Source organism: Pyrus communis, chromosome 5, assembly GCF_041283825.1.
Source record: "Pyrus communis isolate YQ-2024b chromosome 5, ASM4128382v1, whole genome shotgun sequence".
In the NCBI taxonomy this organism is placed as follows: Eukaryota; Viridiplantae; Streptophyta; class Magnoliopsida; order Rosales; family Rosaceae; genus Pyrus; species Pyrus communis.
In genome coordinates, this window is record NC_142569.1 from 6,586,294 (window position 1) to 6,657,872 (window position 71,579).

The 71,579-nt window shown below is 34.8% G+C and overlaps 2 protein-coding genes, 1 long non-coding RNA gene and 1 pseudogene across 5 annotated transcripts; all 4 read right to left on the reverse strand.

The window, feature by feature from the left end:
- Window positions 1-13,582: 13,582 nt before the first annotated feature.
- Window positions 13,583-21,913, reverse strand: LOC137724509 (putative LRR receptor-like serine/threonine-protein kinase At1g56130). Of its 2 annotated transcripts, none has more exons than XM_088693964.1 (26): window positions 21,828-21,913; window positions 21,595-21,758; window positions 21,069-21,255; window positions 20,852-20,923; window positions 20,461-20,532; window positions 20,144-20,215; window positions 19,945-20,016; window positions 19,756-19,827; window positions 19,579-19,650; window positions 19,417-19,488; window positions 19,259-19,330; window positions 19,094-19,165; window positions 18,928-18,999; window positions 18,709-18,774; window positions 18,496-18,558; window positions 18,258-18,302; window positions 18,092-18,150; window positions 17,478-17,863; window positions 17,136-17,331; window positions 16,892-17,035; window positions 16,652-16,770; window positions 16,309-16,519; window positions 15,966-16,197; window positions 15,664-15,814; window positions 15,246-15,573; window positions 13,583-13,852 (listed from the first exon to the last, which is right to left on the reverse strand). In XM_088693964.1, the coding sequence occupies exons 1-26, from the start codon at window positions 21,854-21,856 to the stop codon at window positions 13,752-13,754; spliced, it is 3,201 nt and encodes a 1,066-aa protein (XP_088550090.1). In that variant the 5' UTR covers window positions 21,857-21,913; the 3' UTR covers window positions 13,583-13,751. The 2 variants fall into 2 exon arrangements, with proteins under 2 accessions (XP_088550090.1, XP_088550091.1); XM_088693965.1 differs by having other exon boundaries at window positions 13,583-13,930; window positions 15,324-15,573; window positions 17,478-17,878.
- Window positions 21,914-23,475: 1,562 nt separating this feature from the next.
- LOC148696639 (uncharacterized) lies at window positions 23,476-24,452 on the reverse strand. Its single transcript, XR_015962439.1, has 2 exons — window positions 24,265-24,452; window positions 23,476-23,812 (listed from the first exon to the last, which is right to left on the reverse strand). It is a non-coding gene; the product is annotated as an uncharacterized LOC148696639 (long non-coding RNA).
- Window positions 24,453-37,611: 13,159 nt separating this feature from the next.
- Window positions 37,612-41,247, reverse strand: LOC137726336 (threonine--tRNA ligase, chloroplastic/mitochondrial 2-like; annotated as a pseudogene). The gene is made up of 8 exons (XR_015962123.1): window positions 40,668-41,247; window positions 40,060-40,207; window positions 39,812-39,959; window positions 39,231-39,476; window positions 38,733-39,110; window positions 38,348-38,644; window positions 37,969-38,130; window positions 37,612-37,830 (listed from the first exon to the last, which is right to left on the reverse strand). The product of XR_015962123.1 is annotated as a threonine--tRNA ligase, chloroplastic/mitochondrial 2-like (transcript).
- Window positions 41,248-60,417: 19,170 nt separating this feature from the next.
- LOC137725391 (protein ROOT HAIR DEFECTIVE 3 homolog 2-like) lies at window positions 60,418-69,749 on the reverse strand. Its single transcript, XM_068464055.2, has 20 exons — window positions 69,481-69,749; window positions 69,314-69,380; window positions 69,032-69,134; window positions 67,772-67,842; window positions 64,980-65,043; window positions 64,781-64,855; window positions 64,508-64,555; window positions 64,358-64,420; window positions 64,209-64,265; window positions 63,800-63,958; window positions 63,644-63,712; window positions 63,452-63,543; window positions 63,285-63,363; window positions 62,845-63,007; window positions 62,585-62,709; window positions 61,775-62,043; window positions 61,582-61,678; window positions 61,353-61,478; window positions 60,858-60,962; window positions 60,418-60,731 (listed from the first exon to the last, which is right to left on the reverse strand). Exons 1-20 carry the CDS (start codon window positions 69,629-69,631, stop codon window positions 60,618-60,620), a joined length of 2,097 nt encoding a protein of 698 aa, XP_068320156.1. The 5' UTR covers window positions 69,632-69,749; the 3' UTR covers window positions 60,418-60,617.
- Between the last annotated feature and the right edge of the window lie 1,830 nt (window positions 69,750-71,579).

The following is a 71,579-nucleotide window of genomic DNA, read 5'->3' on the forward strand; positions in this document are numbered from 1 at the left end:
GAATATGAATTTATAAATTAGATCCACTCACATAGAAACAATTACCTTAGCATTTGCTAACCTTGTATAAGTTGTTCATGAAGCACAATTTAGAGCATTATTCTTGAAACCGTAAATCATGAACTTGTTAGAGCAACACTATTAAGTATCAACAGGAATGGATATATTCATTGACCACTTTTAAAAAGTAGAATCTCAAATAAGATGAAAACTGTACATTCACTAAAAAGTAAAATCCCAAATGAGATGAAACAATCAAAGATTCTACTCATATAAATAGGTGAGCATGAATGAATATTCAAAATGAACATAAAATTATTCTCTTAATTATGTGAAAATAACGTAACAAAACTTGAAATGTACTAACCGTGTCCCTTTAATGCGGATACTGTCAGTGTTCACCCTATGAATCAAACCTCGAAATAGTTGCTCTCAAAAAAAGGCAAACACTATACTCCTAAGGATGTAACGTAAGTATTCCATATCTACCAAAATAATTATTTGTATTAAATACAAATTGAAGTTAATTAGATAAGAAGATAGTCATATATAGTTTCGTATCATTTGTATCTGTATCTTACTTCGAAAGCCTGATTCCCTTTTGAAATATCTCTATGACAAAGCAATTCAATCCTCTAGTAAAGAGAAAATACCAAATTCCAGAAATGATACATTGGAATAATGTTTTAGGTCTTCCAATATTAAAAGGTTAGAAACTCAGAAGACAAAACACCACAATTCATTAAATTCAAAGTTGCACATATTTCTTCTATACCTTGTATATCATGTTTTTTATATGATTGTGACTAAGACCTGATTTCTCTTTGATCAGCCTGGGCAAAAGCCCACAATTATTCTACAAACTCAACACATTATATACATAGAGGAAATTGCTAATGTTAAAATTCAAATAGATTATTCTCTGTAGAAAACTCAAATAGATTATATATCAAAATTCAAAAATAAAGATAGATAAAAACATTATGACTATTGAGCTAGTATTGAATAATGGGTTCACCATATTTATAACTGAAGAAATGCAATCCACCATTAAAATTCTATTAATTAAATAGTTACCCCTATATCTTTTGCTAATGAATATTCAAAATATCTGGCGATAAAATAATGAATAATGGAATAAATTAATCATCAATTAATTATCAACTAAAAATAATATTCATTAAACCCTACAACAGAGTACATCTACTAAACAGAAGTTAAGATAACTAATATTGAATTTGACCTACTATTTTACTTGTATATTTGTTTTTTAAATTCGGTATAAAATTTGTTGAATGGATACGAAACACCCAACTCTATTAAATTCAATATTTTTTTAAACAAACGATATTATCCACATTAAGTGGGTGGAGGAGTGGGTATCACAATGGATCAGCAATAATGTGGTTCAAATTCGCCTTGACAATAGTAAAATATTAAGTATTTGGCAACATCTTCTAATTGTGCAATTTGGAAAGGCTGGATTCTCACCTTCTCCGGGGCTGGTTCTCCACATCAATCATCATGAGAGAGAGGGAAAAACCTTTTATAAAATATTATGAATTAACTCCGAAAAATTTCTTTAACCCAGATCTTTTTGAAAAAAAAAATTATATTAATTTGGTGCTTTGTTTGGGTTTGGGAATTACGGATGGTTAAACAAAAATTAAAGAAATAAAATGACAATGTACTGATTTTGCAGAGAGACCAGCTGATGGTTTTGCACCTTGGTGAGTAGTGTCATGAGTATTTCATAACACCGAATCTAAACGCAAGATAAGCTAAACAACAAATAAAGTGATTCAACACATTCTGAAAGAAACACCCCCCCCCCCCCCCCCCCCCCCCCCCCAACAAAAAAAAAAAACAAAAAAAATAGTTAATTCAGTTCCCCTAACTAAACCCACAAAACACAACTAATCTCGAGTAGAATAATCTGAGAAAAAAGACATATAAATTTACTTGACCAAGAAACTAAAAGATAAACCGCACAAAGAAATTATGCATATTTGAAAAGAATTCAACCGATTGTAAAATTCTGTTGGAAAAAAAAAACTAATGACAAGATTTCAGGCATCAATATTCTTTACACTTAAAATGTCAGAAAATTTTTACATAAAAAAATATTTCATCGATATAGCCCAGATACAAAAAATTGTAATTTTTTTTTGTATTTACATGTATTATGTTCATGAAGTGATATGTATATATGTGTGTGTGTGTAATACTTAAGTTTCAGAATATATAAACTTCAGACCTTAATTCATTTTATAAAATAGAATGAAAAAGATGACTTACACTTTTAAGGCTTCAATATTGATATAAAGTTGAGTCAGTTGATTTGTGGCTACCAACTGTAAATGAAAAATGTAAATGCTAAGTGATATTACATGTTTAATTGTTTTGGCAAGTGCTAATAGCTCGTTTGGATGAGCTTTTAAAATGATTCAAAGCGCTTTTGGTGAAAATATTTTTAGAATCAATCTTTAGTAAAAATGCAAGTAAATCCTGGAAAAGCACTTAAATGCTTCCTAGAAGAAGCACATAATTGGTGTTTCTTGCAGAAAACACTTTAAGTGCTTTTGGAACTCAAAAATTTTTTCTCTAAAAGTGTTTTTAGTTATTTTAAAAATACATCCAAACGAGTCTTAAGTTATGTTATTATGTATGATGGCTTGCCAAATACTGATTAAAAAAAAACAGTAAAGGGTTAAAACTTGAAATACCATATTCAATCTACCATAATATGCCAGCATTTAAAGTTGAATTGTTAAAATTTAAATCTTAGGATCAACTCATCTTCCTTGATCTATTATGGAGGAATAAACAGAACGTTTCTTGTACTCTTCTTTAACCACTTCACTAAAAAAAAAATTAATCTTTAAATATTAAAGCTGAAGATCTTAAATTCATAAGTTATAAACTCAATAAGCTAGTTAAAATAAACATCTATCACGACATAGAACGGAAATTAAGTTGTTTTGTTTCTGAACATTATTTTAGCAATCAAACGGAGGAAATCTGTGTCATACTAAACAAGCAGTGGTTGTTAAATTTAGTTCTTTAAATTTAGGGTAAATATCAGTTTATTGCCCTTAAATTTCATGATTTTCAACATTTGGTACATTAAATTTTTTTCGTTCTAGAGCCATACTTAAAGGCTTAATTTTAAAACAATATTTTAATCAAACTGATAACTCTACCGTTAAGTGATGACGTGGGCTACGTGCACAATGACCTTAAAACTTAAGGGTTGGTTTGATCTGGGTTTTCAAGTAAGTACCGCAGGGAAGTGTTGGCTGCTGCTGCTCCGCTCCCTCAACGCTCATTTTTTACACATCGCATCGTCGATCCGATCCCGGCTCCAATCCGCCAAACAGGTTCGTCCCCCTTCCCAAATCCCTAATGTGTATTGTTTATTTCTGTCCGAATTTTGATCTGATTTTTTTCCATATTTCCAGTAAATCATTTGTTATTCCTCCTCATCTCTCTCAGTGCTTTCACCGAAATTTTCAGTTCTTAGTTCGTATTTTGTTTCTGATTTTTGTTTGCGTTCAGTGTGATTTTGTGTGAAAGAATCAAAGATGTTGGAATTTAAAGGCAAAAAGTGGGAGCTGGAAGCTCATCAGCTATGGTACACCCTCTACTTCTGCAATTTATGAACTTTCATTATATAAAACACTTGATTAATTTATTATTATGTGATTTACTGCCTAATCTTTGTGTTGGTTCAGATTTTGGGGCGGAGGATCCGCCCCGCCACGTCGGCAATGAGGGGTTTCGCATCTTCGGCGAAAGAGGTAATCTGACGCCTACCATCATCTAAACTTTGGCATTTATAATCCATGCGATTGCTTAACAAAAAATTTGTGGTTTTTATTTTTTTAGAAGATTAATTTTTGTATAAAATATAAATCTTATAAACATTCTACCCATTGTTTAGTTTAACGAATTTTGTAGTGTTAGTTCTGCACCATTCCAGTTTGCCTTTGATTGGATAAATAATAGCATTGTTTAGCTAATTTGCAAATTTCCTCATATTCCTAAGTTAGCATTTTTGGTCAAAAATTTTAGATTTTACAGATTTTTTCAGTTCAGGATGATAAAAATTTAGGGCATTGATTTGTTGATGTGATTTCCACACTCTGAATTCAAATAGAAATGCAAGGATATATTAGATGTGTGAGTAAATTTTCAGTCGTCATATATTTGTTTAACCCTTAACGATATGTGAATTATTGATTGATAATTTGATAATATGTATGCTATTACTGATTAAGAAAAATTAGTTCGTTAATTTGTTGGGCTTGGTTGTTTTGGCATGTTATAAAGCTCCTCTTTATAGTTAGGTTGAGGATCATGTTAATAGATTTTTTTTTTTTTAATGGTTGGTTTAGATTGGGCGATTCCGGAGGCCCTGCCATTGACGTTAGTCTGAAGCGATTCCTATCTTATTGACTTATTGCATGTCAAAATCTGCTTCAAATTTGTGATTTAATATAATTGGGCTTTAGAAAAAAATTCATGCTTTTGTCTAATCCAATTGAGTGATTAGAAAAATTTTCATCAAATTTCTGGGTTCCTGGCGTGTTATGAATCTTTATGTTGAGAGAGCTTGGTTGCTTTAATTGCTAATGAAATTAGCTTCTAACCGTTCATAATTTGCTTTTTTATTTTCGTTCTATATTTTCTTTGAGTTCAGATATATTTGTTTTTTTTTTTTTTTTTTTTTTTTATATATTGCCGATGCCAAAATATCATATTTAGAAGGACAAAGATAGCAAGTTTCTAAATCAAATTTTTATCCTGGTTACTATCAATAAAAGGCACATGAAATATGGTATTGATTTTAGAGCCCTTGATTTCTCAGATTGTCTTCATATATCGAATGTCATCTGAATTTAGTTGTAGTTAGTTTGTCAAAATTTGTTGTTGTTTAGCTTTTTCAAATGGCAGCCTTAGTATTTGCCCAGTATTTTTTGTGAATTCTAAACTTTGCTTATAATTGTAGGTACCTAAAAGCTGCCATTTGGATTTGTTCCCCAGATGATAATGGTTGTTATTTTGCTTTGTTCAAGGGTTGGTTGGTTGTTAAACTTTCTGCTGTAGAAGAGTTAATTTCTGGTAGGCAGATGATTATAGTGTTGTTCCTATTATGCATAAGGTTGTGGTAATAATATTGTGAGATTTTATGTCTGCATAAATCCAATAGTGGTTTTGACAATTAGAAAGTAATCTCTCAACTTCTTTGTGATTATAGTTGCTTTGATACTGTCATAGGGGCTTTTATCATACTTACAAATTGATTGTGATATGTCCATTCCTAGGTTTTAAATTTTTGTCAAACCCAGAAGTTACCTTGCTGGGTATATTTAAAAAGTAGTTTAATTAATCAATATTACTATGGTAGTTTTCAAGTATATGTTAATTGGAATTATTCCTTTTGGTTTTATTTTTAAAACTACATATCTGTGGTAAGGAGGGATACTATTTGAAGTTTTGAATTTCCAGTAAATTTGATCATCAGGTGCTTAAAAATTTGAATTTTTAAAATGGTTCCACAAAAATTTGCAAAGCGGATGTAATGTTGCTTGCAGCGGTAGATTGTTCAGGGTTTAGGGTTTATAGTTGAAAAAGATTACCAAAAAAAAACTAGGTAATGTGGACCCAAAGGTTGAACTTTTTTAGTATTTTTTTTTTGTAGATATAGCCTACAAATGTAGACCCAAAGTTGGACTTGGACATAATCATTACTTCCTATTACAATTATTAAAGTTAATTATCTTTTATATAGAAAGCCGGAGGCCGGTCCTCGACAAAAAAATTGGACGCAAATGCCTGTCGGCCAAAACAAATTCGAAACGGCTAAAAAGAATGCATAAAATTATCCAAGGGTAATTTGTCATAAAGCTATTTTTAAAGAACGACGTCGGTGGAAGGTTTCAGTTGCCATCCTCTTTTCTGCTTCTTTCTTTCCGTCTCTCTGCCCTAGTTTCTTTATCTCTCAAACCCTAATTTTTCTGTCTTTCTGATCTCGTCTCTCTACTCGCGCCGATCAGTCGAACACCGTCCAGGAATGCGTCTCCGAATTCATTAGCTTCGTCACCAGCGAGGAATTTTCACCTCTCTCTCTCTATCTCTCGTTCTCTGTCTACTGTTAGTCAAATTTGTTTAGATCTTTTCATCGGGGGTTACAAACGGCAACGCTCTCTTGCTGAAGAATAGCGAATTTGGTCTCGGTTTGAAGAAAATTTGAAGCCCATAAAAGATTGCATCTCCTGCTGTCGATTTGATTTGGGTAATTGTCTGCTTTGAATGTAATGTGCTTGGGAGTGTAAATTTGGATTTTAAATGGGTTTTTTGTTCAAATTTTTTGGTTGTGATTTTGGGAATTTTGTTTTGTAGCTTCGGATTATAGGTGATGATGGTTAATTTGGTTTTGTTTTCGATTTCAGGAGATTGGGTTTTTCGAGTTTGTGACTGTTTTTTGAAGCCTGCGAAGACCTGTGTGTTTAAGGTCAGTGATTTTGAAATTCCAAGGTTTTGATTCTACTTGCAGCCTGAGGTGTGATTTTAACCCAGATTAGTTAATATAATTTTTTTTTTTTTCTGATTATGTAACTGAAGTAGCTAAAGTTAAGAAAGAACAATTGTGGCTTAAAGTCTTCATATTTGAAAGTTGAATCTCAGCCTTTGAGAGGCTTTTTGAACGTGTGCTCACGTATGCAGGGGATATCAGTATTTATTTGCTTGTTGGTTCTTAATTTTTGTGTTTCGTTTTGGATTTGTTAATATATCATTTTGTGCATCTCAGTCTGTGAATCGATGTTTTAGATTGGATTTTTGTGGTTTTGAATTTGTGTGCCTGAGAAGAGTTATCCAAAGGTTTGATTGAACATTTTTCCTCTTTCTGTTGCAATTTTGCTGTCGTTGTGGCCCTTCGTGAGACTTTGATTTGTCTTTTTTATTTTTATTTTTTCGCTCTGTACAACTTTTGAAAAAGTGAAGTGTTCGTTTTCAATTTTGAGATTGAATTCAAGCAGATTTCCAAGTTTTTTTTATTAATCTTAAATCATATTAGTTAATTATAGTTAAATTAATTTTATTTATTTATTTATGTTATGTTGCTGAAATAGCTAAAGTTGAGAAAGAACAGTTGGAGCTTAGAGTCTTGCACTTGGGAGTGTAAATTTGGATTTATAAATGGGTTTTTTTGTTTAAATATTTGGGTTGTAATATTGGGGATTTTGTTTGTGGCTTCGAATTATGGGTGATGGTGGTTAATTTGGTTTTGTTTTTGGTTTCAGGAGATCCGGTTTTTCGGGTTTCTGACATTTCTTTGCAGCCTGCGAAGGCCTCTGTATTTAAGGTCAGCATTTTTAAAATTCTACGCTTTTTATTAGATTTGCAGCCTGACATGTAATTTTAAAGCTGAAATTTCCAAGCTTTTCGATTAATCTTAAATCAGATTAGTTAATTATATAAATTTTTTTTTTTTTCTTTCTATTATGTAGCTGAAATAGCTAAAGTTGAGAATGTTGGATCTGTTGCCTTAGGGAAGAAATTTTAAACCTACAAAAGCTTGGTTTTCAGGAAATCGCCAATCCTGCAGACACTTTGGGTTTCCAGGTGAGTTCTCCGACTTATTTGTTTCGGGTTTGAGTTCTCTTTTCTTTGTTCAAATTTTTGTTGACTTTAATTTTAAAAATCGAGGTTTTTTTTGTTCAATGATTTTGTCCATCTTATTAGCTTTCTCACCAGAGATCTCCGCCATCACTGCTCCACCAAACTCGCTGATAGCGTCCACTCTCTCAAACCAGGTACGACTTCTTTCACTTTCTTTTGTTTCCGGGAAAATTTAGGGCTCGAAAGTGTGTAGAATTTTAGAAGTAAAAAAAAATCTCAATCTTTGTGTCGTCCTGTACAACCATCTTATTCTACCATTGTAGCATAAAGTTGCACATATTATTTGGTTTGTAGATAGAATTATTTGTGTTTTTTAGTAGTACGGGAATTTGTAGTCAACATATCATTTTCTGCAAGACTGAAGATTAGTCTGTAATGGATATACAGATCTTTGAGAGGACACCCATCATTTACCACACTTATAGATTATAGTAAAATCAAGCTTAAATGAGATAGTTTTAGGAGGAATTTAGGTTTATTTGTGGCTGTGAAGTTTAATATTTAGTTAATTACATTTACAGGCGATGAGATAGTTTTTGCCTATTCTTCCACTTGGTTTTTGAACTGCACAGAATTATGGTTTTGTAAAATTGACAGTCAGCCCGTGCATTAAATGGACTGTTTATTATCTTTGAGTTAATTAGATTCAAGCAATTGAGGTTGACTAACTTTTTGATCATCAATTGTTGATGTGCTACTTATCTAATTGGGTACGTTGTATATATGCATGACCTGATGGTATTCCTTTAAATTACTTATATGCAAAAATTGTTTTCTGTGATGGTTCTAAATGATTTGTTAGATGCTATTTTGGCTTCAATTGTTTTTCTTTTTCTTCTACTGATCATTTCCTATGTGGTTGATTTATAGGCCTCTAGAATTTTGAATTGTGATTGGAAATTGCAGTCCACACATGGAGTATAGGTATAACCACTACTTATTTTTCTTATTACTTTTCCTTTAAATGTCTTTTGAGTCTGAGATTGAGTCTCTATAGATTGTAAATTTCAGACACATGCATACTTCAGTGCATACAAGAAAGCCAATGTTTTTCTTTTAGGTATAAAGAGCCAAATACGTTATAATATATATATATATATATATATGTATGTATGTGTGTATATATATATTTCTTCAATGAATGCTTTGCTGTTTTTACTTTTAATTGTTTAGTTTAATGGTTGTTTGGATCCTTAAAAATATTCTTCGTTCAAATGTCTTTTTGGATGGATAATTAAATCGATATAGATTATGTTACCTTTTGCTGTATCAGATTTGTGATTTTCTTACTGGCTTCGGCTCTTTCTTTTTTTTGGTTTGTTTTGTATATTTACATGGGTTTTGTCTGTTCATTTCTTTTTTTCTGGATATCGTTTAGATTGATATTGTGAATGTGTTGTTTGGTTCTGTTTTTTATTTCAGGAGGTGCGGCTTTTCGTATTTTTGGCCTTTTTTATCAGCTGTTGTAACATTTTTGTAATAGAGGTGAGTAATTTACATATTTTTTCAAGCCTTTCTCTAAGAAAGTAATAATTTTTTATGAAAGTTGTGAGACTTCACTTCTATATTATCTCATGGTTAAATGTGTTTGATGTTATTTTCTGAATATGTTAAATGGGTTAAGATGCATATTGTTGTTTACAGAGTAAAAAATAGTTAGCTGCTGTTTTTTGTGTTTTGGGGATTTTATCAGATTTGAAAGAAGACGGAGACGAAATTAATTTTGAACAATCTGTGTGTGGGGAATGCAACATATCGGATTTAGGTTATACTGTGCAAAGTTTTATTGTGTGTTGTTATCTGCTCTATACCATTTCTATGTAGGCTTCGAAAGTTATTCATGAGCTTTTATAAGCACTTTCCATATTTTAAGCTGTCATTTTGGGTTCTTTTCCATTAGGTCATTAGTTACTGAATGATGGAGAAAGGAGGACCATACCATTGATTTTGGGTTCTTTTTATAATTTTCTGATTTTGGGGTTTTGCAGGGAGCGCTGATGTACTGATTTTATGGGATTTTTTTTTGTCCTTGCAGGATTTTGGGTCTTTGAAATGGTTACGTGTTGTTTTTAACTTTTTGGTTCTCGTGTGTTTTGTTCTTCATTGCTTCGTGATTCTCATTTTTCAGTATTGGGTAATGGAAATTTGTAAAAATAGTCGTAGGTTTTTTTAGAAAGTTGGCATTTTTAGTTATATTTTATGTTTAATCCCAAATGTAAGACTGGAAAATAATTGAAATGATGGTTTATTAAAAACTCCTCTTAATTTTTATTTTCTTCTGGGATTTAAAAGCATCTTTTCTCGATTGGTTACAAGGGTTATGTTCTCTATAATTGGTTCACCATGTTTGATTAGTTTTAAGTTTTGTCCTGCTAAGTTTTGTCTTCTGTGTAATGAGATATTTCTTTTGGTCTTTCAGATTTCAGCATGGGAAAGCTCACTTATTTGTCTAATTAGATTGTGTATGCCTTCAGTTCTTTATCTAATTGTTCTGTTTGCGTTCGGTGTGATGATCAAAATTTTATATGTTTGGAATTATTCACTTAACACCAATTTGTTACATTCAGGTCTCCACCCCACGCTTCACAAGTTCAATAGAAGACGGTTTTGTAGATTGTGTCTGCAATTAGATTAGAGATCAACTGTTATTTTGTTATGATTTAAATTATATAAGTCGCGCGTAGAACGCCTCAATTACAAAAGGGTCTTCCGCACGCGTGTGAGTGCGTGTAGGGAGGCTAGTATTAACTAAAGTTGATTTGAATGTGATGATGATGGCAACCACTAAAAACAAAACAGCAATCTCCTTAATCTAGGAGAAAGAACCAAAAGGTGAGGAAGAAAAGAAATGAGGAAAGAGAGCTCTGCACGTGCAAATGTCAGTGTACATGTAAAGTAGAAATTTCTCTTTCGTGTTGTTGTTTATCTCTGTCTAGCTTTGGTATTTTGAGGGTCTCCGAGAATACAATAAACTGTGACTCGGGTCTCAAAGCTTTCTTGTTGTATGATATCATATAAGTAAATGCTAGAATGCTAAGTTTTAACCAAGACCATACTCACAAGCAAAATACAAATACAAAAGTCCATTTTAAAATGAAGGTTGTGATTTATCGAAAGATGTTTCGTAAACATAGGAATTATGGATATGTAGGCATATGTATTTTAGCATTATGTGATGAGTAGGTTTATTTTCTTTGGGTATTGCATGTCATGATCACCACAGTGATGTTTGATGTTCTTCTTCAGGTGCTTCTGGGGATGTTGGAGCTGGGAAATCAAGTTTGGTGTTGCGCTTTGTAAAAGAACAATTCGTTGAATTTCAGGTTTGGTCTATATCTTTCAAAGGATGCATTTTCTTTTTTATCCATACCTTTGCTTTTATAGTATGTTATTACAAGAATCAATTGCCACCCTTAGTTGGTGGTATTATCTTTACAACACATTCAAAGCAGCGAATAAAATCACCCTTGCTATTTTTTTCTGTCAATTGGACTACTAGAGTAGAACTGTAGAAATATTTGGTGAAAGCAATGAAGAAATCATTATGATTGATCTACAAAGAAGCTCTAATAAGTTACAAGAGAGTAGCAATGTAAATTGAACTACTTATTTTATGGATCAATTCACCTATCTCTTGCTTTTTCTTTCATTTGGAGATAATTGTGTAAATGTGTGGTTTTGTGAGCGTTATTCATGTGAAACGTGTGTTGTCTGAATTGCTACATTTAAGAATGCGATTGTATTTCTGTAGCATTTTCAGTTATTTTTTCTACAAATATTATTCATGGTTTGAAAACTCTTAGCAAAGCGCGGGCATTTCTGCTAGTGATATTGATTCTGGAAGCATGCCGAAACAAGGTCATTTGATCGCAATTCACAACAATTGCTCCGCCAATTAGGCTTCCACAACATCAATAACCCTTACATTGATATGTACTTCCATTGCACCAAGGATGCCATGTCGACCATGGAATTCCACAAAACTTTGATGAACCAAGTGCTTCCCTCGGCCTAGTCGCATAATCCTCTAACCACCCACAAACTCATCTGCAACTTTATAGACAGACACGGCGACGGTGGAAAACGCAACCAAGACGAAGCTTTCTTCACGGCGGCGGTGTGGCTCCACCAGAACCACTCGAAAACCCTTGCATACAATCTTGTGCCAATTTCCAGCTCCTTTGGACGTATCCTACACCTTCCCTGCATTCTCTCGCAGGTTTTATGGGGCAAAGCTCACTTGAAATTTACTGGGAGGACGAGGGAAGAGGCGGATTCAAACGGAATGGTGAAGGTCAAGGAAAAGGATGCCAAGTCGAAGGTAGGCGAATTGTTGTTGAGGAGGAAGGTGATCCACACGGCCAACGAGGCGGCTTAGAGATACAAGCGCGACGTTGATTATCGCTTCTTGCACAACTGTGTTTTGGATATTTTTGCCTAGTGCCTCAAGTTTGATATTGAAAAATTTCATCATCACAAGGACCATGACCATCATGATGATTATTGCTTGGAGATTACCCAAGCAGTTACCTTTTTGCCTACCATCGCTGATCATCATATGTTGTTCGAAAACATTGCAAGGAAGGTTTTCCGGTCAGAATCATGCCTCTGAGAAGGGGATGATAGTCTTTGTTGTATTGACCGACTGATGAAGGTGGTTTTGTCGCCCTTGAGAACAACTATGGCGCCAGAGGCCTGGGAACCTGGTGGGTTTATAGAGTGAAGTACAAGCGAGAGCAACTGGCTGTAGCTAATGAGGTTGATCCTGGCGTGCAGCGCTGCTTTTGCATGACATATTAAGCTATATCAAGTATTTTGAGCTTGACCAAGAGGCTGATGTTAAGTGGAAGAAAATGATGGAAGTCTACTCAAAGCAGGGGAAGCAGAAGAATTGGTTGGCTATGTGATGTCGACAACACCTTGTCGGTCGGTTTGGCTTTGGGACTTTTGTTGCTTCAATCGAGTGACGAGCCATGGAAGGGAAATGTGGTCACCTAAAGCAAAGACCCTCAGCTGCATTCGATACAAGGCGAGGATCTTAATTGGAGGGCCGAATATATGCAGACTTTGATCAAAAGCCAGGACTGGACGGTTGATTTTGGGAACGTGTTCGATGTGATTCTAGAAGGGGTAGTGAATGCGAATTTGAAGCTAGATAAGATGGTCAAGAAGGTGTTTGCCTTGACCACATACAAACACTTCTTGACAGGCAGCAACTTCAGCTTCTGGGGGGAGATTAAGATGTCTCCCTTTGTTCTTCTAGTTTATGCTACTACTTTCACTTCTCCAAAGCTCTCCTTTCTTTGAGTTCTGATGAGACTAAGAGAAAGTATATATAGGGGTATATGTGTTGCTAATAAGTGTGTGTGTGTGTGTGTGTGTGTGTGTGTACATGTAATTGATACTTTTGTAGAGAAGAGCAAAGTGAGTGACAAGAACTAAAAAAGTGGGATTGGAAAATAGTAGGCTTATAACGTTCAAATTCTAACAGTCACTTTGAGTGGAGGCAATAGAAACGAATAAAATGTGGGGCCTGGACTTGTTGCCTCAAGTGATCTGGCACTGGCACTTCCAAATGTAAAGAAAAAAGGCACAAAGACAACTAGATGAGCACCACAGCCTTAAACGGGTTGATCTTGCTTTGGAATTTTTGATTGATTCGAGGTTATTTTTCAACTGAGATTTGCTTTGGTGAGGATGAACTTCCCTACATTTTGGTTTTACCCAGCCCTACCGTTGAGACCACTCATGTGAGAAACAATTAATAATCAAAGATTTTCTTCAGGTGACATTGATCGACAAACAATTAATAATCATTCATGTAAAAGAGTTGGCTTATGCAAAAACCTTACCAAAGAGTTACATTAGGGTAAAAGAGGAGATTTACATTGCAACATACTAACACAAAATTGACATGAAAGTTTGACTCAAATATCTATAAAATTGTATGTTATTTTAGATATACATCATCATAGCCAAAACCTTAGAGGCAGAAAAGACCCAAGGACAAGTACAGAGGTGCACAAAAGGATAAAAGGCATGCATAAATCATTTCCCATTATTTATCACCTTCCTTTTCTAATAATGCCAACGAGCAGTGATTGAGTGATGTTTACAGAAGGCGCAGGGTGAATCCAAGGAGTGTTAGCACCACTTGCATTGCTGCCTTCCGACTGATAGTTGAGGCGAGCATTACTACCCTTGGATGCAGTTGATGGGGTACCATCATCCACCAAAAAGCTACCTGTTAACGATGTTCTTACATCTTTAAAATCATAATCTGTCAAATAGCTCGGCTTCAACATGACAGTGCCTATGTCAATCTCCAGAGAGCATTGCCACCACGCGTGACATAGATGGCCTTGTCATCGGTGATGCCTGCGTGCACATGAAAGCTCCTCTTATCAGTCTAGTCGCTTCAATTTCGTCAAACTCTGTCAATCTCGAATCCACCAACGCCAGAATTTGGTCGTTTTCATGTAGAGTCCATGTCTGAAAAACATTATGCCATGGTCCAAGGAAAGGGTGAATAAGTTTTGCACAACAATGCCAAAATAAAGCTTAGGGGAATGCAATTCCTACCCATTCAAGAAGATAAATCTTTTCTGGATCTAAGTTATTGTTAGAGTTTGGTCTCCTGCTGGGGATCTACAAAGGAACGACTCCAATACTAAACACACCAGCCTTATCTTTCAAATGTCCACGCATTGCATACTCGGGTGCCAAATAGCCTCTGCAATGCAAGATAATCAAATGGTTGTACAATGTTTCTTGAGATCATTAGTCGCATTGTTAACATGATGTGTATTAAAATTTCATGCAAGTATAAGTGTGTGTGGCTATAATATATGTAACCTATGGAAAAACAATGAAGGATGGCTTACATTATCCTTGCAACCTGGGTGCTGATGTGGGTTTTCTTGTCATCATAAAGCTTTGGCAATTCAAAATTTGATATTTTTGGGGGGGAGTTTTGCATCGAGCAAAATATTAATGGCTTTGACATCTTGATGTACAATCCTTGGCCTTGACTCCTCATGGAGGTAAACAAGTCTTCTTGCTGTTCCCAACAATATATTGAATCAAGTAGGCTAGCCAAGGTGCAAGTTACTTGTCTTTGAAATATTAGTGAACACATCCAATCAAAATCAAGGCTCAATTTATTGACCCAAAAAGGCCTTATTAAATTATCTGAATTCTCTGAACACATTCTTAAATTTTAGTGGTGGGATCTCCATCCAGTGGTGGTGGTTCATGAACATATCTATAAACATTGTGTATGAATAAGTAGGATATACATCGATCTGCTAAGGTGTATTCAAATCTGGCATGCCAGTCCCCTGCCCACTACCAAAAGCCAAAGCTAAAGTACAATTAGAATTAATTATTACAATGTGTATTATATAAAAGGAAAGGGTCCAAAACAAGTACAAGGGTGCACAAAGGGGTAAAAGGAGCATGTGAAAATCAGTTCTCGATATTTATCACCTTCCTTCTCCTCTAATGTTAGCTAGCAGTGATTTGAGTGACGTTTACAGAAACACCACTTGCATTGCTGCCTCCCGACTGATAGTTGAGGCGAACATTACTACCCTTGGATGAAGTTGATGGGGTATCATCCTCCACCAAAAATCTACTTGTTAACGATGTTGTTACATCTTTAAAATCATAATCTATCAAATAGCTTGGCTTCAATATGACAGTGCCTATGTCAATGTCTCCAAAGAGCATTGCAACCACGCGTGACATAGATGGCCGTGCCATCGGTGATCCCTGTGTGCACATGAGAGCTACACTTATCAATCTAGTTGCTTCGGTTTCATCAAACTCTGTCAATCTTGGATCCACCAGCCCCAGAGTTTGGTTGTTTTCATGTAGAGTCCATACCTAAAAAAACATCATGCCATGGTCAAAGGAACGTATAAATAAGTTCTTCATAATAATGCCAAAATGAAGCTAAGCGAAAGCAATTCCTACCCATTCAAGAAGATAAATCTTTTCTGGATCCAAGTTATTGTAAGAGTTTGGTCTTCCGCTGAGGATCTCCAAAACAACGACTCCAAAACCAAACACATCGGCCTTCTCTGTCAAATGTCCAAACAATGCATACTCTGGTGCCAAATAGCCTCTACAATGCAAGATAATCAAATGGTTGCACAATGTTTCTTGAGATCATTAGTGGCATTATTAACATGATGTGTCTTATAATTTCATGCAAGTATAAATGTGTGTGGCTATAATATATGTAACCTATGGAAAAACAATAAAGGATGGCTTACATTGTCCCTGCAACCCGGGTGCTGATGTGGGTTTTCTTGTCATCATAAAGCTTTGCCAATCCAAAATCTGATATTTTTGGGGAGAGTTCTGCATCGAGCAAAATATTACTAGCTTTGACATCTCGATGTACAACCCTTGGCCTTGACTCCTCATGAAGGTAAGCAAGTCCTCTTGCTGTTCCCAACAATATATTGAATCGAGTAGGCCAGTCAAGGTGCAAGTTACTTGTTCCTGAAATATTAGTGAACACATCCAATCAGAAACATTTCTTAACAATTTTAGAGTGCTTGAAATTGCAAACAATGTTGTTTTTGTGCAACCTAAAGGTAGATAGGTTTGTACCAAAAAGTGCCTGATCAAGGCTCTTGTTTTCAAGATACTCATAAACCAAAATGTGGTGGCTGCTTTCAATGCAGCATCCATACAATTTCACTAAATTCCGATGTTGCACAGCAGATATGGTAGCAATTTCAGATACAAATTGCCTCTTCCCTTGGTGAGATGATACTGAAAGTTGCTTCACAGCCACTACTCTACCATCAGAAAGTGTACCCTACAATGTACACAGAAAGACAATTTCGTGACGTGAAAGGAAAGAAAACAAAAGTTATTTTCTTCTCTTGCTCTCTCTCCTTTCTCTTGTCATTACTTCAAGTACATGATATTGATGTAATACGAATTTCACCTTATAAACGGGGCCATATCCTCCCTCTCCTAGCTTATTTGAAGGATTAAAATCTTCAGTTGCATCTCTCAATTCAGCATAACTGAAAGTATATGGCCGGGGGCCTAATCCTAGAATATCTGCACATTCACAAAACAGTGTGACGTAAGTTTTACTTTTGTGAAAGCATTCTTACTTCTGTGTGTTAATGTCAGAGCAGAGAAACTTGAATTGGGTACCAGTAATGATATGGTCGTTTACCTTCATCATCTTCTTTTTTTGATTTTTTCCTCCTCATATATAGAATCGCAAATATTAATACCAAGCTCACAACTCCAACAAGAACTGCAATACCAACTGTCAACCCAGTCTTGCTCTTCTTTGTAAAATTCTTCTTTGTAAAATCTAAGTGATAAAACAGACGAATTCTTCAATGTCAATTAACAGCAGAAAAATACATTTAAACCACTCACAAGAAATCTTTATAAGTTAACACATACTATACCTGAAGTAGCATGGATAGCTGCTATTAGTGGGCCGTAATCACCATAGGTGGGTATGCAACAAGTCCCTTTACCAGCCCATAACAGATGAATTTCAAGATAATTCTTTGACACGTTAACATTAAATTTTCTCACAATTGCTCGGTTAACACCACCTGCCTCCTTCGATATGTCAAAGTCCTTCGTCATGCGGGTACCCTAGCAACCAAATGAAGAGGTAGGTGATAATTCTAGTCTCCTTTAAATCACGGTCTTTAGTTAATGTAGCTTAAAACATCGAAAACCTGTCCAATGAGGTGTTTACTTCAAATAAGTTGGAATTTTTATTCTATAAGCAGTCTTACCTGAATATAGATATCAAATACACGCCGTCCTAGACTTTGCCAAGTATGCGAATTCCGACTTTCATAAACCGTCTCTGCAAAGTGCAATGTTACAGTGTAGGGCCCATTCACAAGGCCCAGGCCATAGTATCTCAGTGATCCTGTGGACATTCTTGAAGTCTGGTAAAGCGCCGGGGTCACATCTGTTCTGGTGACTTGTGCAAGGGTCTTGTGCACCGATGCGGGGGGGTTATCTTCATCAGTAAACGAACCGACATTGCTGACAGCCCAATTCTCTGTACTGGATACACTGAATGTTGTTAGACCAAGATTTGAGTATTCACTCTCATAAAATATGCCGTCACTTCCCATCATTTCCTGTCCACCACAGTTGATTGAGAAGCTTGCTGTAATACCAGAATCTACCCATGATTAGCGATGAAACTTCAAATTGAAGACTCAGACTAATGTTCTTCAGTCACATATTTCTAACCAGTTATGCGTATTACTGAACTTATGGAAACATGCTTGCTATCTATATCCATATGTATACATAACTAAAGAAGCAATGCCTTTTCCTCTAACAAGACGCTGCGTTAAAATAGTAAATGATGGGTGACATAAGAGCAGATTACATCGTGGGGTATTTCGATTGCATGTAAAATTTCTCTGGAGGCAATTCAATCCAGGAGGACTGCAAACACAGAGAAAAATTATTAGTTATCCAAATAGAAACATGTAGTGGGAGAGTAGTGATTGTATTGCTTGTCTAAAAAACGAGTAAGAGAAACTTCAACCCACGTATTGTTTGAACTGTCAAATGTGAAGTTGTTGACCACTAAGTTCCTGCATAAAATCATTAATCAATCAACATATGAAGAACTATATCTTTATCAAATGAAAATTCCATGTACAGGATCAAAACTTAGTAAGCAGGCAAGTAGCACTGTGAAAACGAATCTCAACGATAATTTTTTGTCCGAACATGTTCTGGTGATTTAAACGGTAAAATGAAGGTGAACGATAAAAGGACACGTACACGGGCGATATTGGGGTCACCCACTCGGGAAAGTTTCCTGATAAAAAATTGTGAGACAAATCTCTGCAAATAACAAAATAGAATCAAAAGACACAAAATGCATGAAAGTTATTAAGAACTTGTGTAAGATAGGATTAGAATGCTTACGATTATACACAAACACATACATGCACCGTGCATTCTATATGACTACTTTAAGAAACGAGGACTTACATAGTCCGAAGTCCATAGCTCTTTTGGCTCGGAAGAGATCCGGAGAGACTATTGTTTCCAAGAAACCTGGCCATTTCGATTATAGTAGAAGGCACCCAGAAAAGAAAAAGAGATGAACAAACAAAAGGTCAGATCTTCAATCAAAGTAGGGAATGCTGAAGATTTGATAACTTATGTATGATAAGGCAAGAAAAAAATAATAATAAAGACGGGGATTACAAGGATTCAAGAGAACTCAAGTTGAACAAAGAACTTGGGAGTTGGCCTGTCAAATTGTTGAAACTCAGATCCCTGCAACACCAACGATAAGTTGAGAGGAGCAGTCAGAATGAAAGAAAACTAATTGGTCTCGTTGGGACTCAAGCTTATATTTGCTGGTACGTACAGTGTCTGTAGACTTTGATATTCTCCAATATCAGATAGGATGGTACCAGTGATTAATGCGTTTCGTAGTTTTCTGTATTCCAAAAACATAAAATTTGATAAAAGTAGATGGAGTAAGATATCAAATTTGATGAAAGTATCTGGATCGATGAGAATCTTCACTTACAATTCAGTCAAGTTTTTCATATTTTTTATGAAATCCAGAGAAGAGCTCCCATTGTATATATCACTGATTCGCCTACATCATTACATGCAAAATAAACTGAAATCCCGTCTTCGGAGAAAGAGAGAGAGAATTACAATTTTTGCAACATTTGTACTTACAGAGAGTTCAATGAGATCAGTTTAGAAAAGCTGGTTGGTATTGGGCCTTCGAAAGAGTTCCCTTGTAAATACCTACAGAAACATATAAGAAGCTTGTGAACAAATTATCCATCTCAGGTCTGCTTTCATAAACTGCAAAAGATCAAAGGTTTCTCTACTTACAAATGATAGAGTTGTGTCCAATTCCCTATGAAATCAGGTATCTTTCCTGAGAAAGGATTGTCCGATGCCCGCCTAAAATTCAAAAAGTTGACTTATACTAAGCTCATCCAAGAAAAGGAATCTCAAAGTACTGGATAAACGAACAAATCTAAAATACGATTTAAGAACCGTTCTTACAGGGCTTGCATCTTGGTGAGCTTGGCAAATGTTGAAGGAATTTTACCACCGACTCCAGAGCTGTCCATGTAACTGTGAAAATCATAAGGCAACTGATTAATACCCATTTCATACGATAAAGTGCAATTTTTGCTCATCCGTAAGGAATTAACATGTAATTCAAATTTGATGATTTAATGAAGCACTTACAGTTCCTCGAGCTTGACTAAATTACCAAGTTCTGGAGGGAGTGTTCCGGAGAAATTATTTGATCCGATGCCCCTGCAAGTCATGTTGAACAGGCAAACACTTACTTGGAACGCAATTATTGAAGAGTGATAGAAGGTTCTGTATCTAATGTTTACGACACAAAATTTTATTGTATGCTCTCTCATTTTTCATGGCTTACAGCAGAGTTAGCTCCATAAGGTTTCCAAGCTCCTTGGGGATGGGCCCAGAGAATGAATTGATGCCAATTGACCTGAATGGAGATATCAGTTAGGGAAAGATAAGCACCATTAAACTTAATTACATTACATAACAGGAAACTAGTACCGCATTATTCAATAAAAGCATAATGATTTTTTTGTAGATTATGGCATAAATAGTAGCAAAAAGGCGTAAAGAACATAACTGTAGATTATGATATTCAAAATGAAGTATACAAATTGCTACGGGTCTCATCACAAGTATGAGTACTTAAAGAAATGTTCTCTCACTACTTACAATCCAGTCAATGCAGACATATTGCCAATGAATGCCGGTAGGGGACCGGTGAAATAATTTTGATCGATTTTCCTACAAAAATTGAAAGGAAGTGTAATTGTTAACTCTTAATCTTCCAACATCACCATATTTTTGTTGAAATCCCACATCGGCAAGAGAAATAAAGAAAGAAGAGTTTAAATATCCAAATCCCACTCCAACTAATACCAAGGCCTTTTGGGATAAACCCCACACCTAACGGATTGTGCAGGTGTTACCAAGGTCGAGACAATATCGGTGTTGTTTTAAGTGAGCCTTTTGTCCATCTCTCTGATAATTCTACAATTTTTAATATCCAATATATCATTTTGATGAACCAAAAACAGAGAAGGGAGTTGAAAAAAATTCATACAAAAATGTGAGATATCTCAGAGCCACAAATTCTTCTGGAAACACCCCTCGTTTGTTTAGAGCATACACTCTCCTGGAAAGCAAAAAGATTGAACATTTAGAACTACATAAAATGGAGCGAGACAGTCAAATTATGACGTTAATATATATAGGTAGCAAGTGAAAAATCAGCAGTGGCATGGAAATCTTGTTCATCAAGAGAGAGTAGTTTAACATACAGTTTGGTGATGTGGCATGTAGCATTGTTGTCGTAAGAACAGTCGCAAACGATGGCTGGGTTGTTACTGGGGTCCTGAAAGTCGGTGCCATTGATGGCAGATCCACTGCAGGGTTCTCCACTGATATTCCACAGCCCCGGCACTGCTTGTGTGTCCCATTGTTCAAATATTGAGTTCAACGCACTCACTGCACTCTCAGTTAATTCAGTCCTTGTGTGTATTAGATTATATCACACCATAATTTGACTTGTGTTACCACTTACCAGACTATCTCGAACCAAACGAAAGATCAAATTGATTATTACAAGGGAAAATTACCCTTAATTTTTGGATGTTTTGTATATGGGAAGAAAAAGGGCTTTACAATAATTTCTTCGAAACTTCATTTCATATTGTTGAAGAACACTTAAAATGTCATTTTGTTGAGGGGAAAAAACCCAGTTCCTGGTCAAAAACACTTAAATGTGGCAAAGTGTGTGTGTGTGTGAGAGAGAGAGAGAGAGAGAGAGAGAGAGAGAGAGAGAACCTTCAGATGGATCAGTGGTAGCATTTTGAGCAAAGGACAGCTGAAACCAGAAGCAGCTGAGGAAGCAGAGTAATAGTATCCTCATCATCAACTTTATCTTCATATTGTACATGTGCAGAACTTGCTCTCCTCGACGGCGTGAACTTAAACGACCAACACTTGAACTGTTGGTAAGCGGTTCGGCTTCTAGCTCAAGTTCAGTCTCAAGCTAAGTCTCAGTCTCCAGCTAGCACATTCCGATTGGCTGAATCATGCACCGCATGTAAGAAGAAGAAGACCATTAGATTTTAGTCATATATTGACAACGTATACATATATAATATATTTTGTCCAAGTTGCATGATCAAATGGCGGCCACTTTTTTAATTTCCCACCTGGAGTTGGCCAAGACTTTGATCATATTAGTTGAATTGTATATTGTAATATTACACATTGAGCTGCTTTAGTGTTGAAATATTTATGTACAATTCTAGATTGTTAATATTTTTCTGGTTGAAAAATCAAGGGATTGACTTGTGGATAAACATTCTTGCTCAGTTGTCCAATTACTGTAATTATGGAGAGGGATTTTTCTCGATAGCGAAAGAACAAAGGATTAATTCTTTGTTAGTTGGTGATTTTGATATGACATCAAATGTCATTGTGACAATTCTTAAACTAATCACATTATTATGTCCAACAAAACACACTATTCGATTAGTTTTTTTCTTTCTTTCTAAAAAGATGGGCAATTAGTGGTTCGGGCTCTGAATAGGCTAGTTAAATATTGTACCCTACCTACCAGTAATCCTATTCAAACAAGTACGCAGATTATAAAAGTATCGAACTTAGGAGTTTCACGATTAGCTTAAAATATTGCTAAAATTGCATGTATATTGTAAGTTTGTCCGGTAAAAGAATAATATTTCATTCATAATTTTGTGTATAAATACAACGATACAATGAATTTTAGATAAGTGGACGTGGATTTTTTCAAAGAAAAACAAAGGTGGAATTTTCAAAAAAAACGAAAAATCTCAGGTGGAATTTTCAAAAGTTGTGGCCGAACTGAAAATTCAATCGGGATGAAAATATCTGCAAGTTGAGTTGAATGGAAAAGACTCTTGCCGGATTTTTTTCGGGAGAATTCGTGATCGTGTCTATTTATCGTACGTTATGCAATTAATTTTTGTTAAGTACTATTTATATTTAATTTTAAATTTTAAATGATTTATGATTGCACAATGTACAATAAACGAACATGATCCTAAGATCCTCTTATCCCGCTTTTCCGAGTTGAATGATGCAGCGAGAAAAGTCAAAAGAGGATATGTTTTGGATGGATTTCATCCCCGGATCCGTCCTTATATAATTTAGTCTTTTTTGTCCTCACATTCTCACACCCAACTTTACATTTGGACCAAGTCTCTGCATACGCTTTCCTCCTCAGCAACTTGCCGTTGTTGAATGTTCTCATTCACTTGGGGATGTAGATAACACTAGCTCATTATATTTCCTCTTCCATTAATTGTAATTAGGGCTGGGCACGGGCCGGGCCGGGCCCAATTTTGAAGGGGCCGGACCGGACCTAGGTTCAAAGGGAACGGGGCGGGCCGGGCCGGGGATTATATTTTTTAATATAAGAACCGGACATTACCCGGCCCGGTTGAAACGGGCCGGTTCGGGCCGGGTCCACGGGTCCCTTTTTTTTTTTTTTTTTTGGTTGTTTGAAAAAAAAAAAAATTTGTACAGAATACAGATTGCAATCTGCACAAAACTGCACAGATTGCAAACTGCACAGATTTGCACAGATTGCAATCTGCACAAAACTGCACAGATTGCAAACTGCACAGATTTGCACAGATTGCAACTGCAGAAAGTCACATACTGCATTTACGCATATTTTGCACAAATTCACCATTATTCACATCCAATCTAAATACAAAGTCCAACATCCAAGTTCATAGATTAACAATACATTCAAAATAATAATATTACATCTTCCAACATCTAAAAATCAAATCAACATACAAAATATCCGAAAATCCAAGTTCCAACGCCCAAGTTCCAACAACAATCTCGTATCAACTATTGCAACAACACTTTTCATTCCTTTCAAGAACTGAAAAGAACAGAGAGATAAGAAAATTACTGTAATCAAATTCGTTGATGTCCATAAACCTACTACAGCTGCAAACCCCAAAGCAACAAGAGCTGGCCGATCTTCAGAATTATCCCACTGTTTCAAATCAAAGCGAGAGGAAGAAAATAGTAAGCCTGATATTAAAAAAAAAAAAAAAAAAAAAAAAAAAAAAAAAAAGATCAAAATTAACTTGTCAATCTGTCGAATGAAGAAGAAAGAAAATATTGCATGCATTTCTTCATTCCATAGAATGACAAATTCTTAGGACCAAAAGTTGGCTAAAAAACAAAATCGTGTGTTATCCATATCACAGCCCATTCTCATAGCTAACAAAAATGCACACTTTTTCGAAATTTACTGAAGGGGGAATTCATAAACTTTGCACACAATTGAAAACCATTAGAGGAATCAAAAGAAGAAAGGAAATATTGCCTACAAATTCAGGCTAGCCAAAGCATAACGTGAAACACTCTACAGTTCTTTATGTACTGAGCACAAATCATAAATATAAAAATTTGATCATGAAAGCGCAGAGGGAAAGAGCTTACCACATTCTGAACATATTTCACAATAGATGTTGAAGACTCGGAGCTTTCCCCAGTAGCCTTCACCACAACAGCAACACGATTCTGTCTCTCTGAAAAGTCAGAAAATTACGCACCTAAGTTAGGAGAGAATAGTGCAACCAAGGCATTGAAATGTGCACTCAAATTGCATTTCATATGACACTTCAAACACATAACCATCACACTTCAAACACATAACCATTATTGCCCCTTGCTTTGTCGCTTATAATTATTTTGAAGTTCCTATTTCATATCGTAAGAAGTGGACATAATTTTACAGCATTAAACACAAGAAAGCCGACCTTCACAAAACTGAAAATCTTGTTGGTTTCGGACCGTACATGCACAACAAAATATCGAATTTTTCCTTTTAAAAAAATTAATTTATAAAATTTGAACTCAGAATCTTCTTCAACAACGTATAGAGCCTGACAAGTGACAATCATATTCTTTATATATGAGAAAACCAAATGTGATTCGCACCCAACTAGCCAACCATAGGGATATTTAAATTATAGTAAATTACAGAACCAATATATTAATGAAACCCATAGATATATGAACCCTAGATTCGAACAGATCTACAGAAAAAAAATTGAAATAGGAAAAACTTAAAAGAGAGACTCTGGGAATAGAGCTTCTGAGCTTCATGCTTAACAAACAAAGCAACAAAACCCATAAATTAAATGTCTAAAACAACCTCTTTAAAGTTTAAACCCAGAAGAAGCTATTAAATACTCTTAACTCTTAAGTTCTTAACTATCGGCTTTGACTTACATGCATTAAGATTGCAGCTTCAATTACCAATTTTAGTTCAAAAATTGTAACAATTCGAAAATTTTCTGCAAATTTAAATACCAAAGTATTTAACCAAACAACTTAAAATCTACAAACAACTTAAATTTCTGCAAATTTAACCAAACAACTTAAAATCTACAATCTATAAGCAGATCCATAAAATTCAAAACCAATAAACAAGTTTCTGCTAGTAATCAAATCGCAGCAGTCCATATAATCAATCGAAAAGCTTATGCAATCATAGCCCCAAAAACCCTAAATTCCCAAATCAGAAACCCTAATTCATAAATTACCTAGGAATTTGCAGGATGATGGTAGTGTTCTCGACAGCGAGGTTGGTGTCGACCGTGTGGTGGTGGTCGGAACTCGCGATTGGGGAGGATTGATGTAATGTCGACAGACACAGTCGAGGTCGACAGTCACTGACTCACTATGAGTCTCAAGGAGTCGAGTCGAGTCGAGTCAGTAGGGGTGGAGAATCGATGGAAAAAGATGGGAGCGCGAGCGATCGAGGTCTGACTCTGAGACGAGAGAGTAGAGAGGAGAGGAGATTTGGGGAATGGGGGAAGGGAACTGTCGAGGTCTGACTGTCTGAGACTGAGAGTCTGATCTGAGAGACTCTTGATCTTGAGTGCGATCGTGCGATCGTGGTTTTAATCAACGGATCAGATTAAATCTTAAATTTTTGGAAGGTGGAAACGGTTCGGGTCGGGGACCCGTTTCCTCAGTAATTACGACCCGTCCCGCCCCGCAAATAACATGGATCCGCCCCGCCCCGTCCCGTTTCAGATTTTTAAAAATAAGACCCGCCCCGTACCCACCCCGATCCACTTGGACCCGCCCCTAACCGCGGGTCCAGGACCCGTTTGCCCAGCCCTAATTGTAATGATAGCAATATTCTCATTAAAATAATTTCGCTGTATTTTATTTATTTATTTTCATCTGGTGTACATAATTTGAATCTTTTACTTTCAAAGTCACTCTTTAAAAATTAATTATACTAAAATTCAGCCAAATTTAATAATCTAATAGTCATATAATAAATAAACAAACCATGTTATTAAAAACTGAAATTTTGACTGGAAGGAGGATGAAGAGGAGGCTCCATGAGATGGGTTGTCATGACGATACCCATCGTTATGGCACTGCAGTGGTTTAGATCACTACTGAAAAAAATGGTTTAGGGTTGTGTTTTGTTTAAAAATGATGTGTGTAATCATCTAGTCCAAGTGAAAGACTCTTGAAGTGTCCTCTTAAAGAAAAGCACCTTCAAGCGAGGCCCCAGGGAGACAAAAATGGTCCTGTAACCCTACCGACACGTAATTGGACGGTGGAAAAGCATGCAGAGTTGCCTTTTTTGGAAAAAAAAAAAAAAAAAGAGAGAGAGAAATATCAAATAGAATCTTTCAAAATAGAATTTTTCAATAACTCTCGAACACTTCATCTTCTTTATATAATTTTTATATCAATATTATAAAATATTATATCAAGCAAATAAGATGGCAGAGAGTACAAATAAAGGACGTTGACGGCTAAGGTTAAATAAAGGACATTGACGGCTAAGGTTGAAATTTCACAAAAGATACATATATGAATACGGTCGAGATCATTGGCAACTTCTGTGGTGGGTACTGATACATATTGAAATATCAAAACCCAAGTCAACCTCCTTCGGTCAACAAAAGAAAAAGTCATCCACGTCCATTACGTTGATATAAAATCGTGCATCCCAAAATGTGTGGCAACAAATAAAGGACGTTGACGGCTAAGGTTAAATAAAGGACGTTGACGGCCCAGGTTGAAATTTCACAAAAGATACATATATGAATACGGTCGAGATCATTGGCAACTTCTGTGGTGGGTACTGATTAGGCCTGGCAAACGGGTCGTGTTTGTCGTGTTCGTGTCGTTTTCGTGTAACACCTGTTATCTTAACGGGTTGTGTCGTGTCACACCCGTTATATTAACGGGTCCTTAACAGGTTGATCCGACCCGTTATGACCCGTTAAGAAAAAAATATTTTTTTTTTTAAATTTGCACATATCACACATTGCCACATAATTATTACTTCAAAACATTAAAACATTTGTCGTTTAAGTACTATATCTACATTCGAAAATAAGAGCCTAATAAAAAAATAATACATACACTACTAATCTATTACAAATATTAAATTTGCAAGGATATGCAAAATGAAAGAGTTTTTGTTTTCAAGATTGTAAGTCTTTCTCAAAAGTTTACACCTCTATCTACAAAATCTTCAATTTACATCGATCATCATGAAATTGTATTGAAGCTTTGGCTTCATCTATTGCCTTGAAGAGTTATGTTGAAGATGTTTTCAGTAAGGTTTTCCATGTCAGAACTCTCTTCCGCATAAACTAAGTATAGAAAAACCAAACATTAAAAATCATTCAAATTATGAGAAGTTTACCAAAATAATTATGAAAAGAAATAAAATAATAATACTATACCATATAAAAATATATTAAAATAACTGTTAAATCGTGATTTTTCGTATATAACCGTCGAAAAGCTTTGTTCCATTCCTTGATCTCTGAATGTTTGTTTTTGTGATTTTTTGTTGATGTGATCTCCAAGCATACACAAACAAGTTTGACGGTTTGGATCGTTGAAATTAGTTTTGGAGAATTCGTATCCCAACAAAACGATAGATTGACTAACACTTAGAGTTTATTTATACTTTCATTAAGTACAACATAAGATTTTGTGGTATCCACTTGTGTAAATATTTTAAATTGAAGATCGAATTCATTCATTGTATTCATATAGGGTCAAGGAGTGTATCTGTAAAAAATCATCAAAATCAGAGTTAAAATAACCGTTAAATCGTGATTTTTCGTTTATAACCGTCGAAAAGCTTTGTCCCGTTACTTGATCTCTGAATGTTTGTTTTTTTGTGATTTTTTGTTGATGTGATCTCCAAGCATACACAAACAAGTTTGACGGTTTGGATCGTTGAAATTAGTTTTGGAGAATTCGTATCCCAACAAAACGATAAATTAACTAACACTTAGAGTTTATTTATACTTTCATTAAGTACAACATAAGATTTTGTGGTATCCACTTGTGTAAATATTTTAAATTGAAGATCGAATTCATTCATTGTATTCATATAGGGTCAAGGAGTGTACTTGTAAAAAATCATCAAAATCAGAGTTAAAATAACCGTTAAATCGTGATTTTTCATTTATAACCATCGAAAAGTTTTGTCCCGTTACTTGATCTCTGAATGTTTGTTTTTTGTGATTTTTTGTTAATGTGATCTCCAAGTATATACAAACAAGTTTGACGGTTTGGATCGTTGAAATTAGTTTTGGAGAATTCGTATCCCAATAAAACGATAGATTGACCAACAGTTAGAGTTTATTTATACTTTCATTAAGTATAACATAAGATTTTGTGGTATCTACTTGTGTAAATATTTTAAATTGAAGATCGAATTCATTCATTGTATTCATATAGGGTCAAGGAGTGTACCTGTAAAAAATCATCAAAATCAGAGTTAAAATAACTGTTAAATCGTGATTTTTTGTTTATAATCGTCGAAAAGCTTTGTCCCGTTACTTGATCTCTGAATGTTTGTTTTTTGTGATTTTTTGTTGATGTGATCTCCAAGCATATACAAACAAGTTTGACGGTTTGGATCGTTGAAATTAGTTTTGGAGAATTCGTATCCCAATAAAACGATAGATTGACTAACACTTAGAGTTTATTTATACTTTCATTAAGTATAACATAAGATTTTGTGGTCTCCAATTGTGTAAATATTTTAAATTGAAGATCGAATTCATTCATTGTATTCATATAGGGTCAAGGAGTGTACCTGTAAAAAATCATCAAAATCGGAGTTAAAATAACCGTTAAATCGTGATTTTTCGTTTATAACTGTCGAAAAGGTTTGTCAAGTTACTTGATCTCCGAATATTTGTTTTTTGTGATTTTTTGTTGATGTGATCTCCAAGCATATACAAACAAGTTTGACGGTTTGGATCGTTGAAATTAGTTTTGGAGAATTCGTATCCCAATAAAACGATAGATTGACTAACACTTAGAGTTTATTTATACTTTCATTAAGTATAACATAAGATTTTGTGGTATCCACTTGTGTAAATATTTTAAATTGAAGATCGAATTCATTCATTGTATTCATATATGGTCAAGGAGTGTACCTGTAAAAAATCATCAAAATCAGAGTTAAAATAACCGTTAAATCGTGATTTTTCGTTTATAACCGTCGAAAAGGTTTGTCACGTTACTTGATCTCTGAATGTTTGTTTTTTGTGATTTTTTGTTGATGTGATCTCCAAGCATATACAAACAAGTTTGACGGTTTGGATCGTTGAAATTAGTTTTGGAGAATTCGTATCCCAATAAAACGATAGATTGACTAACACTTAGAGTTTATTTATACTTTCATTAAGTATAACATAAGATTTTGTGGTATCCACTTGTGTAAATATTTTAAATTGAAGATCGAATTCATTCATTGTATTCATATAGGGTCAAGGAGTGTACCTGTAAAAAATCATCAAAATCGGAGTTAAAATAACCGTCAAATCGTGATTTTTCGTTTATAACCGTCGAAAAGGTTTGTCACGTTACTTGATCTCTGAAAGTTTGTTTTTTGTGATTTTTTGTTGATGTGATCTCCAAGCATATACAAACAAGTTTGACGGTTTGGATCGTTGAAATTAGTTTTGGAGAATTCTTATCCCATCAAAACGATAGATTGACTAACACTTTTATACTTTCATTAAGTATAACATAAGATTTTGTGGTATCCACTTGTGTAAATATTTTAAATTGAAGATCGAATTCATTCATTGTATTCATATAGGGTCAAGGAGTGTACCTGTAAAAAATCATCAAAATCGGAGTTAAAATAACCGTTAAATCGTGATTTTTTGTTTATAACCGTCGAAAAGCTTTGTCCTGTTACTTGATCTCTGAATGTCTGTTTTTTGTGATTTTTTGCTGATGTGATCTCCAAGCATATACAAACAAGTTTGACGGTTTGGATCGTTGAAATTAGTTTTGGAGAATTCGTATCCCATCAAAACGATAGATTGACTAACACTTAGAGTTTATTTATACTTTCATTAAGTATAACATAAGATTTTGTGGTATCCACTTGTGTAAAATTTTTAAATTGAAGATCGAATTCAGTCATTGTATTCATATAGGGTCAAGGAATGTACCTGTAAAGAATCATCAAAATCGGAGTTAAAATAACCGTTAAATCGTGATTTTTCGTTTATAACCGTCGAAAAGCTTTGTCCCGTTACTTGATCTCTGAATGTTTGTTTTTTGTGATTTTTTGTTGATGTGATCTCCAAGTATATACAAACAAGGTTGACGGTTTGGATCGTTGAAATTAGTTTTTGAGTATTCGTATCCCAACAAAACGATAGATTGACTAACACTTAGAGTTTATTTGTACTTTCATTATTTATACTTTCATTAAGTAGAACAATAGATTTTGTGGTATCCACTTGTGTAAATATTTTAAATTGAAGATCGAATTCATTCATTGTATTCATATAGGGTCAAGGAATGTACTGTAAAGAATCATCAAAATCGGAGTTAAAATAACCGTTAAATCGTGATTTTTTGTTTATAACCGTCGAAAAGCTTTGTCCCGTTACTTGATCTCTGAATGTTTGTTTTTTGTGATTTTTTGTTAATGTGATCTCCAAGCATATACAAACAAGTTTGATGGTTTGGATCGTTGAAATTAGTTTTGGAGAATTCGTATCCCATCAAAACGATAGATTGACTAACACTTAAGAGTTTATTTATACTTTTATTAAGTATAACATAAGATTTTGTGGTATCCACTTGTGTAAATATTTTAAATTGAAGATCAAATTCATTCATTGTATTCATATAGGGTCAATGAGTGTACCTGTAAAAAATCATCAAAATCGGAGTTAAAATAACCGTTAGATCGTGATTTTTCGTTTATAACCGTCGAAAAGCTTTGTCCCATTACTTGATCTCTGAATGTTTGTTTTTTGTGATTTTTTGTTGACGTGATCTCAAAGCATATACAAAATAAGTTTGATGGTTGGGATCGTTGAAATTAGTTTAAGAGAATTCGTATCCCATAAAAACAATAGATTAACTAACACTTAGAGTTTATTTATACTTTCATCAAGTATAACATAAGATTTTGTAGTATCCACTTGTGTAAATATTTTAAATTGAAGATCAAACTCATTCATTGTATTCATATAGGGTCAAGGAGTGTAGCTATAAAAAATCATCAAAATCGAAGTTAAAATAACCGTTAAATCGTGATTTTTCGTTTATAAGCGTCGAAAAGTTTTGTTACGTTACATATATATATATATTTATTTATTTATTAAGTAGATTTAAATCTATTTATTTTGTACGTATAATTTACTGGTACATGGAGTAGTATATCACATTTATCATTATAAAAATAGTGAGATATGTCATATGTGTGATAAAAAGTTAATAACTTAAAAAAAAAAAAAATTTCTCACCACTTCTATTAATTTTCATTTTTCCCTCTCTTTTTTGTTTCCTTTTCAACTTTTCTTATAATTTTCACTTTTCCCTCCAAAATCTTTCCTTAATTCCCTCACTTTTTTGTTTCATTTTCAACTTTTCTTATCATTTTCATTTTCCCTCTATTTTTCTTCAAAAAGGGCGGTAGGAATGGAATGGAATCAAATCAATGGATGCATCATGCATATTAATTAATAATTATTATAGTTTTTTATAAAATTTAATTCAAAATTTAATATATATATATATATATATATAATTATATAATTATTATAGATAGTTAATATTTTGGGGGTATAATTATTATAGTATATATAATTATTATAATTATTATAGACTTTATAGTTAATTTAATATATATATATATATATATATTTATTATAGTTTTTAGGGGTATAAAATTGTTAAATTAATGTATATAATTATTACAGTATTTTTTTTAGGGTTATAAAATTATAAAAATAATATTCTGCTTATCGTGTATCGTGTTACCTACGTGTATACCCGAATCAACCCGTTATCTTAATAGGTGCTTATCGGGTTACTCGATAACGACCCGATTCGTTATCGTGTCGACCCGAACACCTGTTAATTTCGTGTCGTGTCGTGTCGGGTTATCGGGTCGTGTCAGGAATTGCCAAGCCTAGTACTGATACATATTGAAATATCAAAACCCAAGTCAACCTTTTTCGGTCAACAAAAGAAAAAGTCATCCACGTCCATTACGTTTGGCCTTCCATGGATTTTTGTCGGGAATCAGTACTGGTGACTATCGAATCCTATCTCATCTTCTCACTTCATCGTTTACAAGATTTCTTCACATATCTATTTTTGCTTTTCACAAATCTTTTTTAATTTTAAGCAGTCAAATCAAATGAGTTGAAGAATATTAATTATAAAAAATTAATAAAAATGTGTAAAAGATAAAAATAAATGCTGACAGAAAATACAGTCGCTTTTAATGCCCAAAGCCTATCTCAATCATTGGAAAAGTAAACTACCGTAGCGAAGCATAGTAGTTCATATATAGTTGGCAATGGCGTTGGGATATTAATGGCAAAACTTAATGCCCAAGGCCCAACATTGACATATGTAACGCCACAATTGCTAGTTCATATATAGTTGCAAGAGATTTTTCAGTGTGATCAGTATACGAGATGGTACACCACGTGTCACTATACAAATAGTGGGATATGTGTGCTAAAAAGTTAATAACTTAAAAAATAAAATTTCCCACAACTTCTATTAAAACATGAGGTGTACCATTTGTGTTCTCGTCACAATTAAAAATTTCTCATATAGTTGCAAAAACTCAACAATTCCTTCCAATCCACCAAATACAACAGCAACAAAACTTTGAAACACGCATGAGAAAGAAGATGAAAGGTGTTTAAAATGATAATTGGGTGTTCGGTTAGTAAGATACAAATATTGGGATAAAGTTGCTTTCTCTTAGTCCATATATTTGCCAGTAACGTCTTAATTGGGACTTTAATATTTTGTATGTACATAAACGACTTTGCCTTCTCTCGGTCTATATATTTGCTAGCATCTAGAAAAATTCGTAGATTGCTAGCATCTAGAAAAATTCGTAGATTGCTAGCATCTAGAAAAATTCATTGTTGCATACCAGTCAACGAATTAAGATCCAACTTTTGAGTCTTGACTAATAGTATCAACTAGAAAATCCGCCCGCGTGTTGTGGTGGGAACAACTGTTTCATGCGTAACTCGCATGAATAAGACATATTTAACCTGAATACATTTAACACAATCATGAATGAACACAGGAACACACGAGTGAATGAGATCGTTTATCAGAACTTTGTGTAATCATGTTAACTACAAACTGAGAAATGACTTTCTTTCCTGCATAAAAATTTACTAAAGAAACAAAACTTACGTAATCATGTTAACTACAAACTGCACTACAAAAAATTTGAAGTATTTCCAAATATGTTGAAATCTGAAAGAAAAAAGATGATAATTCTTCTGACTGCATAAGATTATACAATAAACATAAGATGGTGTGATCTCATAAAACTCAGTATTTACGAGAAAGGAAGATATAAACATACGCAATCCGCTTTCAGACTTGCCAAATAGATCTCATAAAACTCAGTATTTAGGAGAAAGGAAGATAATCTTGCCAAATAGATCTCATAAAACTCAGTATTTCTAATTCGTTTTCAGACTTGCCAAATGTAATCCCATAAAACTCAGTATTTAGGAGAAAGGAAGATAATCTTCAAACATAAACTTAACCATCAAATTCAGTTCTTAAAACCGAAAGAAAAGAATATGGTTTCTTAGTTTCTTACCCAAATCCACCAATTTGATCAAATTTCTGCAGCACAGCTTGAAATCTGTTTGAAATAACCTCCATGAACACGAATCTTATACATGCAAAACACTTTAGATGAAGTTGTGAGAATGGGTGGTGATGAAATTGAAGAAACCGCCAAATTCCAAACAAATTTTAGACATACAATAAGATTTTAACACTCATAAAAGTGTTTTAGAATCCACAAATTTAAACGAAAAACTGTATAAAATCATGAAAAATTTAATAAAACCCAATTATATGAATCACTCTTCCCGAAAACAGGACATTTAATGCAGAAAGCTCAAACTATAATAATTGATGAACCAAATATTTTCAATTGAATTTATCCTTTCAATTGGTAGGTATTTTTGTTTATCCTCGTAACTTTCAATTGCCACCCAAAACTAACATCTGAGAGAACCTTGCACTTCTTATCTTTAAAAGCATGAATGGTGAACTAAATAAAAGAATAAGAATCTGCAATGAACTAAATAAAAACAGACTTTTTACAAACATTATTCGCACAAAAATTAAAACTGTATTGAGAAACTCACCATCCCATTTCTCACGAATGATGTATGATGACAAAACCAATATTGACAGTCCCATTAAAGGCATGAACATCATACAGTGAATTGCACATAAAGGACAACATTATCAAGCATACCATAACCATAAGGTGGAATTGGATACGATCATTATCAAGTCTTCATCTCTGACACTAAGAGCACTCAGCATCTCAGAATTCCTCATCTACCATCATATAGCAGCTGCTGCCGCTGAAGCAGTACCAATGTCTGCTCATGCGCATCGAAAAACATATCACGCATTCGTTATACATTTCTCTATTAATTACTCAGCTAACTGAATTTAAAATTAGCTTCCAAACCAAAAAAGTTCTAAACTTTTAATTTTGCAATCACATTCAGTTCTTCATCTCTTACTCTAAATCCCAATTACAGAAATATCTAAACTTTACTTCAATTTAATATTGTTTTCTCCAAAAACAGCACAATCCCACAAAAATAAAGTAAAAAAAAAAAAAAAAAAACAACAGCAATATACCATGAATTAAATTAAAATTCTCACCTCCACCTCCAGCAGAGCTTTCGCATTCTCAACCTGTCGCCTAAAAAAAATAAAAAAAAAATCAAATCAAATCAAATTCAAGTAAAAATAAAAAAGAGAGCTCGAATATAGCAACCATACTCCCCCTCTTTCTCCCTCTCTCCCTCTCCCTCTGCAATTCATGCGTGCACCCTCTCCCTCTCCCTCTGCAATTCATGCGTGCACCCCCTCCCTCTGTAACCCTCCCCGTGAAACCCCTAAACCCCACGCGTAGGCCCTATATCGTCTGGCTGGGACCTCATGAATACTCCACATCACCTCAATTCCATCGAACCGTGGCCTCGGTCAAATCGAAACCAACCAGAGCCCACTCCCCATAACCCTACCACCCTCCCCAATATCCCACCCCTGTGATCTTCACCTTCTTCAATCTGTCCCCATAACCCTATATCAATTGGATTTTAATGGTAAGTAAAACAGTTGTATAATGAACAAACAATGAAAGAAGGAAGCCAAATAATGAGAATGAAAAGAAGAGAATTCAAACACATTGAGAATATTAGTTTTAGATTTTGAGAGCATATTTATTCCATTACCTTTTACCTTTCCTCTCTTTTAGCAACATACAATAGTCATTAAATTTCTTCTCATGGCGTGTGTGTTGTGAGCTTGGCGAAGCCATGTGATCCTAATTTCTTTTTTTTTTTTTTTTTTTTGGAAAAAATTATAAAAATGGTACGGTATCAACTGTACATGTTTAACCTCAGTGTTTTTCAATTTCAGTTTTACCTTTACAATCCATTGATTTTCCTATCCAAAATGTTTTGAAAAACAAAACCATAGCTGCTAACGGTCTATATGCTTCATGCTGTCAGACTCTGCAATCTAAAAATTCATGTAAATGCAGAGGTTTGGCTGAAGGAGAGGCATCGAAGAAATCCAGAAATCCTTCCATGGCAAACTTAGTTGTACACCCATGGCATGTGTGTTGTATGCTAGATGCCCCCTCTCTTTTAACAACACACAATAGCTTATGCAAATGCAAAGAGACTTCAACATGTTTCATTTAAAATAAGTTTACATTTTGTAGCAAATGCATATGGCGAAATAGTCTATAAGTAATCATATTGGCAACCAAACAGAACAGTTCAAAAAGTTCAATGGAAATATAAATTGCACAAAAAAAAAAACTTGAATTTCCAAACCCACAAAATAAAAAAGTCAATCAGGTTAAATGTAAGAAGAAATACCAAGAACTGAGAGCTGCAGACAATCAAAATGCTCATGATCTTGGTCGTGCTGATGAAATCCAAATCTGTACTTTCATGTCCTCCAACTCGGTCAATTCCTTGAGAAGCTTCGATATCCCCAACAATGTCTCCTCTTCGTGGCTGTGGCCATGGTTGTGCCAACTGCCATGGATCTCTCTCCTTCTAACCAGACACCACTTCTACCCTTTCTCCTTTCAAACTTACCTTTCATCATATGCGTTAACAGAAACAATAACTTTTGTCAGTGCATTCAAACCAAACCCATAAATCAATTCCTAAAATCAACTGCAAATCACAAATTTACCCAAAAAAATCCCGCAAAGACCCAAAATCCCTGAAAATTACCATATTAGCACTCCCTCCACCCCAAAATTAGAAAATTAGAACATAGAATATGAAACATTGTACATAGAAAGCAAGGAATCGATAATTTAGGAGGTTTCCCAGGACAATAATGAGCTTTTAAATATCATATTCCCATATGGATGCACAAATACAGAGAGACACTACAGAGACCAATGAAAAAAAAATAGAGACACTCGGAGACTCAACAGACACCATTCATAGATCCATGACTTAGAATTTCTCAGATCCGGTTGAAATTAATAAAAAAAAATCAGGTATGTGAATTTATACCTCTGATAGTCTGAGCTCCGTTACCCTGATTCCTTTGCCGGCTTGGGGCAAAATAAAAATTAGGGGATACGAATTCAAAATAAAAATTTCTAGTAGTCATCGTCGCTGCTGAAGTAGTCATCGTCCTCGGATTCCATCGTTGTCCGACCACAAAAACCTAATGGCGGCCGGAGAACCACAGAACCAAGAGTAAAAAAGGGAGTGCGGGAGAGAGAAGCAGCAAAAATACAGAGAAGATGGCAAGAGAGGGGAGAAATGGAAAGCAGACAAACAAAAAGCAACATGGGTGCTAGCCAATTTCCCAAACCCCACTTCTGCTAAAGCTACATGCTATTGATTATGATTAAAAACTAAATTAATCATATCATTAATCGCTAATAAATAATGGGTTATGTTTGTTTTCATGAATTCAGGCTCAAAATACGAACTGTAAATCCAAATTTTGAAATTTAATTGCTTTAATTATCTCCTTACCCGATAAAGCCAGACGATCACTGATCACTAAGCATCCAATTCTTGAAAACTACCGAAATCAAAACAACTTCCACTCAATTTCTCAGCAACAGAAAGATCAAGCCAAATCAAAACCAACTTTCAAATTGCACAAAAGAGTCAAAATTTAATTGCTATACAGAACTATCGGTTCAATCGAAAACAATTAGAATTCGAGACCCTACCTCCTCCATTCTCTGAGAGCGAAGCCCTCCTCAGGCAGCATATCCAATGGAGCCAGCAAAACTGGATCGTCGGACCCGCCAAACCCTCCATCAAAGCCCTGGCCGTTCGACTCGGCATAGATCAATGGAGGAGAGAAGGCCTCCGATGCCGGCTGAGTGGCGAAAGCGTCGTCTACAGCGGAGCTGTGGAAGATTGGGGAATCGGTGGCGGAGTCCTTGAGCGACTCGGAGTCGACAAAGGAGTCGAATCGCAGGGAGGAGAGTCAGGGGTTGTAGCCCAGGTAACCGTTGTGCAGGTGGGTTGAGGGTTCTTGAGTTAATTGAACCATTAAACGTGCAACTGCATTACAAACCTGCGAGTCAGTAACTGGTAAAACATAAGCTTGTACCGGCGAAAGCCATAATGGAAAATCCATAAGGACCCCAAAAAATCGCTTCAATGACCCAAGAACAGCTCTATGAATCATGATAGGCCGCTTCTTTTCAGAGTTTGAGTCAGCATATGTTAAGTCAACCTGTACAATTTGGGAAATACAAAAGATTAAACAATTTAAAATAACAATAATAAGTGGCTTTAGTCTATCAAACAAATCCATGTAATTCGCTCAATTCAAAAAACATGCCCAAATCTCTAATGAACATTTTACAAAGTGATACAGAGATAGACGGGGAGACTACCAATTAAAAAATAAGCACACATTAGAGTTATCCCGTCATGAGTTCAGGATTAACCTGTATAGTTGAGCACTGCCACTTCCTTCCAAGGGCATCCTCAACTTAAGATCAATCTTTGGACCATAAAAGGCACCACCACCTTCATCAATTTGATAGCTCCAACCTTTATCAACCAAAGCATCTCTAAAAGTTTTCACCCATAAATCATCATCTCCAACAGCTTTCTCTGGCCTCGTAGAGAGATTGACCTCATATTTGATGAAGCCAAATTGCAACAAAAGTTCTTCGGTAAGATCTAGGACACCCCTAATACATCTTTGATCTGATCTTCTAGACAAAATATGCGGCATCATCCTGCAACAGGTCCCGAGGTTAAACAAAAAAAAAAAACTTTATACACCTAGGATTATAGACTAACAGTTTGCAAATACTAACACCATACCTGAGTAAAACTTCTTACACGAAAAAGACCATGCAAGTTTCCAGATAATTTGTATCTATATACGGCTCCCAACTCAGCAACTCAAATAGGAAATTCATGATATGAGTGAGGCTTCCTTTTGTAAACCAAGATATGAAAGGGGCAGTTCATCGGTCGAAGCTGATAAAGTTCATCCTCAACATTCATTTGATCATACACATTCTCCTTGTAGTAATCCAGATGACCACTTATCTGCCAAAGGTTCACCTTTGCAGCATGTGGAGTATACAGCAGATCATAACCACGCTCTATGTGGATCTTTTTCCACAAATCTTCCATTACATGCCTCACAATAGCACCCTTCAGATGCCAGAACACTAAACCCCCACCAGCATCATTCTGTGAAAATTCAACAATGAAAATGTTCAATGCAAGAATCCTCATAATTACAAAAAATGGGATTGCTAACTGATAAATCTGTGTAAACAGCAGAAAGAGATTCAGGGCAATTCTGAGTACCTGTATAGAAAACAGGTCAAGAACTTGACCAAGGCGCCTGTGATCTCGACATTTAGCTTCCTCTTTGAAATGCCTTCAATTGATCCTCACTCTCCCATGCAGTGCCATAGATCCTCTGCAGCATTGGTTTCTTTTCATCTCCTCTCCAGTAGGCACCAGCAATAGACTCAAGTTCGACAACTTTTCTGTTAATATTTCCAGTTTTTTCAACATGGGGCCATGCACATAGGTCCCACCATTCATCACCTATGAAGAATTCGGCATACTATGAGGAATTATGACATAAAGACAGTCCAATATGACAGGATGCTAGTTCAAAACACAATCAAATCCCAGTACAAGCATGCATATGTGTAAACATAAGTATAATTTGGTTAGCTTGACCAAAAGGTTCCTCCCACCTTCAAATTAGTCTCCTTTTCAACCTGCATATCAATAACTCATTTTTAAAGAGCACCAACAACATTGTTTTCCCTGAGCACAGCCCCGCCCTCTCTTTTTTATTCCTTTATGCACAGTTCCTGCACATTAAATCATCACCTTCCATACTATATTGAGCCTGAAAATAGTGAAACCCTTACCAATATGATATATGGTAACGGGATCTTCTTTAATACTATCCAAAATTTCCAATTTGTATGGTTCGTTGAGAGCGGTTATTCTTTTGTGAGCTTCATCTCTTGAAACTTCTTCTCTTATGAGTGGTAAGTTTCTTCCAATGATGCGATCCTACAAATCACAAAAGAAATGCTCATGAATAGTTTTCAATAGTTTCATGGTTCCAAAACTTTGATACAAACATGATAACTTATACAGAAATTCCACTTACCTTCTCTTTCTTGATTCTCTTCAACTCTTTGTCCGTCAAAGGCTCCATATCAAAATCATAATAGAACCCATTTTCTATCCACGGACCAATTGTCACTTTTGCATCCGGGAGGAGCTTTTTGAACAGCCATGGCCATCACGTGTGCACACTGCAGTCAAACACATATAAATAGTTCATCACCATAACAGCGGAAAAGGCACCATTAATACCAAACTACAAGGAAATTCAGAAAAAAATGAACATAGCTCGACCTCAACACTTTATCAAAATATAGAAACCCATGTATCTTCTCACATTCCCAAAAACAGGATGAAAATTTTCGCAGCTTATGTACTGCTGTACACCCATTTTTCCATGTGCTATTCGATCAAATTTCAAATTACCGAAAAGTTATGTTCTTATTTTCTTCATCCTCACTTCCTCATTCTTCACAACAGAATCAGGTGACAATTAGTAACGTAGAATTGAAAATATTTGATTAAAAGCATCAAACTTTCAAAAACGGGAAGCTCCTAAGAGTCTAAAAGTTCAACAGGAAAGCACTCCTACTTCAATTTAACATACACAATTATAAATCCAATCCAAAGCAATGAAATTTCAATAAATACCGTGTGTCGAATTGTGACGAGGCTTTCGGAGGACTCGTTGGTTGGAAGCACGACTTTCTCAGGCTTATCAGCTACCTCCATCTGGGCATCCTTCAATTTGTCTTCTTGGGTCGAGATCTGAGCCTCCGTGGCCGTCGCCGAGGAGGTGGAGACTCCATTTCAGCCGCCGTAGAGGGACAGAGCCCCGAACTCGGAGCTCAGTGACGTAGCGCAGTGTTTAACTGGGGAAAGCAAAGAAGAGGTCTTTAGGAGAGGGATTGAGAGGAAGGAAGAAGAAGTGGCCATTGCCATTCTCTGAAGGATTAACATCTGGGTTGTGTATGGATTTCAGAATTATGATTGGGTTCGTGTGCAACGGTGGAGGGTGAGTGAGAGTGGCGTTCGTGACTGCATTTCTCCCTCGGACGCCTTAGAAAAGGCGAAGATCGAGAGCGACTGAAGCAGAGGCTTGTGAGAGAGAAGTTGGAACGGAAAGAAAAGTCGAGACGTTGTGGTCGAAGCAGACCTTTCGACGATGATGGACACGTAACCATCCCCTCACCAAATCCCACACGGCGATGATCAAAGTGTGGATCGCAAAACCGAAAATTCCAATCCGAACGGAAATTCCAGCCCAAAGACCCAAAACCCTTTCTGAAGCCCAGTGGCAATTTTGCAAATAATGTTAAATTAGGGGGCAGAGAGACTCAGTTGTAATTTCGTAAATAAACTGAAATGTACCCCCAAAATTGCCCAGTGCCACCTCCCCTACTTTAGACTAAAGTAATTATAATGTTCTGACAGACAAATTCATATTACATAATTTTTCTTTTTTTTTCAAAAATTATAAAGAAATGTATATGGCTATAACTTTTTATCTAATTATTTGTTATTTTTTGATTAATTTTCAATTTTAGGTTTATATGTTACTGATTTTGTTTTTCTGTCTCTAAAATTCATCTTCGCTCCCTAACAAAAAAAACACTATCTTAATTTAAGAATAACAGGCGTCAAAGAAAACATACAAAATCACAATAAAACAATTAGCATTTAAATAGGAAAAGAAGGATTCCGATATTTATTTTATTCCCAAAGAAAAGCTTCAAGGTCCAAAATCTCTTAATTTTAAAGTTGAATCCGACACATTTCTTAGTGTTTTTAACTAGTAGACATAAAACCTTAGATCTCAAAGGCAACAGTTTTCATTCGTTCAAAAAGAATATACAAACAATCAGTACAAAACAATGGACTTTATTATCTTCAATGTTCAAAAACTCTCAAAACTTTTTAAGTTTGAAGCCCTCTTTTCACTGAGGGATCCAATTAAATTAAAAAATTATGCAAATAATCTTTGGCAAGTCCAACCGAATTGTAGACAGAACGAATAACTAGATTAATAGGAAAAATTGCAAAGCCAATATCCAAATTCATAATCTATATTTCATCAAACTGTGAGCATCATCGTTCTCGGGTTTGAGATTGGAAGGTGATGATGTCCGTAAACTTGTAGAGGAGAAGAGCTAACCAACAAGTGAGACATTATTTACACCACGCATCCATTGACACATGGACCTGTGAGGTGTACAATGGTGTGCAGTGCAGGGGAATGGACAACGTATGCATGCTATGAGAATTTTTTAGTATGTTGAAAATATAGTTCAGTATATCAAGTGTCGTAATATAATTAGTTGATTTTTTTTTTTTTTTTTAAGTTTTCAATTAATTGTATTATTACACTTGATGTATCGAAATGTGTTTCCGATACACGAGAAAATCTCTAGCATACTGCTTCCATAGACCCTGCAACAAATGGCAAAGCAGCAAATACTCACCAAGAAAGAGGTCAAACTTGGTAATTTATCCCATGAAAGTCTGCCATTTTCTCATTTGGCAAAAATTATAGGATAATACTTTGTACTCACTAAAAAACTGAATACCATATATAATCATTTTTCAATTTGACTTAATAATATTTTAATACATATTTTATTATTTAAAAAAATAAGAGACATGTTATTTAATTTGTCTTGAGCTTTAAAAACAAAAAATATTTTCATTGGGGTGAACCAAACGTGAAGTTTACGAGTAATTTGGTAGCAAAAGTGGTGTTCTTTAAAAGAATTAAAACTAAATTTTTTTAGTGAGATGTCGATAAAAACTAGTGCGAACCGAACGTACACCCTCTTGGTTTTGAGAAAAATTTATATGGAACTTGGCGATTACCATTGAATTTTACTGAGTAGCACTAAAATTCAGTTAAAACTAACCACATGGTAAGTTTTTAAAATATAATATCTTATCATCCTTCTATTTTAAATTTTCCATAATTATCCTTTTTACTAATAATATATACACCTAAGATTGATCTAACCGTTCATATTTTTTTCCTCTCCTTCCTTCTCTTTTTCCTTCTCTCTGCCGTTGCAGTCTTCTTCCCAGTTTCTTTACTTTCTTCATAAGGACACGAGAAGAAAAAACAAAAGGCAATCTTCTCCAACTATCATGGAATGAAAAGTAAAAATAAATAAAAATTCAATTACAAAACATGGTTAAAATCAGTTTGATCCCCAACTGCATCTTAATTCAGAAAATCCACCCACCCACGATCTAAATTTCAGGCTACTGCTTGTCAAGGTAGAAGAAAAGAAAACGAAAACAAACATACAGACAATTTAATATATTTTCGTGATATTCAATTTTGTTGTTAGTAAAAGTAGATACTATAATTCATTTTTATTGATAAAATATTAGCATCCACAATGCTTTTTGTTTACCATTCATATTTTGCTGACCACGAGAAAAACTTTGTAGTGGGATTTAAGTGCTATATTTTATATTTTGATTTCATTTTTTTTTTCTTCTAATTATCCTGTGTAGTAAACTTCATGATTTTCAAGACTATGCAAAGCTCTAATTAAATTTATATTTTCTGTGGCTCGTTTTACCAGTCTGATATGATTTTCATTGTGTATATGAATTAGTAGTAGATGATCCTAATTAATTTACCCTTAATTAGTAGAAAAGATAATAATGAAAAATTAAAACAGAAAATGATAAAATAGTATTGTGTTTAAAATAGAAGAATGATAAAAGTAGATTGTAGCACCACTCAGCAAAGTCCAGTGACAAGCTAAGCTCTATACAAGTTTTTTTTCATTTGTTTTACTGACAATACTAATATGAATAAAAAGTTGTAAAGAAAGAGAGACAATGTTAGAATATGCAGATTTTACAATCTAATTCCTCGAAACATAACAACTAACCTATAATTTGTAAAACCAGGCACTGAGCAAACCCAGTTTATTTGTATTTCAAATTTTCAGTAACTACAAACAAGAAACAAAATAAAAAAGACTGAAAACTATGGCACAAATGAGTAGTGACCTTAAACAAATGAGCAGTACCTACAACAGATATCATACATCATGAAGATTCAACTTCCTCAACGTTTGCCGTTCGCCTTTGTCTTAACAGCACCGAGTGAACAACAGATATCCTACAATAGAAACTTCTTCAATCAAGAAAATTACAATGTGATGAGAGACTGTAACCAAAAAGGCCAGCCCCGAGTGAAGTCTCTATCAAATTAGGATCACCAGCTGTTGTATTCCACGTTCAATCCCAATTTTACACTCTAGCAAGTGAGACAAAAAAAACTCAGTTTTATACTTAACAGCACCATGCTGAAACTGTCCCGTAATGTCCATCCGTACCCATAAGGCCTTTGAAAGTAAAAAGGCAACAAATAGAACCATGGGGAGAGAGGGTTCCTGCTTCATTTGAAGAAAAAAGGCAGAGTGATTAACAGATGCGCAAGACATTAGGGTCTGGACACTAAAAAAAGTCCAAAACCTAAAACTCGCAAAAGGAAACAAAAAAGAAGGAAAGTAATTACTTTAAAAGCATCATAAATTCGTTAAAACAAAGAATGATCATCGCCATTATAGCCCATGGAGGAGGTAACCAGTTGTTACTCCGCTTGTGCGCGCCTCCTGAAAGTACAAAAGCAAACAACATCATGATCGAGCTGTTAAGCATAAAGATAAGGAGCTCGTTACAAAATAATATTTAGGATGCTAGGATTTTTCTTTGTAGAAAAAACAAGAATACATTTAACTTGATAATAAGTTGGTCCCATTTGACTAAGCCGTTCCCAAGCCAAGAATCAGCACAATTTTCAATATCAAGTGTTTCACTACTAAACTAAATCCAATTTACATGTGAACTCCCGCTCAAAATGCCATCTGAGGACAATGCGTGCGTCCTACTGAGGACAATTCATGCGTCCTATTTCCAAGTTCCTCCTAGCAGTTGCTCATTGCTTTTGCAGGAACATGTTCCAGTATTCATATTTTCATAGTTCAAATCTTTACAGAACATATCATGAAGGATAAAATCCACTTATTCTTGATGCAACACTGATTAAACGATATAAAAACAATTAGACTACTGAAGTTAAACTAGAGTATCCCGGTGCCGAAATAGCTTGAGAGATGCTGTATTCGGTCTCTGCTTTGAACTGCCTCCACAATGACTTGCACTGTACTGGGGTAATTATGGTATCCTTGAAGAAACCTCGTTCAGAGTTAGCCTTTATAAAGAAGTGGGGTTTCATCATAGAAATATTATACATATAAACCAAAACCCATTAAATAAAGGAGTTAATCTGGTTTTCTGTTAAATAAATGGCACCTCTTCCCAAGAGCTTGAGGCAAGAGGATCTGTAGAAGGTCCTAGATTCCTACTTTGTGAAGATGAACCCATAACAGTCCCGTCCACCAGAGAAAAAAAGGGGACATTGTCAATATTCTCTGGTTTATCATCCAAGCGAATGGCAGCCATGGTCGACAAAAGCTTCAGAGACTGCAAGAAAGAGAGAATTAAAAAACTAAAACATCACTTTAAGTCAGAAAGATAGATAACATGTACTTCCACAAAAGTTCCCGATGATTACCGCAGTTCGTGCATCCTTAGTAATAGTTCTAATGTCTTCGTTCCCAGTCCAAACCCCAAGGAGGTAGAACAGAGTTTGCATAGTCAACTGGTAAATGATACAGGATTATCGGCGTGGATGAGCAACTAGCTGAGGAGGTAATAAAAGCAGGTAGACTCTTCATCTTCCTTTGATTGTCATGTATATGTTGGTGATATACATTTGTCCAGTTCAGAAGGTTGGTACTAAAGGGCTCTGTTCTTGATTTCTGGGCCAGTTTCTGCTGAGAAACGAAGGATTGGAGGGGAGATTGCATCATTTCATTTAGTTTTATTGTTTGTTATTGTTAATTCGGCATCGTCAAGGTTGGTTTGTGTCTACCGATTATTTTTGTTTAATGGGTTTTCTGATGTTCAGGATTTAAGAGAAACTTGTGGTTGTGTCAACGTTTATGTATGATTCTACTCACATTAGACATTTAGACTAGGAAGAGATTATATACCAATTTGTACCGTTTGTGCGGTTATGTATGATTCGGCACTCAACTTGAAGAGTGATTTCATTTATTGCAGGAAGTGTGGCTGGAGCTGAGCAAGTGGGCATGTCATGTGTTGTTTTAAGAAGCAGGTGGAGGCTTTTTTTGCTTCATTATTTTCCTGTTGCAGATTCTCACATACATCTTAGGTGCTTTATTTTGTAATTGCTCAGAACAAATCCCTGCCAGTTTACAGATTCTTTAAATTCTTATCATTGTTAACGGCTAGAGCTGAGTTCCCTCTGGCAAATGCGGTAATGGATGGTTTGGAGGAGCAGATCTCACCATCCCCAAACTGGCTCAACAAGAGACGGTCATGAAATCAAATCAAATCATGTCGTCATTATAAAACCTTCACGATATAAACTGGAGTTAAATTAAGTTAAATGTAAGATAAGAGTTGATCCATTATAAAATATACCACGTCTGAAGTAGCTTTGACGATATGTTTCCGAGTCTTCTTTTTGAATTCGTCCCACAACTGTTGGCACTGCATCGGTGTGAATAGGGTATCCTTCGAAGAAACCTAGTTCAGAATTAATTATCAATAAGAAACTGCTAGTACAATTATATATATAAACACTTCTAAGCAAAACACATTAAATTAGTAATACATTTCAGTTTCATCCATTAAACAAGAAAAGAGAGTTTCTTCAACATAATTTGGTTTCTCATCCAAGTCAATGGTCGCCATAACCGCCAAAATCTTAAGAGACTGCACAAAAAGGAGATGAAAAAAAGTTACTAATTAAACAAAAACACAATAATTGATGTTAAGGTTATCCTTCTGTTTAAATATTAAACTAAGTTGTTCTTAGCGATTACAGCAGAGCGGGCTTGCTTTATAGCATCTGTGATTTGCTGCTTCCTTTTCCAAACCCTAGGCTGTGAATTGCTATCGTTCCAGAAGACGCTAGCAAACCTGAAAATTGTTAACCAATTAAATTAGGCAACCAGAAAATGGCAAGAGTATTATATACAGTGACAGATTTGCTTTACCTCTGTTTCATCTGGATCAGAACTTTATCAGCAACAATATTGTCTCTTGCTTTTTGCTCCACCACTTTTCTGGCAAAGTTGCTTAAATCTTGCTCCAGTGCGTTGAATTCTTTTTAGTTCAAATCAAAACTATCCTTTATAGTTGATAACCATGATATTGCATTTTCAGTCTCAAGCTTAAGAATGCTTCTTATTGAAACCCACATGTCTTCTCGACCAAGCCCAAACGCAGGGTCTACTTGACTAGTTAAAGATGCAAAAAGTTGTTCCTACAGTCAACATTATGCAAAGTTTCCCAAATAAGTAATTTTCTTTTATTCTTAATACAATGATATGATTTACGCCGAGGGGTAGGGAGATTTTTCGGCTAAGCCCCACAATGACGAAGTCATGATAAATTGATAACAAACTTGTCATTCAAGGGAGTCTAACCTAAGAATTTCCACTCATAAATAAAGTGAAAATATTATTATACCGTAGTACTAGGTGCCCCTAGTTAAGTAATTTAAGTAATAATGCATAATCAACATATAGTTTATTTAATAATTTTGTATAATGAATGAAGCACATATAACTGACTACATTGAGTATACTCCTAGAATAACCAAGACTTTGATACATTATCAGAGCACTACCTCATAGTTGGAATTCAATTCTGCCAGTTTTGCACTACAAACCGATGATGTATGTGCATCTATATCACGTCGAAGCTTTTCCCGGACTTTTGAAGCATCCCAATTAGCTTGTTGTATGGCAGCATCTGAAGGGAGAAACATGTTAAAGTAATGAAAGAAATATTTTGGTTGACAAACATGTTAATTAGCTAAACAAATTTATATTAAATTCTTAATTAAATTTATATAATAAAATTCATCTATATAAAAATATATAAATAGGTTTTATTTATTTATTAAAAGATGACAAGAATGATGTTGAGCCCATATAAGTTGTTTACTAATTTACTTCAATAGGAATGAAAACTAGGTTGATTACTAAATTGCCCTTACATAAATAAATTATTTCACACTAATTAATTAAATTTATATAATAAAATTCACCTATATAAAAATATATAAATAGGTTTTATTTATTTATTCAAAGATGGCATAATGAGTGTTAAATGAAGGGCAATGTTGGAATAATTAGAAACAAGTGAAGGCATAATTGGTAGAAGAAATCCATTCCGGATTCCTCAAGTATCAAGGAATTGAAATACCTCCCTTATGTAGGGAGTCCAATTCCTCCAAAATTAAGAGTTGGATTCCTTAATGCGTGTGGACCGCACATGTATTTTGATTCCCCAAGATTACGTAAACAAATGTGTATTCCGTAATCGGAATCCAATTCCATAAATTGATTCCGATTACGGTTACGTAAACGTGTCCTAAAGGTATATATATAAAAAAAAATTTAACTTGAAAATGGTAGAATAAGTAAATGACTACAATAATTATTAACTTGAATTTTTTTATGAATTTAGGGAAGTGTTATTTTTCAAGAAGAAGATTTAGTGAAAATGCCTCTGATCCGCCACATGACGCTTAATATTGCGGAGCATGACGCTTAATATGTGTAATGGTTGATTTAAAATGTTTGTTATGTTGGATAATTGTTAGTGTTTGGTATTATTGTTATTGTTAATAGTGATTATTAATGTTTGTTTAGGCATATACATTAAATATAGTGTAAATTATTTTCTTATAAATTTTTTAATTATTATTAATCAAAATTGAGACAGGTTTTTATATACATTTTTTAAGGGTAAATTACATTTTACCCCCTCATGTTTGAGGTCGATTTCAATTCCTTACAACATCTTTAAAACATTTCAATTTCATACATTTACTTATCATTTTATTTCAATTTCATACATCCGTTAGAAAATCTGTTGAGTAAACCGTTAAGTGATGATGTGGCAAATATAGGGTCCCCATTTCTGCTGACGTGGCTGCCACATTTATGCCATGTTGCTAAAAACTTAATAAAAAATTAAAATAATTATTTAAAGAAAAGTTAATATAGAAATTTAAAAAAAATAAAAAACAAAAAAAAAACCCAACCCAAATCCCCTTCGTCTTCCCCAGAATCCCCACCCTCCTACCCCGATCCCCCATTCCCCATCACCCACAACCACTTCCTTCCCTACTGCGCCTCCATCTCTGACGAGAACCTCCCCGCCGAGCTCTTCCCCTAGTATACCGGCAAAGTAGCTCCGTGTCGGAGCTCGTTGAATCGACGTTTGGGGTTCGTTATTCTTCAAACCTAGCAGAGCAGCAGCAAAACACCTGGTGCTGACAGAGCCACGTGTCATCTGCTCCCTTCCTCTTCTTTTCAAAAACTCATCCAAATGGCACAACAATAATAGTTGCTCAGTTCCTTCCTCAGAAACCTAACAGAGCAGAAGAGTAAGTTTTTAGCTTACAATGAAGCCTTCGTCGTGGTACAGCTCGTACAATGTGTGTTCCTCGACCTCCTCACACTTCTCTAACCTGTCGTCTTTCATAAAGCTCAAGCTCCTCATTTCCTCACTCACCGTCGTCAAATCCAAGCCCCCGAATCCCAATATCTCCACGATGGTGAAAAAGTTCATGGAAAAGTGGTCGACTTCCAAGGCCAAGCCAATTAACCCGATAGGGCTAGTGATTCCGTCGGATCTGATTGCGGGAGAATTGAAAAATAGGCTAAAAACGGGTCGGGTTCGAATTTAGCCACGCTGGGTAGGAAACTGTTTGGGAAAGGAACGGGAACAACCTCGTCGGATAAGAAAAATGAGGTGAAGGCTTTGGCTGAGGGGGAGAGAGTGGTGCGGAAGAAAGAGTGTTGGGGGTGGGAGGGTGGGCACGGGTGAGGATTATGGGGAAGAAGGGGATCTAGGTTTGGGTTTTTTTTTTTCCTTCTTCTTCTTCCTCCCTCTTCTTCTTCTTCCGGCTGTTGCTGCTGCAGTTTTTTTTTTTTTCCTTCTTCTTCCTCCCTCTTCTTCTTCTTCTTTTTGCTATTGTAGCAGGTTTTTTGGGTTTCATTTTTTTTTTTTCAATTTTTTTTTCTTTCTTTTTTTGAGAAAATTCAGTTTTTAAAATAAATAAATAAATAAACAATTTTTATTTGCCACGGGGCGGACATTTGGCAGCCACGTGGCATATATGTGGCAACCACGTTAGCATTTAACAGATCAATGGATGGAAAATGTAACAGAGGTATTATTTTGAAATAAAATAGTACTTAAGGTATAAAAGTGAAATGTTTTGAAGATGTTGTAAGGAATTAAAATAGACCCCATACCTAAGGTATGAAAGTATAATTTACCCTTTTTTTAATTAATGGTTTGTGGTGTCGGTTATGGGTGACATTATATCTGTTTATTTTATTTATTAAATAGTAAAGTAGTGTTGGTTATGGGCGACACTAATCTACTCTATCCGACAGCCTTTGTCAGTATTTAATGTCGCCTATATCCAACGTGAGTCTTAACGTCACTTTTAACTGACACGACTATCTTTTATTTTATTTTATATAGCTTTCCTTTTTCTTGGTGAATTAAGGGAATTAACCGACAACAAAAGGCTTTTCGTGATGTTAGCAATGGTGTCGGTTCTCTTATCCGACATTACATGACTTTATATTGAATTTTTCCTAAATATCCGACATAAATGGGCTTTTCTTGTTGCTTTTTAACATGACACTACTGGGTACTTTTAGAGTAGTGGCTGTACAAGTTCCTCTCCTAATTTTCTTAGCTGTGGCATTGATTTTTCTTTATCTCAATTTTAGTATCTCCGCGTCATATAGCCCGTACTTTCTCATATCAGTTGTCTTTATGACTGAGTAGAGTAATATGTTGTCTAACTGAATTTCTTGTTCGCTTTGGCGTGTTAATTGTTTTCTGCCAGCTTAGAGAAGATGATTGCTGCATTGCGAGCTGGGGCAGAAGTTGCTGGACTATCTGTATGCGATTGTGTTCTTATTTCAGGAAGCCTGTCTGGCGTGGCTGGAGCTGAGCAAATGAGTATGCATGCCATGTGTTGTTTTAAGAAGCAGGTGGAGGCTTTTTTTGCTTCATTATTTTCCTGTTGCAGATTCTCACATACATCTTACATGCTTTATTTTTTTAATTGCTCAGAACAAATCTCTGCCAGTTTACAATTTCTTTAAATCCTTATCATTTTTATTTCCTGTGTTCATGTAGTTTGACGACTAGAGCTCAGTTCCCTTCGGCTATGCGATGATGGATGGGTTTGGAGGAGCAGACCTGACCATCAATAAACTGCTCAACAAGAGACGGTCATGAAATTCGAATCTTGTTCCTCTTTTTTGCGAGACTACTAACAGAGCTGTAAATCTTTTTCTTCCTTCCATTGTTGAACAGCTTAAACTGACATTAATTTCATAACTAGAAACAACATAAACCAGTGCTTACCACTGTTCACCATCCCAATTAGTCCCTAGATGTTTGAGAATTAAGAAAGTGTGCTGAGATCCGCTTAGACATACGCCTAGTCTGCTTAGGCGCCTGCCTGAACTCGCCTAGGCACCCTCTTAGGTCGTGACTCTCACGTACACAAAAAATCAATAACTTTATTTTGCATTTTATTTTGTCAATAAAATGTAAGAGAGGTGTTGAATATTTGGATGAACACTTATTGTATACTTGTTCCCCATGTTATCAATATGTTCTAATACTTTATAATCCATATATTAGTTTATTTGGCAATTTATGTATTCCAATACAATTATGTATTTTTAAGTATAAATAGGCACTTATTTATATAATATATAATAAATTTACTTAAATCAGCCTAGTCCGCCTAAGCCCCAGCCTAGATATTGGCTAGCCGCCTAGGCGCTAGACCCATGCCTGATGTTGGACTAGTGTCTAGCGTCCTTTAGAACCTTAATGTGTACCTTCAACTAGAAACAAACTTTTTTATTTATACACAAGTGATATTGGTGAAGATAGATTCGAACTCAAATGAAAGGGAGAATGTTTTTAACCAATTTAGCTACAAGCTAGACAAATTTAACTACGAACGAGAAATAAAATCAAACATTAAACTACTAATTCTAACTGATTCCCAATCAATCAATCTTGTATTGATTAAAAAATTTGTGGAAGTCCGATAACTGGGAAACTCACCACTAGTACAAAAACATACTTGTGCGACGGAACAAATTGCGTTGCGCAAGGTCAGTTTGCACAACATTGACAACTAAGTGTCGCGCAAAGACATTTTGCACGACGAGACTTTGTGCGACAGAAGTCTTCGTCTCTCAAAATAGTTTTGCGCGACGAATTACACCTTGGTTGCGCAAAACAGTTTCGTGCGACGCGGTATATGTGTCGCTCAAGTTTTTGGTGCCAAACCAAGAATTCCACCACTTCCCAGCATTGCGCGGCAAAGGTGTGCATTCGTCGTGCAAAACTGTTTTGTGCGACGAATGTACACCTTAGTCCTGCAAAACTATTTTTCCACTTGGTTTTGATGTCCACTTTTCTTAAGGATATAGGTGTGAAATTAACTGCAGGGATTCCGTTGAAACGGCGTTGGAGGAAGATGCTCCAGGACTACTGCAAGTTCTCCATGTTTCTCACTGTTGCATTTTCAGTACCATTTGGACGAAGACTCCTAAGATGATAAATGGCTGGTATTAGTTGAAAAGGGGGTGCTGGTTAATGAAATCAGGCTTTACGGTGAGATTGAGAGTGATGAAGCTCTAAAGGTTGGCACAATTCTTGTGTTATGAGGTTTCCCTCTTGTCTTAGCCTTGTTACAACAATTTTATGTATTGTTCTTGCAGCTTCCTGGTAGCATAACCTTCAATCATTCGGGGCTCATTGTTAAGATTAATATTAAAAACATTTACCCCATCACGGTTTGTGATTTTGTTTGCGGGGGGAGGGGGTGGGGATGGGTGTATTTTGGTATTCTTTTCAAATTCCTAGAGTTCCCCATAGGATCTAGTACACTTACTTTTTATGTAATGTATCTTCAAGATGTTGAGACAGCTTTCAATCATTCTCAACGCAATAATGACGGTGGTGTCAAAAAAGAGAAACTGTCTGTTTTTGCCCAAATTGTGCGACCATTCGGCAATCCTGTAAAAGGCGAATCGTTTACCAAAAAGAACATGGAGGTAACGCATCGGTTCATACTCAACAATTGTAACGAGGCTTTTGCCATACCTTGAAGAGCATGAATAGTTGATGAAGCGGGAACATCCTTCACATTTGTATGCCAAGAAGTACCATGAATTGTTTCCTTCTTGGTTTCACGGACATGTAAGTTGTATGTGTTTTGAATTGAGCATATTTTCCAAATTGTTCATGGCCGCACTAACAAGTTAACTTTTTGTATATGTTATATTAGATGAACAAATTGAGGAATTGAATTCACTCTTTTACGATGAAGAATTATATAACTTGGCAAGAGGACTGCTTCACACTGAATTGTTCTCAGGTTGTCATGTCAACGAGATCAAGTTCTTGGGGGTCAACACGTGATGACAAGGAGTCTACTCAAAATAGTGGTGTCCTTGTCCTGAGTGCGGGCGACAGTGAGGAAATTGATTTTTATGGCAAACTAACTAGTGTAGTACAATTGCTTTACAAAGACAGGTGTCAAGTGATACAGTTTAAGTGTCTTTGGTTTGATACAAACCTATGTAACTGAACGAGTGTTAAGCAAGACCATGGCTTACTATCAGTAAACATTATCAGACGTTGGTACGATGAAGACCTATACATTTTGGTAACTATGGCAAAACAAATATTCTATCTAGACTATCCTAAAGCCTGCAGTGGTTGAAAAGTTGTTCAAAAGATTGATTGAAGATGGCTATATGATATTCCGAAACTAGATCATGGGGACAATGACGACAACGTTGCTGACCAACAGTTATCATCTTCAATAGAAATTGGTGAAGAAACACTCCAGGATACTAAAGTTGTCCAAGAACCGTTTGAAGTAGCTTGAGTTCCCGAATTCGAAATACCAACAAAGTCAATTTCAATTGACCTTGGTGATCTGCCGCAATAGCATGCACCGGAAGAGGCAAATGAAGATGAGGACGAATGGGAATCCAAAATGATAGTAGTGAGGATGAAGAGAATTATTATTGTAGTTCGGATGAGGATTAATATAAACTTGTAAAGGAAAAAGCACAAGGCTGAGGAGAGGCAAAGTCAAACAGAAAAAGGCACGTGATGAATTCAAAACAATGTTGGAAGTACGTTGTTATCTGCTCCCCTCAAATTCTTCTTCTCTACATAGAAATTATATGCTTTGTCTCATTTTCTTATTCATGGCTTGAATTCCTTGCAGGAATGTTCAGAGTTAACATTCTACAATGAGTTGCAGATGTCCGGAGAAGTCCCTTCGTCGAAAACCGCCATCGGAATCTTACTTCCAGAGAAGTCCGCCCAGGTATATACTTTTATCATTTTACCCACACTCTCTTCCCACTTTCTCATTTGTGTGTTTGTTTCCTGAGAAACTCGAGATAATGCAATATAGTTTAAATGTAGAAGTGTGATATCCACAGACCATTTTTTACTTTTCACACACTCTTTTAATTTTCGACCATCGGATCGGATGAAATGAAGAAGATCAACGAACAGAAATTAACAAGAGGTATGTGAAAAGTAAAAAAGTGTGTGTGGATAGCGTACATTTGTTTTCATAAATGACCTCAAAGGGAAAAAAAGGGAGAGCAAATTTGGGCAGTGCTAGGGAGACCACACCACCACTCTCTGCAACTCCTCTGCTCCCAGTTAACCACAGGTCAACCTGTCTCTCTCTCTCCCTCCCTCCCTCTCTCAGTTTCTTGTTTCATCCTTACGTTTCGTTTCTAATTTTAAACCAATTGTTTGTTAGTTATGCTAAATCCGTTATTCATAATTCAATCTTGATAATTTAACTCTGCTCTACTTGTTATTATAATTTTCTCGTTCCTCATCGTCGTGGTAAGAAATGTCAATTTGATCATCTGTTGCATTTGAATGATTTGCGGGTTTTCGAGAAATTAAATTGTTTTGTTGCATCACCTTTTGGATAATAATTAATCATAATTTTGCTAATTTCTAATGGTAATTGTTATAATTTATCTCATCTCTATGGTTTTCTATCAATGACAACAGGTGGATGTCTAAGTGAGCAAATGAAATAATTCAAAACGAAATAAAGAATTTTCTAAATGTATGTGAATTAGAATATAGAACCATATCGGATTTGGTGGGTTTTTGTAGTAGCGGCACTCTTCCGGGCATATGGGTGATTATAACTGTTGGGTTATTTCATTGCGGGTATTCGTTGCTGTTTTGATCATTGGAAGTCTTGGGTGAAGTGTTTGCTGAGTGAATGAATGATAGAACGAAATGTTGCTGCGTATGAATGTTGTTGTTTTGATCCTTGGATTAGGTTTCTTCTGTTTTGGGACCACTTTTGAATCTTTCATGCTAGGTCCTTATAATCAAATGAAAAGACAACTGATTGTAAAACAACTCATCCGGGATTTAGTTGAAATGGATTTCCCGTTCAATTCTGGTTGGATTGGGTGTCGTAAGGTAAGACCAATACCGATTGTAATTGAATGGATGGGTGGAAGATCCTTCAAAACAGGTCGGTTTCAAACAGACTAAAAACAAGTGAAAGAAAATGTGATCGAAGTGATGGAAATATTTCAGTTTCATGAAAACGAGGACTTGCGAAATATGGCGAATAGTATGGTGGATAAGTACTTTGCAGAGGACTACGGGCTAGATGAATAGGCATACTGATAAATGGGATTTCCAGTGATTCTTATCTTGTATCTTTTCATGCTTGCATGCCATGGATGATGAATTGTTGTAAGAGATGTAAAGTTTTGATGATGAAGTGGTTTCTCGTTAAATATGAGGAAAACGATTACAATTTATGATTTATCCTTTGATTTTAGAGATTTCAAATTTTCTCGCATGTTTGAAGATATTCTTACAATTTTGTCCACAAAATTCTTATTGTTCCCAAAGAAAATGATAATCGTGCACATTTTTCTCTTCTTACACAACCTTCTTTGTTTAAAATGTTAAAAATTCAGAAATTACACATCCTCCTTCTCGAGTTGGAATTACTCGTGAGGACAAGTGCAATGGAGTTGGGCCTAGGCTTAAAACGGACAGCAAAGCCACATTCCAATAATTTGGACTATATGGATAAAATGTGGCCACGTAGTCCGCTCAAGCGGAAAGTAGTATGTGTTTTGTTTTTGTTTTTTTTTTTTAAATAAAACTTACGCGACGTGACAATGGGGTCGTTACACAAACATACTTTGCGCGATGCACCAACATGCGTCACGCAAAAGTGTTTGCGCAACTAACAAACTGTATCGCACAAAGGGTGTTTGTAGGATGAACAAACTATGTCATGCAAAAGGTTTTTGTGATCCACTAATGTAAATATTTTAAATTGACGATTGAATTAGTTTATTGTATTCATATAGGATCAAGGAGTGTAACTGCAAAAAATCATCAAAATTGGACTTAAAACTATCATTAAATCGTGATTTATTGTTTATAACCATCGAAAAGTTTTGTCCTGTTACTTGATCTCTAAATATTTGTTTGTTGCGATTTTTGGCATATGCAATCTTGAAGTATATAAAGACAAGTTTGATGGTTATATCGTTGAAACTAGTGTAAATATTTTATATTGACGATGGAATTAGTTTATTGTATTCATATAGGATCAAGGACTGTAGGTGTAAAAAAATCATCAAAATCGGAGTTAAAACTACCGTTAAATCGTGATTTTTCGTTTATAATAGTCGAACAGTTTTGTCATGCTACTTGATATCTAAATGTTTGTTTGCTGCAATTTTTGGCGTATGTGATCTCAAAGTATATACAAACAAGTTTGACGGTTGGATCATTAAAACTAGTTTCGTAGAATGCGTATCCCATCAAAACAATAGATTCACTAACACTTGGAGTTTATTTATACTTTCATTAAGTATAACATAAGATTTTTTTGTATCCACTAGTGTAAATATTTTAAATTGACAATTGAATTAGTTTATTGTATTCATATAGGATCAAGGAGTGTAGCTATAAAAATCATCAAAATCGGAGTTAAAACTACCGTTAAATCGTGATTTTTCGTTTATAACAGTCGAAAAGTTTTGTCCCGTTACTTGATCTCTGAATGTTTGTTTGTTGCGATTTTTGGCGTATGCGATCTCGAAGTATATACAAACAAGTTTGACAGTTGGATCGTTGAAACTAGTTTCGTAGAATGCGTATCCCATCAAAACAATAGATTCACTAACACTTGGAGTTTATTTATACTTTCATTAAGTATAACATAAGATTTTGTGGTATCTACTAGTGTAAATATTTTAAATTGACGATTGAATTAGTTTATTGTATTGATATAAGATCAAGGAGTATAGCTGTAAAAAATCATCAAAATCAGAGTTAAAACTACCGTTAAATCGTGATTTTTCGTTTATAACCATCGAAAAGTTTTGTTCCGTTACTTAATCTCTGAATGTTTGTTTGTTGCGATTTTTGGTGTATGCGATCTCGAAGTATATAGAAACAAGTTTGACGGTTGGATTTGTTTAAACTAGTTTCGTAGAATGCGTATCCCATCAAAATAATAGATTCACTAACATTTGGAGTTTACTTATACTTTCATTAAATATAATATAAGATTTTGTGGTATCCACTAGTGTAAATATTTTAAATTGACGATCAAATTAGTTTATTGTATTCATATAGGATCAAGGAGTGTAGCTGTAAAAAATCATCAAAATCGGAGTTACCGTTGAATCGTGATTTTTCGTTTATAACCATCGAAAAGTTTTGTCCCGCTACTTGATCTCTGAATGTTTGTTTGTTGCGATTTTGGCGTATGCGATCTTGAAATATATACAAACAAGTTTAACAGTTGGATCGTTGAAACTAGTTTCACAGAATGCGTATCCCATCAAGTTGAATGGTATATATATATATATATATTAAGTAGCTTTAAATTTATTTATTTTGTACGTATAACACTTAAGAAATTGAATGGTATATATATTTATTAAGTAGCTTTAAATTTATTATTGTAGTTTGGCTCGGGTTTTTGTTAGAAAAATATATTGTTGTGGGTTTTATGGAAAAATTAAGAGGAAATTAAGAAAAGCATTTGGTAATCTGCTTTTGGTTATCTAAATTTCAATTCATTTGTTTTAATTTTACCCGGACTTTATTTCATCTTCAAATGCCTTCTTCGATTTCATTGCACTTTGTTTTGGGGAACACAATTGCAACTTTCAAAAGAAAAATCCATTCCCATTGGATAAATTGTCAGCTATTATACTGAACAAAAAGGTTGGTTTCTTTAGTTTTTCATTTTTTTTCCCTTCAATTTAGAACGTGAATTTGCATTGTCACTTTGGCTTCACATTGTTGGTATGCAAAGACGGACTGCAAACAATTTTACTTTTTTTTGTAAGAACTTCAGCTATTTTCAAAATGTGAAAACAATATGCATTCCCTTATATTCCAATAAGCATCGAGACTATAATATTTCTTACAGGAAAAGAATAGATTCTATGTTAGGAAAATAATAGATCCTATATTTCTTTGAGGGACAATTGTTACCACTTCTTCTTTCTTGATGGAAAATTGTTGCTAATTTGTTTGTGAAATTTTACCTAGGTTTTATTTTTCCTTATTCTTTTTGTGTTTGTTTTTCCCCTTTGGTTTTATTTGGAATTATGGAATCTGGGCGGGGTGAGCAGGATAATAGTAGTGGTTTGTTTGTGTTATTTTTTGAATTTTGATAGGTTAAAGAGCAAAAGTGCTGGCACGAGCAAGAAGGCTACAAATGATCCAAATAATCCTAAGAAGCCTACAAGTGCCTTTATCGTTTTTATATGATCAACGTTGTATCTCTCTCTCTCCCCAAAGCGATCGTTTTTTACTATGATTTAGTTTTTGTAATTATATTTGTATAAAATTTTCATTCAGTTTTATATAAGCATTTCAGAGTGAAATACAAGAACCATGCATCCTAATAACAAATATGTCGTCGTTGTAAGTCAATCTCATCTTATGATCCACTCTTGCCTTTATCAATTACCATCCTATAAATGCAACATAGTCTCCACTCTCTCGCTCTCTTGAAGATCCTTCTTCCCATTTTCTCCCAGAAAGGATCAATGCCATCAGCCTTGACTAAGCAGCCACCACCACCTTTACATTGCAGTTGCACATCAAACTTAGAACACACATGGTATATATGTCTCTCACATCTCAAATCCTTTCTTTTACTTAAATTTTTATTAGATCTTACAGAAGCGTTTTAATTTTTCCAGTATTGTTACTATTACATGATTGCTACTACATATACTCATCTTTTTAGGTGGTTGGGTTTTTTTCTGCATGCACAGATTAGATTTCCAAATTTTTTTTTTCCTTTTTTTTATTTTTTATAATTCTCTCTCATTTTAATAAGACCAAAATGCAAAAAGTAAATTTCAAACATCCTTGCAGACCAAATTCATTACTTTTAACCATGCACACAAGTTTGAGCATAATTTATGAGACCACTTCAGAAATAACATATTTTAGCCATGCATAAAAGTTTGGACAATCTGCTACTTATTGCTCCTTTAACTCTATTTCTCATATTGAAGACTCAGGGCAAATATTGAAGAGAATTCGACCACTATTGACTGCTCTTTAACTCTATTTCTCATATTTAATACAGTAGCTGAGCAATTTGGTAACATAGTTCATCCTGGTACAACCTTATTTTCGTTAATTTTCCAATTTATCTCTTTACTCGGTCACCTTTAAGCAAATCGTAATTGTGCCTCTACATTTAACTGCTCATTGCTATTTATGTTAGCTGCTTATTTTTCATTGGGATTGGTTCTAAAATTCGAATTTGTTTGAGCAATGACAAACTGGAATTGATTTTGAAATTCTATCACTATGCAAAAATTGCAAAAGGGCTGATCAAACGAAACACATAATTTCGATACAACTGGCTAAGGCATTGGAATTCCATCATTAGTAATTTGAAAAAGCCAACAAAAATCCTTGCTTTTAAGCAACATACTGATGAAGTTGACCCAACCTAAGATAACCAAATCTATGTGCATATATATATATATATATATATATATATATATATATATATATATATAATTAAAAAAAGAAAAAACTGTTGGACAATTATATATACATAGTTCATATCAAAATTTATTTACATAGTTCACATGGAAATATAGGTGTTGGTAGCATAAGCAAATACACAACTTATTTATAAAAATTTCAATTTCTGTGCGACGTTTTAAGGCAACGTTTTTATTTATACACAAGTGATATTAGTGAAGATAGATTCGAACTCAAATGAAAGAGAGAATGTTTTTAACCAATTTAGCTACAAACCAGACAAATTTAACTACGAACAAGAAATAAAATCGGACATTAAACTACTAATTCTAACTGATTCCCAATCAATCAATCTAGTATTGATCAACTAAAAACTGGTGGGATTCCGATAACTGCGAGACCCGTATTAACCACAAGCCCTGCCGCACCAATTGCTAGTTTCGCTCTAGTCATACTTTTACGGCGCTTGTGAGCTTTCTGAAAATACAAAGCAGCAAATTAAGTATTATATTAGCTTGAGTTAATTCCCCACTATCTCTATAAAAGCTTCACGATATTTTCAAGTTAAATGTAAGATAAAAACTGATTCGTTATAAAATATACCACGGTTGAAGTGGCTTCCTCGATATGTTTCTGAGTCTCTTTTTTGAACTTGTCCCATAATTCTTGGCACCGCACCGGTGTGAATAGAGTATCCTTTGAAGAAACCTAGTTCAGAATTAATTCTCAATAAGAAACCGCTAGTTCAATTATATATATATATCCTATCTATATCTATACTTCCATATCTATTAATAAAATTCTTATCGACAAGAAAACTAATAAAATATAATTACACCCTTCCATGCATAATCGAAAGAAAATATTAGCAAGAAAAAAAAAACCTATGGGCAGTAATTTTGCACAAATTTTTTTTTCCTTCCCTCGCCCACATATGTAACCAAAGTTTTACTCACTCACTTTCTCTCTCCTACTTCCTTCTTTTCTTACTTGTTATTTTAATTTCCATTCAATTAAAAATCTATCTTAATCTCATTTTTTTTTAAATTGCCATATATATAAATATATAAACGAAGCAAAACATTAAATTAGTAATACATTTTCCCAACTCGAGGGAAGAGAGTCTTCAGTTTCTTTCGTTAAACAAGAAAAGAGAATTCCTTCAACATAATTTGGTTTCTCATCCAAGTCAATGGTAGCCATAACCGCCAAAATCTTAAGGGACTGCACAAAAAAAGAGATGAAAAAAAGTTACTAATTAAACAAAAACACAATAATGTTAAACTTCCGTTGATTAATAATAAATTAAGTTGTTCTCAGTGATTACAGCAGAGCTGGCTTCTTTTGTAGCAGCTGTGATTTGCTTCTTCTTTTTCCAAACCCTAGGCTGTGAATTGCTATCGTAACAGAAGACGATTACAAACCTGAAAATTGTTAACCAATTAAACTGTGATAATTAAGCAACCAAAAAGATGACAAGAGTATATATATATATATATATAGTGACAAATTTGCTTTACCTCTGTTGCATTTGGGTCAAAACTTTATTATGAACGATATTGTATCTTGCTCTTTTCTCCACCTCGTTTCTGGCAAAGTTGCTTAAATCTTGCCCCATTGCGTTGAATTCTTTTTCGTTCAACTTAAAACTAACCTTTATAGATATTAACCTTGATATTGCCTTTTCAGTCTCAAGCTTAAGAATCCTTCTTATTGAAACCCACATGCCTTCTCCACCATTCCCAAACTCAGGGTCTGCTTGACTAGTTAAGGATGCAACAAGTTGTTCCTACGGTCAACATTATAAAAAATTTCCCAAATAAGTAATTTTATTTTATTTTTAATACAATTATATGGTTTATACTAAAGGGTGGTGGGATTTTTCGGTTAAGCCACACAATGACCAAGCCATAATAAATTGATATCAAACTCGTCGTCCACGGGAGTCGAACCTAAGAATTCATACTTACAAATGGAGAGAAAATACCACTTACCATAGTACAAGTAATTTGAGTAACAGTACATAATCAACATATAATTTACCCTATTTAATAATTCTATGTACTGAAACACATAGAACTGACTCCATTGAATTTAGTATGTAATAGAAGTTCACCCTATCATTGCTCATACATTGTCCAATAGTCTTTAATAGAGTTAATTAATCAGTGATTTGATGCCAACCAAACTCAAGACTTGTTGGACTTTAGATGTCACATAAAATCAACAAGTTACTAGAATACAGTCTCTAATGGAGATTGACTCTATCATTATATGTGCGACTCACATATATTAGACAATGTGTCAGGAATGAGATTAGTTTTGTGTACCTCACATTTGACCTTCAATTCTGACAACTTTGTACTATGAATACATGATGCTGCATGTACTATATCACGTTGAAGCTTTTCTACAATGCTTGAAAAACTCCAATTACTATGTTGTGCGGCAGCATCTGAAAGGATAACTTAACATGGTTAATTCAACTCATTCAGTATAAGTAGATGAAACGCCAACGATGATGTAATTTTAAAGAAATTTGTATGCCTTGAGAAACAAGTAACAGAATCACAAAGGATATTATATATACCAGCACATCCTTGGCGAAATTCATGCATGGTAGAAAGATTACAGGCGTGAATAGATTCAACAAATCTTTTTTCTGGGTTCAGTGATGCCACCCTCACTTTAAACTCTTCAAATGCTTTAGAGCATAAGTGTCCCAACATGGTATCGTACACAGCCTGGGCAGACTGTACAGTCCAAAGGAATGCAAGATTATGGATAGGAATGGCAATAAATAAAAATAAAATAAAAAGGTCTCTTTTCTTCGTACTCATTTCTTTTCCGGCATTAAGCACATAGTAGTTCTATTCGTACTCTTTTCATTTCGGGCACAAATAACCGTGCTGTAATTTTACTTATTGAGTGCAAGTTTAGATAGGGTACAAAGAACCATCCTAACCTGTAAAGAATAAGTATTTAATTAACACGAAAAATTTAGCTAGAGATGAAGATAAGTAGCCATACCTGCAATGCTTTCGACTCCAACATGTGTCGTTTCGACTTCCTTACACCTTCCTCAAAGTCCACGACCTCCTTGTCATATCTATATGTGATGCACAATTAAGCAAGATAAATATTTATCAAGGCGTATAAATAATGTCATAAGTAGTAAAAACTAGAGTTGAACTTACTCAGAAAGATAGTTGTATAGAATTGAGCTGACCCTTCTACCGAAATCGGGTACAAGACCAGTTAGAGCAGCTTTTTGCAATGCCAACCAGCCCTAAATTATGTTCATGTAAGACCTTTTTCATGAAATAGAATTAAGTAGAAGAAGAATTTCAAAGTGTCAAATGAATTATATTCAAGTATAAGATACATACATTATTTTCCATCAACTGTTTGAATATATCGGTGTAAATCTCTTCACACCGCACAGTGGCAACCATAACCTAATTAAGGTACAGTGTATGCATAAGAGAGGTGATGGCGACAAATGAATTATATTCTTTAATTGGGAATTTTGGAAACTAATATACCTTGTGAGCAGGAAGGTCCAGGTCCTTGTTCAATTTGATTACTCTCCACATCTCCTGTATACTACGAGAAAATACTGAGGCAGGGACAACTCCCTTCCTATCACCAACAAGGCCTCCTGGAGAAATAGAATTGACAAGACGCTGCCTCAGTTGAGTAACCTGCATGATATGTGCAGGCCATACTTGTAAGTATCTACCAACTTAAACTTTAATGAATGCATTTACTTAAGGTTGTTTGAAAACAGTTTTCAGGTATGAGTAATGTTTCTCCTGATGTAAATATGTAAGTGCAGCACTTGAAGATGCTATAACGCACCCCATGAATTAAAACCCAAGAAAAGAGCAATGTAAAGGGCAATATGATTTTTTGACATGATGAATTGCTTCTGATATTTAATGTAAGGTTTACCTCCTCCTTAAACGTCTCCTCCTTCTCTAGATAATTGGACAAAGCAACTACTTCTACCTTCATTTCAAAAATGTTAAAATCAGAGACAAAGAACACATAGGCTGTCTGACTGTCAGCGAGCAGTGGAAGGCATAAGAGATCAAACTCACATTAAAAAACACAGTAAGCGGGGAATTTTTATGGGCTTGGGACTTTGAAACTGCTTTCCACATCTGCAGAGTGTAGAATATAGATATATATGAGCAGATACAGAAGAAAAAAAAAAAAATAAAGAATGAAAACAGGGACGATAAAACTACCTTCTCTGTGTCTTCCCTTAAGCGCTTCTCCAGCAGTACAAAAGGGGCCTAAATGAACACCCGCAAACAAGACAGGTAATATGTAAACAAATTTAGAATTTTTTCCACGCACTCTTTTTATCCTCATACACACTTTTTTTTCTGACTATCAAACTGAAACAATGAACAAAAATTAATCAAAAGTGTCTAAAGAAAAGAAAATTGACGTGCGTCTATCATTTCTCTATATTTTCATTTTAAAAAACATCATCCTTTTCATATGTTTCTCAGTACCTTTGCTGGCTTGTCACGCACAACAAACATTAACGTCGTTTTCTTAGGGGGATTGCCGCATAAGCGCATCATAACCTTTATATGAACATATTCACAAACATTGACAAAAACCAAAAAGAATATTCAGAAACCAGAAAATGTTAAATAACAACAATGAATATTGAGACATGCGTACATGGTTACAGTTAAAGATGAGCACCTGAAAAATAGTTTTTAGTAAAGGTATGCTCGCAGCATGCTCCCGACAAATATCATTGTACCACCTGTATATAATATCCAATTCCAATTTATGTTGAAATTACTAATTTACATGGATTTACATATCAGAGTATGATTCTCTCCCCTCCTATTCCCATCCCCTTCCCTCCCCACCTCTCACACTTTGTTTTTTGTCTTATTGTCTTTATAAAAAAAATCAATATAAAATGTTGACATGACTTAACCGTAATCATTCAAGTAGGAGGGGAGGGAAGATGAGAGAGATTATGAGGAGAGAGAATCCTTCTCCATAGACATCTCCTGATAAAAACTTTAATTTTCTTATCTATATATGTTCGTAGGGTTATTATTGTAGAATTATCAGAGAGACGGGCCGAAAACCCACTTCCAACAATAATGATACTGTCTCCAACTTAGTAATTATCACCTGCACAATCTGTTATGTGTGAGGTTTTATCATAAAAGACCTCGAGTGGGGTAAGAATATTTAAATTGCTATTTCTCTTTTTCTATTGCTTATGTGGGACTCAACAAGCCCCTTCATGTGGGACTCAATTAGTGGGTCACAAGTAGGAGATTCACAAATCCACAAACTCACCCTACACGCGCGGCCAAGGGGATCCACCCATCATGTGGTAATACGGACCCGCTTCCTGACTCTAATACCATGTAGAATTATCAAATAGACAGGCCGAATGTCCACTTTCAATAACACCGATATTGTCCTCAACTTAATAATTACCACATACACATCCATCGTATGTGAGGTTTTATCACTAAATATCTCAATGTTAGTTAGAGTGAGATAAAGATATTTAAACCATTATTTCTCTTTTTCTATTGTCGACGTGGGACTCAACAATCATTACTACGAACGTACTGTCATGTTTAAAATCTTTCGAGTAGGACTGAAATAAAAACTATTATTTTTTCGAAGGCAAAGTCCTACTCGTATAGTGGCTACTCAATTAGATGAAATCAGAAGCTTTTTTAGAGGACAAAAGATAGTTGCAACCCAAATTCACTCCAGCGTTTTCTTGCTAAACAAGCTCTAGACACAAAAATACATGACAAATAGGAGCAATGTTACAGGTGCACTCATCATATTTTTCATACTATATTTGTATTATTTTCTAATAGAGATAGAGTCCAACACACATGTGGATCGCATCTCTCTATTAGAGAGATGGTATAAAAAATATGATAAGAATAACATTTTGAGACTTATAATCATAATTTGAATATTCATCAGACAAGTCATTACCTTAATGTAATAGTAATATGGCCAACTACAGAATTGAATTATCCCTTACCTGACATATATATATATATATATATCAAGGGACAAATATTTTTACACTTTTTTGTAGTTTTTATATTTGATAACATCCAAGGATTATTATTTATTCATTAAATGACATGAATGCTTATGTGGATTTTAACTAATATTAAAAATAAAGTTAAAACTAAAAAAAAAAAAAATCTGGAAAATTAAAAAATGAAGATAAGTTAAAACATTTAATTAGACTTTGAAAAATGAAGATAAGTTAAAACATGTTTTTATCAGAACAATTCGAAAACAAGATGATAAATACGATAGAAGCTCCATGGAAGAAAAAGAGTAGTCACCTACCATCAAGGGTTACACTGGGTATCAGTCCTATATGTCTGGTATCATGTTTTTTTATTTACAAATTATGTTCTTTGGTTATTATTAGGGTTTATTTTTCAAAAAATGAAGAAGAGATTTCATCCAAGGCATTGGAGACCTCATCGGCAAAGAAGAGGTTTCATGTTTTTTCTATTAGGCTTCAAAAGTGGAGGTTGCAGACCTCTCGATCCTTTCTTGTTTTCACGATTACAACTAGGGTTTTCAAAGTTTATTTACTCGTTTTCACGACTACATGCTAAGGTGTGAATTCAAATCTTGATCTGAATAGGTTTTCAAAGTCTAATTAAATATTTTAACTTATCTTCCTTTTTTAATTTTCCAGATTTTTTTTTTCAGTTTTAACTTTATCTTTAATATTAGTTAAAATCTACATAAACATTTATGTCATTTAATGAATAAATTAGAACCCCTGGATGTTATCAAATCTAAAAGCTACAAAGAAGTGTAAAAATATTTGTAAAAATGTTTGTTCCTTGATCCTATCCCATATATATATTTAAAAAATTGAATTAGTTGTGGTACCAACTCCACATTGAACTTTAACTATTTAAATTGTCTATTTCATAAGTCTCGGTTCATGGATTATCCTTGCAAAAAATTCAATTCTATTCGAAATCATTTGGCCATTTAATTGTCATGATCAAATTTCAATGATTCTAAGAATATAAAGTTCGTCAATTTTTTGAACTCAAATAGATGTCTCAAATATTTCTGATGTGGCTAATATTTTGCAGGGATGATCTATGAGGTGTAACTTGAAAACTAAATGGTTTGAATCATTAAAGTTTGATATGGTATGGGCCCCGCAACTAATGTCCATTTAAAAAAAATGGAGATCCCTTCTCTTAAAGGGTGAGATCAAATATATATTCTACACCCATTTTGTGTGTGATTTCTTTGTGACCTCTATCGTGATTGACATGTATTAATAAACTTAACCCTTGTTACTTTGTCGTCATACACTTAACATATATCAATAAAAAGTAAAAGTCACAAGGAGGCCGCACACACTAAATAAGTATAGAAGATTTAATCTCTGTATATGGCTAAGATGGGCTATCAGTCAAGTAATTCCTGGGGTATCTAGTCAATGAGCTTACATATTTATGAGCAAAATGTCTGAAACGGCCAGCGCAAATAGGGCGATCTGTTTCTCTAATGTAGTGTCATCCTGGAAAAACCAAATTGCAGAGGAAGAAGTAAGAAGAGTGAGTATATACGGCGGTTTGAGCTGTATTTACCATATATAGCGATTACTTATAATAACTTGAATTTGTTCCAACTTAATTTCATTTAAAATGTTGGTTTTTAATTTTTTTTATTTTAAAGTAATGTTAGGTAGATCAATTTTTTAGATCAAATTTGTAAATTATGTATTACCAATAGAAAATAAGCACATTAATCAATCTTAAACTCTATACTTGAATAATAATTCAATCATCAATAGCCAGTCATATGATTTACAAAATTTTGTCACCTTAGATCAAACACATGAGCTTTATATTTGTGTGTCTACATCAAAGATGGCGACGAGTGACCTGATCTGTGACCACGTTAATAGTGTACGACAATTTAGCGTCATAAAAAGTGGAAGTTATTTAGAAAAACACCCATGAGTTTTTCTTCTGCTTTCCAAAAATAACATTAATTAATATCCCTTACGGTTTTAAACTATTTTCAAAAATTTCATTCCGTTAGTTTTTCCATCTAAAAACTGAGATGTCATCATAAATTTTCACCAAATGATAAATTTTAGGGAGTTTTACTGATAGGGAGTTGGGTGGGGGAGAGGGGGGTGGTCACAATCCAGTAGAGAGGGAGAGAAGGGCTGGTTTCACATGACTCTTTTTTAATCTTATATATATAGCCATGTGAAGATGCTAAAAGTATGGTGGGAAATAATGCCACAGAAGCAAAGATCAGAACTGCAAGCATTACTGAATATTTTTGTCTCTCATTTTGCAGAAACCCCAGCCAACAACCCTAATTGAGCACATGACCAGAAATACCAACCTAACCCAGTACCACAAAGACGCTAACTTTCTCGGAGAAGAAGGCTCCGCCACCGCCTCAAACCCCTCCACCCCATTTCCTTTTAATTTTTATACTATTCTTAAAAATTGATTTTTTTTATTTAATCCACATGGTATTACACAATTGGTTTTGTCCTCACATGTATGCCACGTTAGAATGCTAACAGACTTTCCAACCAAAGTGGATGGCAAGGTCGATTTTGATGACCAAAGTAACAGATAAATGACTAAACTGATAAGTTCAAAACATGAAAGATCACACTGATATGTTGCCAAAACATAAAAGCCATTTGTGATAAAAACCTGACGAAACAAAAAGATGATTACCTCGCCTCTCTCGCTGCTATCACTACCCTCCAAATCCATGGCGATGGTGCAAGGCTCAATGCCGATACACTTGGCTATCCAAATGCCCTTTGTTGTTTGGCTCCTGAATATTTAATTAATTATCCGCAAATACTAATTCACACACACACACACATATATATATATATATATAGAGAGAGAGAGAGAGAGAGAGAGAGAGAGAGTAGTGCACATAAGTGATCATGTAGAAAACAAAGCATGCATGCTTAACATGCTTAATTGCAAAAGTCAAAACTAACTAACTTTCCGCTTTCTATTTCCATCTCCTGAAACCCGGTGTCGAAAAGATGGTTCATCAAAGTACTTTTCCCTGTGATATCAAAGCCAAGCCAACCAATTGCAGAAAACTATATATTATTTGTATTCAACAAATTAATATTTTAATTGATTGAAGTAAAAGGTTTTAGTACCTCCACTCTGAGGGCCCATGATGGCAACAACGGCATAGGAGTTCCCGCACTTATCAAACTTAACTTTCTGTACGAAGCTATTGAGCCCAGCAACATTGAATTCGCTGTTGCCACAAATGAGTTGCATGGTGCAGATATCTTCCTTCATCATGACTAGAGTCCAATCTAGCCTGAGAGAGAGAGAGAGAGAGAGAGAGAGAGAGAGAGAGAGATGATGGAAGCTTTAGTGTATCTTGATTAATTATGATGCATGGATATAAAATTAGCAATTAGCATGGTTCACACCGTTTGGATATATATATATAGGCTTACGCGTTGTCCTCGTCAATTCTCAAAATAACTTTTTAAATTTTTCTCAATGACAAGATATTTAATATTGTGGGCAGCATTAACTTATCCCGTAATCAAAAGTTTTCGAGCCGATGGACAGAGTTGACGAATTGGGGTGTAAACTACTTGGCTCGTTTAACAACGAAATCAAAATTGAACTTTAAAATGTCCGGTTTCTGAAACTCGTGAACTCGTAATTTATGAAAAAAAATTGTTGAAATGAAGGATCCCTTGAAATAATATTATTTTCAATCGTCATATTTTATTTCGAACTTTAGTTTGCAAAGTCATATGATCATAAAGAGTTTGGTACAGTACAACAAATGATTGCCAAAATTCTATAAGGGACACAAATTTAGGCTATTTTTTTTCAATTCCAATTCAATATGCATAATGTTTGGTGTGAAGGACATTTTGTACTTGTCTATAAGGAACTCTGAAAATGAATATTTCAATACCATATATAATTTTAATCCCTTCCCGAATTCAAACTTTCATCCTTCCTTTTTGAGTGTATTTTAGTCCTTTTAGAGTATAGTTTAGTGTAAAATATTGATTTTATTCTTTTTAATTTTATTTTTCTTTTTAAAAAGTGCCTAAACACTTGAGTAAACTGCACGCATAAGTAGGTACGTAAATAGGTAATATAATGTTTTTTTGACAAAAACAATATAATTTCATTACCATAAACAACCGCTTACAAGGATGCTATATGGGTACGTATGCTCCAATAGTCTATTTCTTGATCTAGAGGTAATAAGCACAATACGAAAATAATTTTAAACTTTTATACTGCCATCACATAAATCACTACACTAGAATAATCCCAAGACAGATATGCCAATAGACAAGATGTGACATACCAAGCATCGAAACTCTCACCAAAACCATCGCAAGACAATGAGGCTGTAAAATCGCCGAAATGACCCAAACCACTTGCCAAAGCAACGCAGACCAATCATAAAAAAACTAAACTAAAAAACCAAAAGAATAAGGTGACGTGTCCACAATTGAGATGCAATTGTAAAATTGGCAGGATGAGTGGGTAGCAGAGGTAGAGGCACGCGCAGAAATATCGGGAGGAGTGGGACACCAGTCGTAGCTGGGACAAGAGATTTTTCAGTATGACGGAAATAAGAAGTGGTACATCACGTGTTATTATATAAATGGTGAGATATATATATTAAAAAGTTAATAACTTAAAAAATACATTTTCCTACCATTTATATAAAAATACGTGATATACCCTTCGTGTTCTGGTCACAAAAAAAAAATTTCAGCTGGGACAAACTTAAAAGGGTGGGGCGGAAGGGGATCCAGAGAGCCACTAAAGTTGTGTTGTGTATATGAAGATACGTGCGAAAATATACTGAGTAAAAACCTGGTTGTATCCAAGTGATGCATATATGCAAGACTAGCTCAACTTAAACCGATCGAAAATAGTCAAAACATAAAACTAAGCTAGTCGGCCCCATCACTTTTAACTATTGGACTGTAGTGGGCTAGTAGCTAATTAACTTATCAGATCTGACTAAAATGGAAGATAATATTGTAAAGAGTGATTATGTTTACAATTATCTGGACACCCAACTTTATTTTTTGATTGTCCAAGACAAACTCTGCAACAAGGTTGGTTGGTTTTTATATTGTAACGTTCTATTACATTGTCAAGGTAAGTTGTAAGTTGTTATGCGTAAACATAACTACACTATAAAATCATCTTGAAATTAAAGGATATAAATATAAGGATTAAGTACCTAAAATTCTTT

Excerpts from the sequence above, each read along its gene's own strand:
- LOC137724509 (XM_088693965.1), bottom strand. The coding sequence starts at position 21,856 with ATGCGGTGCATGATTCAGCCAATCGGAAT. Across the intron at positions 21,759-21,827 it reads ATGATTCAGCCAATCGGAAT|TTCAAGTGTTGGTCGTTTAA; the intron begins GTGCTAGCTGGA and ends GCTTACCAACAG. Across the intron at positions 17,332-17,477 it reads TATTTGATATCTATATTCAG|GGTACCCGCATGACGAAGGA; the intron begins GTAAGACTGCTT and ends TTTGGTTGCTAG.
- LOC137725391 (XM_068464055.2), bottom strand. The coding sequence starts at position 69,631 with ATGATGAAGGAAGATATCTGCACCATGCAACTCATTTGTGGCAACAGC. Across the intron at positions 64,556-64,780 it reads TGCGTGACAAGCCAGCAAAG|GCCCCTTTTGTACTGCTGGA; the intron begins GTACTGAGAAAC and ends GTGTTCATTTAG. Across the intron at positions 60,732-60,857 it reads AGGAAGCCACTTCAACCGTG|AAAGCTCACAAGCGCCGTAA; the intron begins GTATATTTTATA and ends TTGTATTTTCAG.